The 72,089-nt window shown below is 38.3% G+C and overlaps 1 protein-coding gene across 1 annotated transcript; it reads left to right on the forward strand.

The window, feature by feature from the left end:
- The first annotated feature begins 4,700 nt into the window (after nucleotides 1–4,700).
- KITLG (KIT ligand) lies at nucleotides 4,701–57,445 on the forward strand. The gene is made up of 9 exons (XM_032221746.1): nucleotides 4,701–5,074; nucleotides 36,890–36,994; nucleotides 44,187–44,249; nucleotides 46,001–46,183; nucleotides 46,852–47,011; nucleotides 48,876–48,965; nucleotides 54,521–54,630; nucleotides 56,556–56,632; nucleotides 57,377–57,445. The coding sequence occupies exons 1-9, from the start codon at nucleotides 5,060–5,062 to the stop codon at nucleotides 57,414–57,416; spliced, it is 843 nt and encodes a 280-aa protein (XP_032077637.1). The 5' UTR covers nucleotides 4,701–5,059; the 3' UTR covers nucleotides 57,417–57,445.
- Nucleotides 57,446–72,089: the final 14,644 nt, after the last annotated feature.

Below are 72,089 nucleotides of genomic sequence, written 5' to 3' on the forward strand. Positions count from 1 at the left end.
TCCGCACCCCCCGTCCCACGCTTAGTTGCAGCTTACTTACCTCCTCCGAGTCAGTAGGTGGCAATAGAGAGCCAAGTAGGAAAAAAGGTAAGTGGCTTTAGATAGGGTTCTTAGAGGCAGGCAGAGCAATTGGTGAACCAGCCAATCAGTGAGCGTTGGGTGGGGCTAGGATAGTGCGGACAGGCGGGGGGAGTGAGCGATGGAATGGCCTCTGAACAGGCGGGGGTGAGTGAATGGGTGACAGGGCCGGGGCAGGCATTCCAGAACTTACTTCAGGGTCCACTGATGGAACCTCTTCTAACCGGTTCGGTAGATTTGATGAACTGGTTCTACCAAACCGGTGCAAACTGGTAGGAATCCACCTCTGGTGATATAACAAGAGAAAGGTTAGAATAAATATTCTATGATTTATAGCTTTCAGTGAGTGAAGTTAAAATCTCTGCTCAATAAAAATATCGTCACTGTTCTCCATACAGATGGAAAAGTAGTCAGAATGAACCTAGAGGGATTTATCTCACATGCCTGGAAGGTGGTTTGTAAATTTCTGATTGAAAGCATTCAAGAGGTGATACCAAACACAATTTAAAAAATGCAGTGCCACTGTATTCCAGGCAGGAATATGCAGGGCAGTTTTTTGATCTTCCACAGACCCCTGAGAGATTGAGTATAAGAATATGTACCATGTTTATTACTGCAGATCCCCCAAAGGCAAAGCACCATGGGCATGTTTATAGGTGTCCATGTTTGCAAGTATAGTATGGTGATTTCTATCAAAATTTGCATCATATTTTTGTGAAGATTTATTATTTTTGGACAAATTTAATATGTGTTTATCATATGGATATCAATTGGATTGTTGGCATTTAATATTCTTTTGGCTAATACTAGACCTAGAAGTCATGAGGCAATGATATCAGAATGCAGCACCATGATCCACAACTGTTAGTCCCAGATAAATATGTTACATAAAAATTTATGTGGTACTAACAAGATTGATTCCATGACTGAAGGACTATTAGTACCAGCAATCTGTGAAAAAGTATAATTAAATATTGCTTCATAATTTAGGAAATTGGAGACATGTTGAATATGCTAATGGTTGGTTCAAGATTCAACCTGCCCACAGCCAGGAATTTAGAGTCATATTTCAAAACAGAATCATACTTTCAGATGGCAACCAGTTACATATAAATGTTACATAAAATTCAGATTTAAAATTCCATTACATATTTTGTTTGCGTTATCTAATCAAATATGTGTACAGAAGGCATTCATGGGAACAAACAAGTACAGATGCACATACTTACTAAATGTAGGCACTCATTGTGGCAATATTTATAGCTTTGTTCCTCCAAAAATTAGGGGTGTCTTTTCTTTGGTTATAGTTTGCATCAAACTTTTCAAGAATAAAAGAATTGCAGCTAAAGTTAGAGAGGATAGAAATATTGTGTAGGCATAAATGATATTGGCCCTCATAAAATGAATAAAGCCTGGAATTCTGTCCCCAGGATAATTTTAGATATGCAAATAATTTTAGTCAAGTAGCTATTTTTTAAGGCATGCCCAAGACATGGAGCTGGATGTGACATCAAGAAGAAAGAATGGTTCCTGCCTTTGGGGCCGCAAACATTCAGCAATGTTTCTCTTGCTGTGATTCCAAAATGGTGCAAACACACATGCTCACTCTCACACAAATAAACAAACAAAAGAAGTAAATTCTACCTGCAATTATGTTTTGGAAATACCAATGTTAATAATTAGGACAGTGTGAAACTGTCCTAAAATATTCATTTCTACTATTTTGTTGCTGGTGTTAGTTGCAAAGTCATGTCCAACCCATTGTGACCCCATGGAAAATGTTGCTCTGGGCCTTCCTGTCCTCTACCATCCTCTGGAGTCCATTTAAGCTCACACTTACTGCTTCTGTGACTCCATCCAGCCACCTCATCCTCTGTCATCCCATTCTTTTGCCCTCAAATATACTTAATTCTTGTTCTTTGGAACTATGATTATATATTTCCTTTACCAGTAAAGGAAGTGCAACTAGCCAGTTCATTAGAGAGAGTGACTCCACATATTAGGAACTGGCTTTTAATTTTTTTTTTACAAATTTCATTAATTAGGCAGATATTGACCTATTACTGCATATTAACTGATGCTTCTGTGTTTGGTTTGTGAGAATGGAAGGCTAGATTTCAGAGATACACTTATTTCTGTGACTTTTATTTCCTACAGCTCACTTCCTATCTCAGTTAAGGTCTTTGTTTTCCCCCTCACCAGCTCATAACATTTTTCATGCCACCAACTTGCCTGGTCATTGTTCAATCTTGCTGGTCTTGCAGGTTTTATTCTATGTGATTTGGCTCCTTACACATTTGCTTTTCTCTAAGTCCTGAGTAGATGGAGGAAAGCTCCATCTCATACATCAGTGACAAAGGGAAAAATTGTTGTCCTAAAAAAAGTAAGGTCCTGCTGCATTTTCCTAGGACTATTCTGCTTTTAACAAGGAAGATTAAAAAGGGAGGCAACTCTGCAGCTATCTTTAATATGTGAAATTGCCATTGCAATATGTTTGACAATCAAATTGTGTCAAACATGAACGACAAAATGTTTATCTAACATTCATTCATTTTATCTAGTAAACAAACATTAAGGAATCTTATCAGTATAAGAAACATCATTTGTGGTATTGAAATAATGTGCTTCACTTCTGAATATCTCTCCATACAGAAAGAGAAGTTAGGGAGAAGTAAGAAAGTAGGGAAAAGATCTTTCAGTGGCTTCAGTGAAAATAAAAAGAGGGCCTAGGAGCCGAATCACAAGTTTGGAATTGTTATCAGTTTTATGATAATATAGAATTTACATTCATGGTTGGTTTTTTCCTGGTGGCATGAGTGAATCACTGAAATAGAAGGGTCCATTTTTAATTGTCTGTTCCTGTAGTAAATCCAGGCTTGGTTAAAATTGTGCCTGGCCTGGACATAAGCTGAATGTGGGGAAAATTACAATTAATTACCATTGACATCCACTTGACCCACCAGAACGGGAGGGTAGGGTATGTTACAGGTTCCCTCTGTTAAGGAAGTCCATCTACTGGAACCAAAGAAATGGGCCTTCTTCATGTTGGTTCCCTCCCAGTAGAACATCATCCCTATAAATTTAAGTTTGATCCCCACCTTAATATCTTTTTGAAAGGTCCTGAAGACATGGTTTTGCCAGTGAGCCTGGGGACACCCGGGTGAGGTAAAGCCCATCAAGTTGTTTGTTTCATTGTTGTCACCAGAGGTACAGGGTTTAATGGATATGTATTTGAAGTTTTACTTGTAAGCTACTTAGAATCAGTGTGAGTTGGTCGACCATATAATTTTTTCTTAATAAATACAATATTTTTTAAAAAAATATACAGATAATCCTTGACTTATGACCATAATGAAATATGCCTATCATGGCCATAAGTCATGATAGTGGTAAATCACATCACGTACAGGACTGGCCCTATTTTATGACTTTTTTGCAGAGATCATTAAGTGAATGTCACCATAGTTAAGCAAATCAACAATTTGCCACAGGCTGTAAGAAAATGCCAGTTTTTGGCAATACCATTGTAAGCATATCATGTGACTGGGGGATTATTGCAAATGGCTATAAATGCAGGCCAGTGCCAAGTGGTCAGATGACTACTGGGGGGGGGAGCTGTTTAGTATTTTGGAACTGTGCTGTAATTACTTTGAACGGTGGGTAAGTGAATGGTTATAAGTCAAGAATTGCCTGTATTCGCATGGGATATTCCTATATGCACTCAGATGACTCTATCCTCTTTGGACATGTATATTCCCTGGTTGAACAGCTCCATTCACATTGACTCTCAGGCAAGTCCACTAGCGTAGTCTTCAGAGGGATAAATGATCCATTTGGGTTATGAAACTTCTATCGGATCCTTAATTAGTAAAAGAAGAGTATGGTATTGAGCTGTTCCAAAAGGATCAATAATGTTTCCACAACAACAAAGAAGCCAAGATGATGGCAATGAAATTTCAAATCCATTCTATTGCTAGCTATATTTATTTCCATAATAAAATAAAGTAAAATCTTCCTCAAGTCCATCTCAAGTGCCAATGGCATTTCATGAACCCATCCCACATTTTCTTGATGTATTGTTTGCCACTGTTTTATTCTTGGCTATTTTTCAATGTCCTAATACAGTCAACATTCCTGAAATTCCTAGGTAAGACTCCATCCCAATACACCATGGGCAACTTTGCTTAGCCTCAAAGATTAGCTAGATGAATTGTGAGCTTTTCCCCACTTTTCTAGAACCATGACAGAACTCTGCCCCATAACACTTTTCTTTTGAGACTTCTTTGTGATATTGGCTTCATCTCATCATCAGTGACACACTTTAAGACGCTTTCCCTCTACTAGCGTAAATTTGCATTTTCCCTTGGACAGTGTCCAAAGTTTGCCTTAAGGTGTGTAAAATGCTTGGAGGAAGTGACTGGGAACGGGCCGAAGAGGGTGGGGACAGCAAACTGCATGCGGCATAGTTTTCTGCCTACTTAGTGGTGTGTAGATAGCATTTCAACCCAGGCAGTGGAGAAAAGGCTGGGACTCGCATTTCTTTCGCTCTCCCTGTCGGCATTTATATACTGCAATTGTCTGTCTGGTCCTGCTTGGCTCCCTTCCCCGGGCTCCTCCGCCGCTCCGTTTTCCCCGTCCCCTGACAAGGACTCACATAGAAGGCGTGTCCTCTCGGGGCGGTTGCTGCCGCTGCGGAAGGCAGCTTAAAGCTATAAAAGAAGTGATCGGGTGCCGGCTTGAGCTGCATTTCCCGCCTCTGCTTTCCTCCGAAGGACTTGGAGCCGGTGCCGAATAGAGCAGCGGGAGCGCCTTCCGCGTGCCTGGGGGCGAAGAGAAGGCCAGGGCACGGCAAAGCCATAGAGGGCGCTAGGCGAGCCTCAATGCGTAGTCTAGCTGCCTTTGCAACATGCTGGAACTACAGATCAGCTAAAAGGAGTTTGCACACCACTGTTGGAGCTGGATTGCAGCGCTCTCTTTCCTTATGAAGAAGACACAAGTGAGTATCCAGTAAAGAAGTTTTGCGTCCAGCCGGGGACTTGGGGCTGATGGGGCTGATGGTATCTCGACAGACTTATACAGGGCGGGTGGGATGTGCGCTCCGCGGGGAAGGATGAAGGCGTCTAGTCACTAGACTCTAGTGTCCAGGCAAGTGGTTTGGCGGGGAGAAAAGAGCAGGTTGTTTTCCATAAGAGCCGGACGAGAGATCACCTTCTGGCTGTTGGGTTGTCTTACACCAACGAGCTGCCGAGTTTCTTGCAGAAGCGCCGCTAACTTTTCTCCCCTCTCTTGCGCGTGGTTTTGCGTAGCGTTGTAAGCCTCCTTGAACTAACCTCGCGCTTCTATTCAACGGGATCGTTCTGATTAGGGGGCATCCTGGTGACAATGGCTCACTCTATGGCAGAGGGGGAAAGCACTCTTAAGGCCATTGGGGCTGGTGGTCGTTTGTCAAATCCCTCCTTTCCTGCCCTGTGACTACCTGGTCGTTTCCATCTGGCAGGATTCTAAACACCAAATAATTATTTACAGATAGGACAAATTGTGCAAATACTGGATCAATAGGTAAACTGAAATTCCTCAACACCAGCTAAAACTAAGGGGTAGAAGTATTGCTTCTTTAATAATCATGCAGAGAGTGCCTGTTTGGGGGTACCCTTTCTTCTTTGCTTTTATCTTTCGTTGACACCCCCCTTTTTATCATTCCATATCTGAACACGCTCCTTTCTCTACAAGCTGCATTTTCTTTCCACAAGGGGACTGGCTGTTGAATAGGAGAGGAGTAGGAATTGAAAGAAGATTGCCCAGAATGACAAGGAATTGCTGACAAAAATGAGCTAAATGTGCTTGGGACCCTAGAAGAATATTTAACCAGACTCCCTTGCAATAGATAGATGATAAATAGATAGATAATAGATCAATGGAATCTCTCAGTGTTGTTGCCTTGCCAGTGGTGCTTTCTTCACCCCACCCTTTAATCCCAATGTTTTCCTAGCTACTTTCTTTGGTATCTCCTGCTGTCTTGCCTTATATGCCATTTTGAGTCTTGCACATTAAGCAATGAAATGAAGGGATTCAAGCAAGGAGACTTACGTGGGATCCGCAACATTTATTTGGTGTCATTCAAACAGAAACAATGAAATTAGATTGTTTCATTGGAAAAGTTGTGAAACAGAAAGATCCTATATTTTGGGATCAGTGAAGTGTACAGAAGTATTAATATATCTTTCTCATAATTTGAGATCTTGGTACATCTGGAATTTTAAGATGCAATGGAATGATTGAAAAACATCATATCAGAGTCCTGAGAAAAGAAAATGCTTTGTGCAGTCAACATATATTTTGTACAAATCGTAGTAGTGGCAGTTGCTACTTAATTTTGCTTACTTTGTGTATGCTAATGTCTGCTCAGATTGGAAAGTACGGGGCTGGATTGGAGAAAATTCCAAAGTCTGTACTGTGTATGATGGAAAGGGTTTCTTAAAAAGACAAAAGTGATACTTAAAAAGGATGGCAAGTAGAGTTCAATTTGCAAGTTGTTGAATTTCACCCTACAGTTCCGTTTTGCACATGTAAATATGACTTTGAAGGTTACGAGTTGAATAGTAGATTACTGAACCTCAGATACTGATTTTACTCTAAAAACTGATGCAGTGGTATTTGGTGGGTTCAAGAGTTATTTCTGTGGCTTTTCTGACCGGCCAACTTTCTTCTAGTCAGAATTCAGAGGTGTACTTGAACAGAGAACATTTTTAGGAAAGAAAGATGGATAGTTGCAGACAATTTTCTCTAATCTTTCTGTATTGTGTTGGCTGATGGGGAAAATGTCAGGTTTCAGAAGTTAAAATACAAGAAACCAAGATAATGGTTTATAACAAGGTAACACTTCACATTTAAGACAAGTGGAGACAACCCTGTCAACAGTGCATTGTATTTCTCCTTGTTCTTTTCCTATGATGCACTGTGATCTGGGATTAAAGGAAGCTTCCCTGCAGATCGTGCAGTGCAGGGTTTAGGTAACTGTGCTGGCTGTTCTCAGGGCCTCTTCAGCCTCTGAGAGAATTAGTCACTGCTCCATGCTACCTTAGCCATTGTTTTGTACCTTTCAATCTGCTCCATTGTTCAGACTTCTGTGTTGCTGAAAGCTCTGGGGTAGGGCAGTAAGGGTGGAAGGGAGGGTAAAAAGCAAGTTGAATCCTTTCTGGTTACAGGAATTTTTCATTAAAATCGGTAGTAGATATTGGAATTCATATTTTTCTTCTGGAGTTTTGGTGTATTTACTCAGAAGCAAGTCCATCTATATTTCTGCTTACTAGCATAAACTACAGCTATAGTAGCATACTATACTTACTATGCATACTTACTATGTGTTAATTCTCAGATTTAATCATTAGCAATGGACTAAATGACTTGATAGAAAATACTTACATATGTAAATGTATTTTCAACTGGATATTTGAATGCAGTTAGAGATTATATAATTATCAACTATACATGAAGATATACCATTCTGTGTTCTTTTATATTGGCCATTTAGAATTTGATCATGCCCATTCTCATTCGGGATGATAGTGATGATGTTATCTTGTTGAAGGATTGTTCTGATGAGAGGATTTACACAGTTATATGCAACAGTAAATGAATACCAATACAAGAAACAAATCTGTGTAATTGTCATATCAGAAAGGATTTCAAAGTAATAATTTCTGTAAACTTGCATTTACATTTTTTTAAAGCAACCTGATTGATAGACATTTTTTCACTGTCAGTTACTGTAAAGGAAATATTTCATAATAGATTGGGAGAAGTACTTTTTAGAAGCATGGGGTTGATCGCAACAAATTTGGAGAGCAGCAGGCAGACTCAGATATTTGACCTGCTGGCTAGACATGCAAACTTTAGGAGACCTTAACAGTGGAAAAGAGCTAGAGGCAGAAAGAATACAGCTTTCTTTTGCTGAATGGGTACATTCATTGCCAGCAGTTATATGACCTTCAGGGCTTCTCTGGGAGGACAGTCCGAATAGTACAGCATTTTTGCTGTTGGAAGAGGCTTTTGGAAATAATGAAATAGATGGTGCACAAAATCCTGGGGGAAGCCAGCAATTTATGGAGGCATAATTGTATCCAATTCTGAAAACATATGTTGCAAGGGGCGGGTATCTATTTAGCTTAGACTTAAAGACATTCAAAGTAGGCTTTTGTGAAGTAGATATACATGAAGTTACTCTGTTGAAAAGAACTATGTTCCTATGCAACTCTAGGGTTGATACGCGTGACTGATAAGCCTACATAAATGTCAATCCACAGGTTTATAATTAAGCATAGCCCTCATTTGTTAGAAACAGCAAACACAACAATCAAATCTACTAATCAGTGTTGCTAAGCGAGTATAGAAAGAAAAAAAGGAATACATACAAAGAAAGACTCCGGTGAAGGACTGGTAAAAGTTGCTTTAGAAACCAAAAGGGATGGGCTAAATTGAAAATATAAAGAATTTTAGTTTCACTTTTGTCTGAAGCTGATGTAAGACAAGTCATCCTTCTCTTAAATTTCATAAACCATGGTTTAGAACTGTTGGATGCAGCCAATGAGTCTTGTTAATAGTTTTATATCTAGATGTGTTTGCAGAACTCAGTCCAAATAAGTACTGTTGTTGCTATAAGCACTTAACTGTAAGACATGCAGCAGCATTATTTGTTTGTTTGTTCATTTGTTTGTTTTATTATTTTTTCTAAGTAATTCAGGGCAATGGACATACCTTACATGCCTTTCTTCCTCCTATTTTCCCCACAACAACCACCTTGTGAAGTGAATTTGGCTTAGAGAAAGTGACTGGCTTTCATGATTAAGGCAGGATTAGAACTGAAGGTCTTCCACTTTCTAACCTGGCGTCTTAACCACTAGACCAAACTGGCTCTCAGTACTGATATATGTAAAGTGAATTTTAACTAGACTAAAATGAATCTTAACCAGACTTTTGAAAGGGTGGATTGAGGGAGGGATTCCGTGTAAATTGGCACTGGCTTTACACATTGCTTTGTTTCAAAATCGAGGCTCTCTGCATGGACTGTATCTTTTATAACATTGAGCGTACTTAGTTTGGTATTTTTGGCACACCACTCTTAGTGTAGACAGTTTAAAACAAACGTCAACCGTTTGGGTTGCTGAAAGACATCAGCCTCCTGTGTTAACTAGCATGTGCATGATTCAACGCTGTGATATGAAGTTATATTTCTATAGTTCAAGCAGGTTATTTGGTAGTTGAAGTTGAATAACCTGGGATAATGTGTAGAGAAGTCAATATTTAAAAATGACATCCACTTCAAATAAAGCATATCAATTCACTTCACCTATCTTCAGTTGTGTTTTGTTGGGAGGTTCCATATTGCTAGTGGGTGTTCTGCAATTTGTGAAATGCCAAATCAGTAAATTTAAAGGAACCTAATGAGAGACAAAATAAAGGTTATTTTAATAGGGAATTTTATTCCCACACTTTTCTTCCTTGAACTCAGCGCATGTCCTTTATTTATTAGTCTAATGATACTAAGGATAATCTATTTTAATATAGCATTTCTTGAGAACATTTATCCCAAAAATCTTTGCATTGCCCACTTAAAGCTTGTTCATAAGTGTAAATGTTAATATTGTGTTTATATTAAAAATTGAAAATGAATCCAAATGAATCCAAGAGTTGCTGGACTAGGAGCCTGCCCTGAATATATTATTTGAAAACTACAAGCATCCACAGGTCTTCATCCTCAAATTACTTGTTCTGGCATGGATCCTTGGAGGTTATTGGATCTGCTTCTAAAAATTATTTGAGATCTGTAGTCTGAGTTGCTTAAGTATGAATTTCTAGTTTCTTATGACATTAATACCAATTGATAAAATGCACTGTGACTTGCAATATTTGTAGTTACTCAGGAATATTAATGCTTGAAAATTAATTTATAAATAACTTGCTTTTAACTTCTGTTGAAGAATTTGTTTCTGTTGATCTGGTAATTGTTTCTGTAGCTGACAAATGCTCAGAAAATCCAGGTAGAGGACTGTTTGATATTATACCCAGAAATGCCATGCAGTGGAAACTCTAAGAAAAAAGTGGGGGAAGAGGCTTCTTAGTACACACCTTGTGTTATGTAGTATACTAAGTGGAGGCAAAGGAGACGCCTCCCCCCCAAAAAAAACCCCACAAAACAATCCTATTATCTACTTATATCCAGTGCTGACCACTGTGCAACCATAAGATTGATGAGCTAGATATGTGCATTTTGCACTCCAGGGGAACTTAATGAAAAAGACTTTCAGTTCTTGCTAATCTCTGGGTGGTAGATTAGGTAGGCCTTTTTCTGATCTAATATGGCCTTTTCACTTTACTTGGGTAAATATTTGAACTAGAAATAGAAGAACTATTGAAATAGGCATTATAGGTAGCTCTTGACTTACGATGTAATAGAGCCTGCCCATCTACATAGTTGTAAGTTATGATAGTTGTAAAATGGACCACCATGTTAAAGACCCATTTTATGACCTTTTTGCAGCAGTCATAAAGCAAAAAATGGGTCTTTACAATGGTGGTCCATTTTATGACCTTTTTGCAGCAGTCATAAAGCAAATTTAAGCTGCAGCCATTAAGCAAATTCTTTATTTGCTATGGGCAAATAAACTAGAAATAAACACAGCAAAAAAGGTGTTAATTGTGGTTGTCTAACCATGGGATGGTGTAAATGCAAACTGTTATCAAGCACCCAAAATGTGGTCATGTGACTATGTGGAGAGGGTTATTAAGTGATCGGTCATACATTGAAGGCTATACATAAGCAACAACAAAGACAAGGTAAAGTGTAATTGTTGCAGCCTCCGTTTACTTACTACCGCCGATTTAACAGTAATATTCATAGGAAATTCTAGAAATTTGTGACAAAATGTTTGTTTGTTTAAATATTTAGCAATTTCAGCATCCTTGAAGAACAACATTTCTATATTGTTTGTTTGTTTAGAAAATGTATACTGCTGCCCAACTTAAGTAAATAATTCTAGGTGGTTAACAACAATACAAATTTAAGTCTTTTCAGCAGCAGATTTTCCTTTCAGCTTCCAGGTTTGCATTGGTAGTTTTTCTGAGTCTACATGAATATAGATGTGTGTGCAATGTATCATCTAATCAAAGGGTATTCCTTTAGAGATATTATATTTGTAATCATTTGTAGAGTTTGTACAGAAGAATAAGAAATAGAGGGTGTAGATGCGATACACTGGTTGAGTTCTCCAGCTCTGCTGGCTGGAAAATTCTGGGAGTTGAAGTCCACAAGTCTTAAAGTTGCCAAGTTTGGGAACCACTGACCTATTGAATAACCACACAAAAGTGACTATATACACTGTGTCTTGTTTCCAAGGCTATATTCAGCAGGGCATCCTCTTGATTAAGTGCTCACGGTCTGTACTGGATGTACACGGGCAAAAAAGATTTTCTGATTGCTTTCCAGTCTTGAATATTATCAAGAAAACTTTAATTATAGAAGGAGATTTGACGATTTATGCATTTGTGAACTTCTAGATGCTAGTATATGATCACACTCCACAACTTGATACATTTGTCAGTGAAGGAAGACAAAACTAAGTATATCGGTAGAGGATTGATTGCCAGAATTGCAGCATGCTATGCATACAGTGATCATAGAACAAAGTATGCAGAGGCAGTAGGTTTCAGCAGCAACTGCTGCCCTTTTGACTGATGCATGCTTCAGTATAAAGTACATAATACTCTATATAAACTATGAAGGTGCAGACAGAGAAAATAGTTTAGCCAAGATACAGTACAGTGCACATTAAAAGCATATTGAAATGTTCTGACAAAGTGTTTTCTGAATTTGTTTGACATATTCACAAAGGAGGATTAAGAAATTAATACATATATTAATACAACTTAAGCCTTTAAAAAATACTAACATACAAGATTTTCTGATCATCCGTTTTCTTAAACATGTTGATTGCAATATTGATAATGAATTGTCAGGTAGACAAATGTTTGTTCATTGTAATTTTCTAATGATATAGATTTTGTCATCTATCTATCTATCTATCTATCTATCTATCTATCTATCTATCATCTATCTAGCTTCCTCGCAGTTTAAGATGCTAAGCTGCTTCTGACAATGTAAAAAAATACTATGTTACCTCCTAAGAATTGCTTAGGAGCTTAGGCTTTAAAAATCCAGTGAATATCTCTTTTTGTGCTATCTAGAATGTATTAGAAATTGTAAATTGCATTACATAGTGTGAAAACAGCAATTTCTTGTGGTATTAAGGTTTAATTTTGAAGTATAAGAAAGGGAACTGAGTATAGTAAAGATATGGTCCAATTTATCAAATGGAGTTCAAAAGAATTTAAAGGAAGCACAATAAGTAAACAGGGTTGTAATGAAAATAATTATAGGATTGTGTAAAAGAAACATCTACCAAGAACATAGAAGGGTGTTGAGAATGCAAGCTTCCTTCTGTACTGTTTCTTTTCCCAAGAGGAGATCTTTAAGATCTGCTAATATGTTATTTCTGTCTTGACATTTAGTGTGTATCAGCAATAATTTAAGCATATTCATCATATTTATATCCTTTTTCTTGAAGAATAGCAAAATGGTTCATAGCAGCTCTCTCCACAATAATCTTATGCACTACCAATGATTAATTGGAAGCTTTTGTTAATATCATTGCAATGTCTGTCTATACTTCTGTTTCAATGTAATTTTCCTTTCAATGCTAGTTATATGAAAAATTTTCTAATTGATATGCTCCCTTCAGACTTATTCTTCATGTAGTGTCTGGGGGCTATACTTTAGTTCCCATAGCTCTACACTTCCTTTTATTCCCATTTGGATGCCACTAACTTATTTGCCTTCTGTATAAATGTTTGCCCTCTGTCATCTGGAGGGCTGTTCATGGAAACACAGAGAGATAAAAACAGCTATTATATGCCTAGTAACCTTAAATGGCATGAAAAAGGAGTAAGGTGGCTGCACAGGCCTTGAATTAACAAATAGTTGGAACTTGGAGATCTCTGAACAGTGAGTTTCTAGTTAGCCAGCAGTGATAGTCTAATTAACCATTGTAGAGTAAAATATCATTCAGTTCTCTGGACTGTTCATACTCACAACCTCTGCAGGCATATTTTGATCCAAAGAAACATGATACATTCTCAGAGTTTAAGTCAGTAGTAGGCAACTTTCTTCTCCTTGAGCAACACTTATATTTAGAGAGAAAGGGGATTTCTTTTTCAGCCAAATTGCCTGGCCACTGTCCAAGCTTCAGAGAAAAACGTTATTGATCTAATCTTGTCCTTCTCAAAGGGGTCTCCTTTCACCTTAGAGCCAAATCTCTGGACCTGATGTGTGTTTGCTGTTCTGCAGTGGCCCTGATATCCATTATATCCCTTTGCCACTCTCCTTGAAGAGTAAACCAACTTCTACAGAATTAATGTTTTGCAGGATTAATAAATCAAATTCTTGGCAACGGTCCAGAATGATTTGACATTGCCTTCTTCCATAGTGGTTTTTTAATCTCATAGCCCAGACTACAGCACTATGATTTCCAGATAGTCTCCCATCCAAGCTTTAATGATATTGGGCCCACTTAATGTTTCTGAGATTAGCAAGATGGCTGCATCTGATAATATGTAGGTATATATTCCGATCTCATTTTTTTAAATTATGGATGCTATTATTTGTTGTTTGATAATGAAGTGTTTGCTTGGGGGGGTGACTGTTATTTTATGATGATATTAAACTATCTAATTATAACTGTAATTAATGCTGACTTGTTAAAATAATTAAATTAATTAGTTTTTCTTACAAGTAATGTTACAGGCAGAATATATTCTTACACATAATTTAAAAATTCTGCTATATAAAGCTGTGATTTATATGTGCATGCATGTTTTTAATAGAACAAGGTTGACACCTAGAAAATAGAAAACAAGGCAGCTCAATTAGATTGCCATAGCTTTCATTCATGAGCAACTAGGAATAAAAGTTAATAATGTTTCAATCTTAACAAAAAGCCATAAGGCAGCATAACTATTGAGCATATGGTATTTGGTTTCTGCAAACAGAAATTCAGAATTGCATAAGTTCATATACATAATAACCACGAACCACACTGAATAGCAAGGAGGGAGGAAACTGCAAAAAAAAATCTTTTGTTTAACCACAAGTTATGAATTACTGCAAGCTAATTTAATTAAATCCATTTGGATTTCTATGCTTGAAACTTTTAATTTGCTTTTGACTTCAAAGTGCATAAGAGTATACATTAGTGAAGCAATGCTAACACTACATTTTCTTTTTTTAGTATTCTAAGAAAAAGATTTCAGCTGGTGAACTGCATGTTATTGCATCAGAGTGCCTCATAATACAACTTTTTAATGTTTCTTCATATTTAAACTGCCACACTTACTCTACTGGACTATTGGGATCCCCCGGCCCACAGATAGACCTACTCACATTAATGCTCATTTTGTGGAGTGTAATAGGCTGTTGGCTGGATTTTTGGTTGACTGCCTTTTAGGCGTTTGGACTTTTATCAGTGTAGGGCTTGGTGCAGCTGTATCTTTGAGGCTGATCTCTCGTTTAATTTACGATCTGACTTTGGAAGGTTGTACAAAAGAACCTGGAGTTGTGGAGAAGATTGGGGAGAGTCAGTCTGACTGTGTTTGTCCTTCTGTGTGTGTGTGTGTGTGTGTGTGTGTGTGTGTGTGTGTGTGTGTAAATGTCTCATATTGTCTGGTGGATGAGAATAATGAGCGAGGCTGGTGTTTGAGGGTTGTATGGATGTAGTGTGAATGTAGAGGGGGATGAGGAGGTGTTTGATGTGACATCACTGTTGTTGCAGTAAGGAAATGGTAGTGGCTTGAAGAATAAATGCTTTAGCACTTGTTGGACTCACCGTATCCCTGCTTGTTCATTAGTTGAAGGGGGTTCCCCTTTCAGATCAATAAAAGAGTTTTGAGGCTGGAGAATGGAGAATGGTATGGCTGATGAGGAAGGCAAGGTAGGGCAATGTATTTTGGTGGTAACAAGTAATGGGGAATATGGCAGGAGACAAGGGTCATGCCCCTTGTGGGGAACACATCCAGTATTTAGTACTTATGTACTCTTATGTTCCAGCCCTTGCATTCAACCCATTAACCTAGTTAGCAAATCTGTGGATACCTGAGTTTTAGGCTGTTTCTTTTCTAAATGCCAGTTCAGCCTGTAATAAGGCTTGCTTTAGTGCTGATCTGATTCTTGTGGAGAAGGCTGATCTGACATCTCACCGAGACCTAGCTAGGTGCAGATGGTGGGGTTCCTGTCTTGGAAATGTGCCCAGCTGGTTATGGAGTGTGACACCAACTTAGATTACAGAGACAGGAAGGGATCTGGCTGTTGTCACCAGAGAATCAATGGTGGCTTTCAGGAATATCGTTCCACAAGTGGGTGATTATAAGACATTTTTAAAATGTTGGGCTTGAGGGATCAGGTGAGATTGCAGTTGTTGGTATAGCAGCTTCCCTGTCTGAGCTTCTGGTCCTTGCTACAGAGCTGGTGATGGAGATCCTCAGACTCATAGTTTTGGGGAACTTCAATCTGCCATTCCAGGGGGTGGGGTTGGAGGTCTGAGGGTCAAGTTGTCCAGAACTCAATTATGAGCTTGTCTCGAGTCATATCCCTCTATAGGGATGCAGATTGGTCCTCCCGCAGTGACTAATGGACCTGGATGGGTTTCAGAAGGAACTAACTGAGGATCTGCTGTTTAATTCTGCTGATTCCCAGTTGCTCCTTGGAATAGGAAGGGGACTGAGGCTTTGGACAGGATTATGCTCCTGTGACCTGTCCTCACCTGTGGATATCTGCCTGCCACTCCCCTGGTATACGTCAGAATTCAGAGATGAAACTGATTAAGAAATAACTAGAGTACCATTGGCAGAAACAAAGAATGAACTCAACTGAACATGGGTAAGAGTTGGTATTATAGCCTACCTCAAGGCGATCTGGACAGCAAAGTATAAATACATGTTGTAAATACTATAACCACGTTGCTTGTATTTTTACAATTTATATTGTTCTGTTTCCTAGTACGATTTGATTGCTTATTAGTAACCTACGACTATCACTAAGTGTTGTGATTCTTGATTAATATATTTTATTTTTTTCTTTATGTACACTGAGAGCATATGCACCAAAGACATGTCCAATTACACTTGGCCAATAAATAATTATTCTATTCTATTCTATTCTATTCTATTCTTTAAAAAACCTATCCAATCTAATTGTATCTGCTGATGATCACCAGGTGACCCTCTTTAAGATAACTCATTACCTTCTGGGGAAGGCGTATGTAGAGGTCAAAAGCATTTGCCTAGTTTCTGGAAGACAAAGTTGCCTGGATTAATTTCCACTTAGATATTGATGTGGCTGTTGGTCTGGTGGAGGTGTCTGTTACAGATTCTTGCCCAGCTGCCTGGGAATAGTTTAACTGTGTTACTCTTGAAGAAGTGGACAGGACCCTAGAAAGTATGACTACAACCACCTGTGTCTTATTTCTGTGTCCCTCCTGGCTTGTGAAAGTTTCCTGGGAGGTGACATGTGAATGGATTCTGGCAATGATTAATGCTTCTCTGCGGGGGAAGGGATTATGCCCCAGCCTTTTATGAAGCCATGGTCTGCCCTCTTAAAAGGCAATAGCTGGCTCCATCTTATTCAATAATTTTTGTCCTATCTCCAACCTTTCCTTTTTGAGGAAGGTTATTGAGAAAGTGGTTGCATTGCAGGTCCAGAAGTTCCTGGATGAAACAGGTTATTTAGACATCCCAAAGGTGCTTTTTCAAGAGGCAACTGGACTTTCTGGTTTTTCTTTGAAGATGTTTTATTTCTCATGCAAAAAGCGTCTTCAATTCTGATTATTTGGACCCTTTTCAGTTGGCATTCAGGCCTGGCTATGGCATGGAAATGTCATTTATTCTGCTTTTTGATTATCCCTAGTGGAAGTAGGATGAGGTAGTTGGTCCATCCTTGTTCTACTTGACATACTGATGGTCTTCAATACCATTCATATCTTTCTGAAGTAGCTTCAGGGGTGGGAATGAGGAACACTGTGTTGTCTTGTTTCACTTCCTTCCTTTGGCCATTCACATTCAGTGTTGATAGGAAATGAAAAGTTCCTCCTTAGGCTAGTTACTTTTTCTGCTTCTGTTTAACATCGACGTGAAACTGCTGAGTGAAATTGTCATCATTTGCTGAGACATCATCACTATGCTGATGATACTATGATGGAATGTAGTAAGGAGGTAGAAGGAGACATGTGAAACAAAGCAAGTGAAGACAGCCTCTCCCCAATAGTTTATAGAGTGCATTGTAGATGCCAACAGATGAATGCTCAGTCTGACAAGATGTTGTCTATAGGGGTGAAACTATAAAGAATTCAGTTTGGGAGACTCACCATGTGTCCTTTTTGATTTTGGGCTTGCAGATTTTCAGCTGCATGTCTCAGCCTATGGTAAGTTAGGCAATGTTGAGTCTTCCCTCTTCCTAAGATGGAATGGCTCTGGATTAGGGCTTTTTGGTCCATGGAGAGTTGACATCTTTGGCCCTGGATGGGTTGCATTGCTTCAGATGGACTCAAGTATAATTCAGGTGTTCCTGTGGACTTACAACTCCTGCTAAACAGCAGGTGGAACTTGTGGCCAGGAGGGCCTTTGTGCAACTGGGGTTATGAATTAGCTACACCATTTCCAGGACCAAAAAAGCCATCACAATCATCCATGCCCTAGTCATCTCTCAACTTGACTACTGCAATGTGCTGTACATGGGACTACCCTTGAAAAGTATTTGGAAATTTCAATTGGTTCAACGTATGGCAGCCCATATAGTTTTGTGTAGGTCTAGATTTGCACATGTGTCACCACACTTGCAGGAACTGCATTGGTTGTCAATTTGCTTCTGAGTCCAATTTAAGCTATTGTTTGCTAGCTTTAAGATCCTACATGAATTAGTTGAAGGATTATTTTCCCCAATTATATCTACCCAATTCACCAGAGTAGGAAAGTATGTTATGTTATGGGTCCCCTCTATTAATAAGGTCCATGTAGTGGGACCAAGAAGCCTTTTCCATTATTGGATTGGTTTTGTATTTGGGGTTTTACTTCTGTAAGATGATTGAAATCTCCATGAGTGAGTTGGGGGGCAGCTATGTACATTTTCTTAATAAATAAATAATAAATAAATCTGCTATTGCAGTTCTAGACTTCAGTCATTATTTTAAAATAAATGTAGTTCTACATATTAATAAAGGAAGACTAACGACTTGATTTTAGTTCATCCTTCTGCCCCTTCTTGCATCTCCAAGGAGAGCCACAAAGAGTGATAATTTTGTATTGTGCTCCACTGCTGAATTGCAACCTTTCCCTGTAATTCTACTGACTATATGTTACCTACTATTACTCATCTGAATTGACTTCTCTCCTGGTGATTTCAAGGACATCCATTCTGTCTCAACACATTGTTTCTAAAATATTAAAGTGTATTATGTTTGTGTTTGTACGTGTGTGTGTGTGCTTCAAGAGCAAAAGACCAAGGCTACACTTTAAGTTCCAATTAAACTGATTTGTTATTCATGCCTATGTAGAGGAATCTAGTCAACTAACAGCATTATTTTGAAAGTAGATAAGGGTTAACAGACTTAAAGAGGGGTTGGACATGGCAATGTAGAGACTGATTCGTCTTTTGACTCCTCCCCAGGCCTTGCCACTGCTTCTCCCCCCACACACACCCCAAAACCAAAGAATAAAATCTCAATATCAAACTGGGATCACAAGTTGGTCCACTCTAAAGGCTCATTTTAGTTTTCCTAAATGACAGCAACACCAGGCCCAGGGGATGTTGAAGGGAACATGTATTATCTCACAGCACATGGACAGCTTCAGAAAAGTGATATTTCTAAGAACGTCTAAAATAATATAATGTAAACTGCGCACTTAAAAATACAGTGGTACCTTTGTAGTTAACTGCTTTGAAATTCATCAAATTTAGTACTCAACACATTTTGATGTGAAATTTTTGTCCCAGCCAATACTCAGCAGTTGTTGGGTACTCAATGCACAAGTTATAGCTTATCAGTGTTGGCGGACTTGTAACTCACTAAATTCTTCCTTATGGGAAAAAATGTTAGATACTTATTGTTTTTTGGTACTCATTATGCCTCCCAGAGCCAATTAACAATGAGTTTCCAGGTATCGCTGCATATATGGAAGATGGCTTTAGAAATGGGACATAGCCTATCTTATTAATTTGAAAGGGCACTTTTGAATTTCCTCTGTCTCTAACTGTGCAAAACTCATATCTTTATTTCAGAGGTTTTTCCATAATTGATAGGAATTGGAAAGAAAGCAGACTAAAACTAAAAATATAACCCACTGTCTCCGGATATTTCTATGAATGTGTCCTATTATTAATAAACCTGTTCCAAATCATGAATACAATAAATTTGCCTTTTCCTTTTTGTTATCATTCTCTTTCTCTACTATGGCACCATCCAGTGAAATAAACAAAGTTCATTTTATTGTATTTCCTTATATCATGGTATTAAATTAAATCTGGAATCCAGTGTGGTAAACAAGACCTGGCAGCCTGGGGATTATTTTTTCCTAACCATAATTCTTAGGGTTTTAATTTATTTTAAGTTCCAAGGAAGCAGATGGAAAAAGCAACTGAAGCTAAAATTATTTCTTATAGCTAAGAAAATTTGAGAAACACTGAAATAATTGACAGTACAAAAGAGAATACCCTTCAAAAAGCCTGGTGTTATTAAAGCATCTATAGTAGAGATCAGAGGTGGGATTCAATTTTTTTTACTACCGGTTCTGTGGATGTGGCTTGGTGGGTGTTGCATGACTGGGGGAAGTGGCAGGGGAAGGATACTGTAAAATCTCCATTCCCTCCCCACTCTAGGGGAAAGTTACTTCAAAATCCCCATTCCCTCCAGATCAGCTGGGACTGAGAGGCAGAGAATAGATGGGGGTGGGGCCAGTCAGGTTGTTTTTACTGATTCTCCAAACTACTCAATATTTCCACTACCGGTTCTCCAGAACTGGTCAGAGCCTGCTGAATACCACCTCTGGTAGAGATGCCCGTTATAGTCATGCATTCAACATGTCTTGGTGGCGCTTTTCTTGATTTTTTTATACTGCAACATACTTTTTCTATACTGATATACATGGGAACCAAGGAAAGTGCCAGCTTTTTGCAAGTCTTAAAAAAAAGATGGCTACTTTTAAGGATACTTTTTTTCCAAACACAGGCCACTTTGAAGTATAAAAGTTAGTTTCTCTGTGGCTTTATGTTTAGTAGCAATGATACGATGTAAAAATCTTAAAATACAGCACAGTCAACATATAGCACTCTGCTTACTCTGATATTACTTGCAGAACTAATTGTCTTATGACACATTGTGATAATCACTTTCATTCTTTCATTACATTTCTCCTCCTTTTGTGCTTAATTGTTTCCCATATTGCATAATAGTTCAACTTTTAGCAACGTCAACTACCAAGAACCTTGTTTTGGGCCATTTTATATAATAGGGAAGTAGTTTTGCTGCAGGTCCAAGTTACTTCCAGATAAGCCCAAGAGGCCCTTTTGATATGTACCACAATTGGAAATCGCCACAAACCAAAGAAAACATGGTTAAAGCTATTAGACACAAACATTCTCCAGTATATTTTCCTCATTATCATGATATTCTGCAACTATTGTTTCTGGACATTGGGGTTCCATGAATGCACATTGACTAAGTCCATGATGATCAGAAGCTTTTCTAGAAAAGGAGCCTGCAAAAAGAGTTAATTAAGTCAAGACTTGATGCTTTTCATGAGATTAAGATTAAGATTAAGATTTAGTTTATTTGTATGCCGCCCTTCTCCGGGAGGGACTCAGGGCGGCGAACAACTCAAAAGGGGAAAGAGGATACAAACACAATACACGTAATTAAAATACACAAGAGTCATACAGCCATACAAGTCGAGAGGGGAGGGGAACTCATCAACCCCAGGCCTGCCGGCACAGCCAGGTTTTGACGGCTTTCCGGAAGGCCTGGAGAGAGGTGAGGGTCCGAATCTCCGCGGGGAGTTCATTCCAAAGGGCCGGAGCTGCTACAGAGAAGGCCCTCCCCCGGGTGGTAGCCAGATGGCATTGGCTGGTAAACGGAACCCGGAGGAGGCCGACCATGTGCGATCTAATGGGTCTGTGGGAGGTAATTGGCAGCAGGCGGTCTCTCAAGTACCCAGGTCCAATACCATGAAGGGCTTTATAAGTTACGACTAGCACTTTGAAGCATATCCGGAGACCGATCGGTAGCCAGTCCAGCTCGCGGAGGATAGGTGTAATGTGGGTGTACCGAGGTGCACCCACAATCGCTCGTGCGGCTGCATTCTGGACGAGTTGTAGTCTCTGAATACTCTTCAAAGGCTGCCCCATGTAGAGCGCATTGCAGTAGTCCAGTCTTGAGGTCACGAGGGCGTGAGTGACTGTCGCGAGTGCCTCCCGGTTCAGGTAGGGGCGCAACTGGTGCACCAGGCGAATCTGGGCAAATGCCCCCCTGGTCACAGCCGACAGGTGATGTTCTAAGGTCAGCTGTGGGTCCAGGAGGACTCCCAAGTTGTGTGCCCTGTCTGAGGGGCATAAATTTTCACCCCCCAGCCTGAGTGATGGAATACTGGCCAAATTCTTGGGAGGGAAACACAACAGCCACTCGGTCTTGTGAGACGCTTATGGGAATTATTTCATAGTGAGAACAAAGTTATGTAAATGCCAACATTGTCTATGAACATTCCAAACATGATTCATAAATAAAGAAGCTGTACAGTCGTGTCATTGATTGTAATCTATATATGAAAAAGCTGTTGATAAGATAAGGGAGAGACAGCACACAAAAAGAAAACTATTTCTAGAAGAAAGAATACTTGTTAACTAGATCATTGGGCTTAATAAGAGGGCATCATACATTTTGACAGTAGATTAAACATGTGTTATAAAAGTCATAGAAAACATACATATGACCATAGCAAAATATGCATAGTAATATAATAACGTTTAGAATTGGAATACTGTATATACTCAAGTATAAGCCTAGTTTTTCAGCCCACTTTTTGGACTGAAAAAAGCCGACTCGGCTTATACTCGAGTCAGTGAAAAATTTGCCCGAAATGGAGGAGAAAAAGGGGCGGGGCCATGCCGCTGGGTGAGGCTCGTGAATGGCCCGGCGCCCCTGTGAGTTTCCCCTCCCTCTGTGTCAGTTTGCCGCGCAGCGCGCACCGCACCATCCCCCCTCCTCACGTTCTAATGTAATGCAGGGCTGTCTTATGATTCCCCTTCCTCCCCCTCCTGCCGCTCTGCAACGATGTCCCACCTCCTCCTTGTTATGGCAAGCAGCCACATAGCTATGTCCCACCTCCTCTGGTACAGTGATCCAATGATAGGAATCACTGTGCCGTGTGTCATAGGAGGCGGGACATCGCTCCCGCGGCTGCACGGGACATCATCATCACAGCGGGACATCAGCATCATGAGGTGAGTGAAGTATTTCATTGAATACACCGCTAGTTTACTGTTTTTCTTTGAAATAAATATTCAAAAACATTATTGGTATCTATTTTTATTTTTGAAATTTACCGGTAGCTGCTGCATTTCCCACCCTAGGCTTATACTCGAGTCAATAACTTTTCCAGTTTTTTTGTGGTAAAATTAGGTGCCTCGGCTTATATTCGGGTCGGCCTATACTCGAGTATATACGGTACCATACTGCCTACTAAAAATTGGGACTTTTTATACATTTTTCATACCTGCAATTTTTCCAAACTATAAATTAACACATCTAATTTTATATGAAAGGTTAATCATAAATAGCTTTTAGGGAACATCCCACTTCTTGATAGATTGTGGAGCGGGGGAAACCCCAATCACAATTGGTTGGTTTGGCAATAGTCTGCACTGTGGACTACAGTTTTGAAATTTTGGTGACTAAATTCATTCCGGATGTTAAACAAAAAACAAATTGAAAACTTTTTTCTTCACACAATATGTGAGCCCAGATGCACAGTACATTAAGCAAAGCTTCTAAACCTACTTCAATGGAAATTCCCACACAGAACAAGATAAGTAATCCAGGTGGAATGGCTGAGCAGATTGCATACTCTCTCCTTATTAATTGATCATTTATTGAGGACAGGATCACATGATATCATTCTCTACCAATGTGCTGTTTACTGGGAAGGTTATTCATCTTTTTCTGCTATGCATCAGAAGTATGTTTTTGCCTTGGATTGTGCTTCATTTCACTATAGGTAACACTGTTTGGTTATTATGAAGGATGGTTGCTTTCATTTATTAAGTTTATTGATGGATCGATAAAAATATGTACATGTCCTTAAAAAAAAGAACAAAAATGATCCAGGAGAGATAATTAAGCAGGGAAATCTATCCAGCAAGGCTTTGGTAATTGTGGTGCAAAAAAAAAAAAAATCACTGTAGCAGGTTGAAATCCGGAAAAGGATTTCTTTTAAAGCTATTTTCCAGCCAGTTTACACATAGGAGACAGGCTGCTGAAAGTTGCCATGTGGAAATGTCTGTAATTAAAGATAAGAAAAGGCTGCTTTTATGGGAAAAGAAAGTAAATAATGGCTTGATCCATGATTTTCTCTTGCCTGTGAGGAGTTATGGAGGGATTTTGATAATTGGACCTGTAATAATTGGGAATCTGCTGGACATCTGGTCAGCATTGACATGAGAGGGAAGTGAACATTGCTTATGCTTGCAAACATTGCTGAGTATTGTATTACTAGAAGCTGAAGTATTCTTTACTGGTGAGCAAAAAAAAAGTATTTTGATAGAGGAATAACAGTTTCCACTGGAGAGGTATGGAATGGAAAGGGAATAAATAGTTTTATCTAAAAATAATATTTTTTTTACATGTGGATTGGGGAAGTGGGAGATTTTGTATTGTGTATATCCTGTGGCAGTCTTACATAATGCATATACATGCAAAGGTTAGTGTATGTACTGTATAATACTGTGATGGTGAATCTATGGTACATGTACCGGAAATGGCACACAGAGCCATCTGTCCGGGCACACAAGCCATTGCTCTTCTAGGTTCTGGTGCGCCAGCCAGCTGGGAGTGCCAGAAACTGGAAGAGCAGCCTCCCAGTGTACATGCACGTGCTGGGTGGCTGTTCTTCTGGTTTTCAGTGCGCGCATGCACACCAGTCACCTGTCTTCCGGTTTCTGGACCAGTTGGCCAGTGTGCATGTGCATGCCGGAAACTGGAAGATCATCTTCCCAGCGTGCACATGTGCACCGGGCGGCTGCTCTTCTGGTTTCTAGCACCTGCATGCACACCGGCCAGTTGGTTTTCTAGTTTCTGGCACGCATGTGTGGGCAATGACCAGCTGGTTCACCAATACTGATATAATAGGTGTGAAAAGCAATATGTTGGCAATGCACCTAGCCTGTTCTACACTGAGGCTTCTATTTCCTTTATATTACAAATGACTTTCATTATGACACTATTTCCTCCTGTATGTTCAAAATGTGAACAACATGAGAATCAAGAAATATAGATTGAGTATTTTGTTTTGTTCTTTATTAGTATGTGAAATTTAAGTGTTTTTCTTCTTTAACTGTAACCTTTAGTTTTTTTCTGGTATCTAACCTATCTTATCATTTTTTTAAAGACTTCAAAACAACAGTATCTCCCACAGGAATGGTTCTTATAAATAATTTAAAAATATTATTTCGAATCCATCTGTACCATTAGCCCATTTGTAACTTTCCAAAATCAACTTTTTAATATCCACTTTTTGCTGTTTATTCCAAAAGAAGATTCTTTAAATTCATCAAACTGCTATTTAAAACTTCTTTAAAAATTAAAGGAAATTTACCAAGAGTAGTAAAACCTGTCTTTCAAAATAGCTGAAAAGCAACTAATAAGCAATTTCCAAAGGTGATTAGAAAAAGAAGGAGGCAAATCCTATATCCACAAAGGTGCCAACCAGAGTTTGAGCAAAGATGGTATTGCCTGGTCCCCAAATCTCTAAACCTGTTGGAGACTGTTATTTCATCCTCACCTTGTGAGAAGCATATAGTGGGAGCACTTGTGGATGAGCTGTGGTAATACAATGGTTAGAATGCAATATTGAAGGCTAATTCTACTGACTGCCAGGAGTTTGATCCTGGCCAGCTCAAGGTTGATTCAACCGTCTAAGGTTGGTAAAATGAGGACTCAGATTGTTGGGGGCAATATGCTGATATGCTTATATCTGTAAACCAGTTAGAGAGGGCTGCGAAGCACTATGAAGTGGTATATAAGTCTAACTGCTATTGCTATCCCAAATCTCCCTGTTGAGAGAAGAATTCTAAACAGCTGATCCACCTACGGCTCTTTGTTCCACTGTGGTCGTGAGAGCAGAGTCATCTTCAATTCACCAATTCTTCCTTGAAAGTCCACCATTTTTATTTTCAAAGAAACAAAACAAAACAAAGGTTTTAAGTACCGAAGCATTCTTACAAATAAAAATGGTGATGAAAACTTGCACTTTGCCTTGTAGCATTCAAACTTCCTTTTTGTATAATAAAAACATTTTTAAATATTAAAAAATCAGGTAGAACAAAAACCCTTATTGTTTCCACAGAAAGTGTCTCTATACATTTTAATACTTATAGGGTTAGGTTTGGGATCCAGACCCTATACTATCTTTGTGTCACGTTAACATTCTGCTGATAAAGAGTCTGCGAGACAAGGTTGAGATTGTACAGGATTGATATTAATATAGTTTCCTCACATGGACTGTTATAGACTGTTCACTAGAACAAAATTCTCACATATTACTGGGTTTTTTTTTGTTGGCATATAATCCCATATAGATGTCTCCAAAACCTTTGCCCAGAGACTCCAAGCCATTTCTTCTTCAAGTGGTGATAAATCATTCTACAGAATGGTTGTGCATCTATATTATAATTTAAAGTGATATTAGTGTGGGAGAGCTGTTGTGGTCCAGCAGGAGCCGTTGGAGCTGCCACCAGACAGGTCAGTGAGTGGTGCTGTGCCTAACTGGAGAGGGGGGTTGCCGAGTGGTTGCTCTCTTGCGAGCGGGCTCCCGAAGAGCCGAGCACAGCCTCAGGGTCGAATAGCTGTGTTGCACTGTTGCAGCAGCCAAGCAGTTGCCCAGCAAACCCCCTTTCCAACCGGGCACAGTGCCCTTCACTGATCTAGGGGTATCACCAAGCCGCATGAATGGCTGTTTGCCACCCTCTGGCTCCCGCTGCTTGGCGCCTTCAGAATGTCCCTAGGTCAGTGAATGGGGCTCTGCATGGCTGGAGAGAGGGGTCGCGCAAGCAGCTTTTCTGCTCCCTGCTCATGTGACTCCCAGGTTCATGATGCCCTTGCCTAACTCTCCTTGCAGAGCCAGGACATCTCCACTGCTGCCACCGCTGCTGCCCACCACTGACGCATGGCTTTTTATGCATCTTCCAAAGCAAGGAGATAGGATGCAGAGTCTTCCAGAAGTTGCCACTCTGGGAGTACGCTCTGTCAGCAGCCAGCCCACAACCATAGAGCAAACTCCCGGAGCGGCTGCTGCTGGAAGACTCAGCTGTGGATCTCTGGAGTTTGGAAGCCGGAGAATAGGTTATGCTCAGAGCGCCATGGCGGCAGCAGCGCCCTGGTCCTGCAGGGAGAGCTGGGCCAGGGCATGGTGAGGCTGGGAGGCACATGAGCTGGGGGCAGACAGGCACTCGCGCAACCTCCCTTTCCAGCCGGGCAGAGAGCCATGCACTGACCTAAGGGTATTCTGAATGTGCCAAGCCACAGGAGCTGGGGGGAGGGTAGAGCACCACGCGGCTTAGTGCCTTTGGGATATCACTGGGTTGATGAGTGGCGCTCTGCCTGGCTGGAAAGGGGGATTGCTGTGTGGCTGCTCGTGAGCATGGTCACCTCATGGCTGGTATGTTGCACTGCTGCGACAGTGCAACACAGCCATTTGCCCCTGAGGCTGTGCCTGGCTCTTCGGGTGCCTGCTCGCAAGAGAGCAACCACCCAGCAACCCCAAAACAATATGCCCCCCCCCCCGATCATAAGGCCCAATCAATATTTTGAGGGTTCAAAAGAAAATAAGATCCTGTCTTATTTTCGGGAAAATGGTATATGCAAATTCTTTAATCCACAACTTGGTTGTGTCATCAGACATTTAAAAAGGAAAAGTAACTTTTATTATCTTTGCAGTTCCCAGGTGAAGTGAGTAGAGCTGACAGGTTTCTGTGTAACAGGAAGAAGCTGGGCATCATAATGTCCCCTTGTAAGCTTGAACCTTTCATCCTGATATCACACTTGTTATTGTATTTTCAGGGAGTCCTAGAACATCCCTTCTAGGTAAATGTTTCAGGGGAGAAAGAAGTTCTCCTTTTCAATAAGTACAGGTGAAACTCAAAAAATTAGAATATTGTGCAAAAGTTCATTTATTTCAGTAATGAAACTTAAAAGGTGAAACTAATATATGAGATAGACTCATTACATGGAAAGCAAAATAGTTAAAGCCACGATTTATCATAATTGTGTTGCTTATTGCTTACAGCTCATGAAAATCCCAAATCCACAATCTCAGAAAATTAGAATATTGTGAAAAGGTGCAATATTCTAGGCTCAAAGTGTCACACTCTAATCAGCTAATTAAGTCATAACACCTGCAAAGGGTTCCTGGGCCTTTAAATGGTCTCTCAGTCTGGTTCAGTAGGAATCACAATCCTGGGAAAGACTGCTGACCTGACAGTTGTGCAGAAAACCAACAACGTCAGAAGCGTCTTAACTGGGCTAAAGAAAAACAGACCTGGTCTGATGCTCAGTGGTCCAAAGCTCTCTTTTTTTTGATGAGAGCAACTTTTCCATCTCATTTGGAAACCAAGGACCCAGAGTATGGAGGAAGAATGGAGAGGCCCACACTGCAAGATGCTTGAAGTCCAGTGTGAAGTTTCCATAGTCTGTGTTGATTTGGGGAGCCATGTCATCTGCTGGTGTTGGTCCACTGTGCTTCATTAAGTCCAGGGTCAATGCAGCCATCTACCAGGAGATTTTGTAGCACTTCATGCTTCCTTCCGCAGACGAGCTTTATGGGGATGCTGACTTCATTTTCCAGCAAGACTTGGCACCTGCCCACACTGCCAAAAGCACCAAAACCTGGTTCAATGACCGTGGGATTACTGTGCTTCATTGGCCAGTAAACTCGCCTGACCTGAACCCCATAGAGAATCTATGGGGCATTGCCAAGAGAAAGATGAGAGACATGAGACTGAACAATGCAGAAGAGCTGAAGGCTGCTATTGAAGCATCCTGGTCTTCTATAACACCTCAGCAGTGCCACACGCTGATAGCTTCCATGCCATGTTGCATTGGGGCAGTAATTGCTCAAAAGGGGTCGAAATCAAGTACTGAGTACATATGCATGCTTATACTTTTCAGAGGTTCAATATTGTTCTCTGTGCAATCCTTGTTTTATTGATTGCATGTAATATTCAAATTTTTTGAGATTGTGGATTTGGGGTTTTCATGCCCTGTAAGCCATAATCATCACAATTATGACAAGTCAGGGCTTGAACTATCTTGCTTTGCATGTAATGAGTCTATCTCATATATTAGTTTAACCTTTTAAGTTGCATTACTGAAATAAATGAACTTTTGCATGATATTCTAATTTTTTGAGTTTCGCCTGTATAATTCATCTCCAATTGCAAAGATCTCAGAAAAAGAAGTTTTCATCTTTACATTATCACCCAATTCATGCTTCTGTTAATCCACTTCCACAATTAGGTCTGCAAGATTACATGGTTTATATCATAATGTTGCTAAAGTTAAGCAGTCCAGAAATATTTTACCCCAAGCATAAAGGAAAGGAGAATGATGAAATGTATGTAATTTGAAAGCTTAAGTACTGTATATGAAAAGGTAACTAATTATTTTATGTATTTATTGATAATATTTCTTCACCCATTTGCAGTTCTCCATTGTTAGATTTTGGACTAGGAATCTAAATTATTTTATGAGAAAAGACCAAATAACTTTAACCACAGAGAAAAGGATTGACAACCAAAGAATAAAAAAAGATATAACAATCTTCCCGCAGGTAGGGACAGAAGGGTATGAATACTTAATTGACCACCCTCTCTCTTGCACAAGAATATTTAGAAGCTTATATTGTTGTGACCAGAAGATTTCTAGTGAGACAGGAAAGAATCATAACAGCTTTACTTTATAGTTCTTAGAGGCACAAAATAATTGCCAACATTACTCATTAAATAGATAAAAGTTGTTGTAATTTATGGACTATTGACTCAGTCAAGTTTCTAGGATGACATCAAATATTAATTATAACTTGAATCTGCCAAAATTCTTTCTTTGATAACCTAGGTAAGTAATGGGTGGCATACATGCATATTCAGTGTAAAATTATACGATTATTATGACTTGTTGTGCAGTCAGCCAGATGTTTATACTGGATTTGGCATTTTTATCCATCTATCAAGTCTTTCCCAAGAATCTGGGTTAGGCAGATGTTGTTTCATAAAGTAGAATGTAAACTGTGTTGCCACTGTTTGCAATTTTCTGTTGATAAAGTTGACAATGCCATTGGTGTTCAAGTGATGCTCCAGAGGTTTTGGAATTGCACTTAAGGCATCTATTACTATTGGTACTACCTCTGCTTTCTTTTGCCGCAATTGTTCTATTTGCAAGTCTTTGTATTTTGTGATTTTGTCCAGTTGTTTCTCTTTTCTTTGGCTGCCTCCTCAGGTACTGTAACTTCCAGCCTTTTTTGTCTTTCTTATTAATAATAACTAGTTTGGGGTTTTGTTCAGCAAATGCTTGTCTGTGAATTCTAAAGTATCAGAGCATTTTTAGCAGAACTAAAAGTCCTGAATAGGAAGACCAGGAAAATAATAATAATGAATCATGCCCTTTGCATCCTAGATATTCAGTTATAACTGCACTTGTGCTGTACATAAGTTGGTTTGTTTCTGGAAATGAGCTGGTACTTACACTTGATATTACAGTATTGGCATTTTTTAATGTTTGTGCTAGCCATTTTTTGGAACAAGCTTCAATACAGGCAATTTTATTCTGTTATTTTTGTGCTGTTCTAAATGCTCCATGACTCTTCCTCTTTAGATGGAGAGTTTTGTTCTTTCTGAGGCAGAGGAAAAAGTATCTGTTTCCAAATGAAAACAATTATATAGCTGTGCTGACTTCCCCTGCTGTCAAATCCCCTTGGTTTACCTCTACAGTCCTAGTTGCTTCTGACAAGGCTTTGATTTCTTTGCCCTGGTAGATGTTTGGAATTCTTCAAATTCTGATTCTGTGAATACTTTATTTTTTATTGTAAATCACAATTTATTTGCTAGCTTCTGTTCTGTTATTTCTGATTCTGGATATTGTTTTTCCAAGAATTGGTGCATTTCATTTCAAATATCCTTCTGTTGTTGGACTTGATTCATAATAACAGAATATTATTTCTTTTGGTTTTATCTCCATATATTTGTGATAGGCAAACCCTTTTTTTTCCAATAGTTCTGCAGCTGTTGGTCTGGTTGCTCAGCCAACAGTTCTAGATCTTGTAGCCCATTTTTCACCAGATGTCCAGGAACTCTAACACCTATCATGGTTCTTGTTGACCCAGTTGACGATGGACCTGGTACAAGGTTCTGAAATAAAATCTTTCTTAGCTGTACTTGGAGATACATACATTACACACACACACACACACACACAAACACACATGTATGTATGTATGTATGTATGTATGTATGTATGTATGTATGTAATTCAATGTGGCAAATGAGAAGGATCACAAATGACAATTTGCAGATGAAAAGTCCTATCCTTGGCATCTCCAAGCACAGCTAAGAAAGATTTTTATTTGAAATCTTAGATCATCATCAATAGTCATTGTCACTGAAGATGAATTGAGCTAGAAAAACAACTGATTTGATTTCAGCATGAGAGCTCATTTCTGAATTCCCTTCTCTCCAAATCCGTTAAAATGATCTTTTCCTTCCTTTTGATATGAGTGATTTATTCTTTACCTGAACTTTCTTGGGCATTACCATATTAAAACCAACCACAAGGCCTAAAAGCATTGGAGCTTTCTAAAGAATGACATATTAACCAGAAGTAAAATGTACCTTCCCCCTCCCCTCCCCTCCCCCCAAAATAGGAATATCAGAAAAACAAGTCTTAAATAGAACGTGGATCTGGTTATGAAATCTGCATTTTAGTTGCAGTTATTTTTGTTCTTCTAAAGAGATATTTTTTTGTTTTTTCTTAGTTTAATATGTCCTATAGATCTGAATAAATAACTATAATATTGGAATATTATTGTGTTAATGGCAAGAAGTGGGGATTAAGGAAAATATCCTTAGAGAATATTTCAATAAGAACTTTAGATCAGTTTCTCCTACAAAGATCTATTGCAGTAATCTGGAATTTGAACCCTAACTAGATGCATGTTAGGGTTCTTCTGAGATTCTCACATTCCTAAAGTGACCAGATTTTAAGATGGGTAAAGCGGGGCACCATTGATGGGGGGGGCTCGGAGCACCTGAGCTGTTAAAAAAAAGCCTTCCCCCGATTGCTTTGCCCCAACGCCCCCCAACCCTTTCAAAAGCCACTCCCATCGCCAGCCTCTCCCAACCAGATCCCCGCCTGCCTCCCCTTGGCTCACCTGGACAAGGTTGCTGATGGCGGCTTGCACGGCATGGCTGCAGGAGAGCGGCGCCCATGAGAAGCGGGAAAAAAAACTTCCAATGGCTGGGATCGAGCCTCCTCCTTGCGGCGCTGCCACTGCCGGAAAGCCTTCCCTGCCCGAGGCCGCCAGGCGGCTGTCGCAAAAACGTTGCACGTTGGCGCGCGCACATGCAGGAGGGGGAGGGAGCCTTGCCCCTTGTCGGGCGCTTCAAGCGAGCTGAGCGGAGAGAGGTAAACCACTGCCCTCTAAAGGCCACATCAGGAATGACACTTCAGAGAAATAAAAACTTTTTTTTTAAGAGTGTCCTTTTTAAAATTGATGATTTGGCGTCTTTTCTTTCTTTTGGAAAATCGGGACTTTTTGAACACGCTGCGGGACATGGGAAAAATTTTGAAAAAATCATGACTGTCCCGCCAAAAGCGGGACATCTGGTCACCTTACACATTCCATGTCCTAATAAAATATTTACTTCTTTGGATCTTTTCTGCATGCACAGCTGGAAGAAATGCTATTTCTGTCACTATTGACACTATTTAAATGCATAGTACTAAAAACAATACTCTCAGGCAAAACACTACTTCACTACTATTTGTAAAACTTTACAAATTCTAAAATTTGTAATTATAATTTATCATTGGGGCATTTTCTTAGTTTTAAGGAGAGAGGAAATAAGAGAGGAATTATGTTGGAGACAAAGTGATATATCTATATATCTATATTTATAACTAAATCTATATATCTGTAACATCTCTGTATCTATTCACCAAATAGTAATAACAACATCTGTTGTTTATCGATGATATCAGTATAACTCACTAGAATTGCCATGATAATAATGATATTGAAACAGTTGCTAGTTTAAACTGCTTTAGCTATGTAATCTGTTCCAACATTTATGTTGGAAGAATAATACTACAGTAAAAACAACAGTTTCTTCTTAATTTCACACATACTTATTGAAAACATATTCCAAACTATTAGCAGTGTAAAAATTGGCATAGTTTCTTGGCAACTGCAGAAGCAAAGAACTTTTAACTAGATTAAATTTACTGAAGACATCTTGTGTTTTCTTTTCTGATATATCAGTTATCATTCAGAAATGAGTGTTTCTTTCAACACACTATTTTTATGAGTTCACTTAAATTACACCAAGGATGCTTAGGACTGCCACAGAGCAGGGCTGTATTGAACTATATTTGATCCCCCTCCCCCTCTGCTCTTCTGCTCCACAGTGCATTGGGTGTTTTTCATTTAATGTCACACCCAGGGCAAAAGTCATTTTCTGTGTATGCAAGTGTTTCCTGATATTTCTATGAAGCTTATTCCTATGAAGCTATTTGCCTAACAAATACAATATATTGCGTGCAGGATTCACAGACTTGATAACAGCAATCTAGAATAATTTTTTAATTTTTTTTTAAACTACAGCAACGATTGCAGCTAAATTAAGTTGCTTCTCCTTCTCCCTTCTTATGTTCCTATAAGTAGAGGAAAGGAGATTATACTTCAATAGCAAAATGCATACTTTACATACAAAAGACCTCAATTCAATCCCTTACCTTTCTAATAAAATACATTCGAGAAAATTATTATGCAGCAAACTTAAATAATTATTGCCAGTTAAATATACTGGTGGTAGCTCCATATATAAAATTAGAGATAGATTGGGGTTCAAATAGATCCGAACCATATAAGTTTGATCTATGAACCTCACTATCCAAATCATTGTATCTGATATTAGACTGATAAGATGACCATTTTGTCTTTTTGTATAGCAGAAAAGGATTATTTTGATGAAGAAAATTTTGCAGAAAAAAAATGTGTTAAATATTATCTTCTCCAGATAGGTGTTTTTTTTTTAACTTGTTTTATACTGGTGATCCACTGAAAGTCATATTCATTACCTGAGCAAATTTGATGATTCTCTAAACCAGGGCCGTCAAACTCCTGGCCCATGGGCTGGATGCATCACCTGCTGCCCACGCCCAGTTTAGCGAAGGGGGAAAAAAGTCCCGATACTTCACGTGACTCCAACATAACAACATGAGTTTGACAACCCTTGCTCTAAAGCAGTGTTTCTCAACCTTGGCAACTTGAAAATGTCCGGACTTCAATTCCCAGAATGCCCCAGCCAGCATTCACTGGCTGGGCAATTCTGGGAGTTGAAGTCCAGACATCTTCAAGTTGCCAAGGTTGAGAAACACTGCTCTAAATGGTATTTCATTCAGTAGTTTTATTTTGTTTACATTTTGAAGGGAACAAACTTTATCTGTACTATCGGGTTCTAATTTGCTGATTAGAAAGCAGTTCTCTCCCAAAATTGCAAAACTGTCCTGGATGGCAAAAAGTACCAGCATGGGCATAAGAATAATTTGTTTAAGAGCACGTATGTTGCAGATAAAAGCATCACTTACCTCTTCAAAATCTTGGTCCATCTTATACACTGGTGCGTCTTATAGTCCGAAAAATACAGTAAGAGATTTTCATGAATATAGCTTCACGTGGGTTGTACATTGCAGACAGAATCCCTGATAATGCAGAGGTGTTTCTCATGAATTCTCCATAGGATACATCTAAAACTGTTCTCCATAGAGCAGGGCTGACAAACGGGCCAGATGTGTCACACACTGGACACTCCCATGCCCAGTTTAGCTAAAGGGAAAAAAGGCACAAAAGGTAATGTGATGATGCCTTGAGGACACAAGTTTGACATCCCTGTATCAGGGCGGGTTCTTGTACTGGTTGGTACCGGTTCACTTTGTGCGTGGTTTACTTCTCTTGCCTCAGTTTCTGCCCACCTAGCAGTTCAAAAGCATGTTATATGTGAGTTGATAAATAGGTACCATTTTGGTGGAAAGATGAGCTGGTGCTTCATGCAGATGGTCAGAATCCTACCAGTACTTGACCTTGCTGATTGTGATGCCCATTTGTGAGGCAGCTTCATTGGTGGGAGAAGGCCCTGGAAAATGCTGCAGGTGTATGTTGGAAACCAAATAGGGTTAGCAGCCAAACCAGTCTCCTGGCTAATGTAATATCATCATATGGAAAATAAATAAAAATCACATAAAAACAGTTACAGGAGACTTTTCAGGCACAGTAAACTTGAGAAGTACGTCCTGATTTTCTTTACTTTTATTAAAGTTATTAATTTGCCTAGATATTTTAACATATCAAAATCTAGTTATAAATCTAGTCATAAAAGTATTCCATGATAAGCTTTGATTATACTCCCCCCCCTCTGTCTCAGTTCCACTCTTGACATATTGCATATGCACATTATTCTGCAGAGATTTAAACTGAGTCCCCAATCTAGTACTACGTTAGGCATTTTATGACAGGAAGTCAAGAATGGAAAACTGTTATTCAAAAATCATTTTAATGTCTTAATTTGACTAATGTTTGTGTTTAGTAGCTAATTCCACAAGCAATTATTCCAGGAAGTGGACTATAGCTAGGTATTTAATCAAGTTGGCTGGTGGAATCAACAGTCATAATCACTGTAGTTAAAACTAACAAGGGTGTGCATACGGGCCCTCTGCTTAGGGCCCATAAACAAGTCTGTCTCTTGGTATTAAATTTCAACAGAATGGGGTTTATTTTTAAAAAAATATGTGTATGTGACTTAGACAAAATTTAAACAATAAATAGATGCTTTATGTATTTGGTTTTTTTTCTATAGCCTACTCAGAAAAAGCTTAAGGTGTTCATTTTGCCCCAAAATACCTTCCATGAAAAAAATCTAGTTATTACAGATTACCGTGTATATGTTCTAGCTCCTACCATTTATGAATAAATAATCCTGTATTATATTATGAATTGATAAACCTCCCTAGTCCATTTCCAATATAGAATAGTAATTATGTAAGCATAAATAGTAACCATGTATGTGGTGAATTAACATAATATAGATTTTTAGGTATCTATTCCTTTTGTTGAGGGGACATGGGGGCTCAGTGGCTAAGATGCTGAGCTTGTCGATCTGAAAGTCGGCAGTTCAGTGGTTGAAATCCCTAGTGCCGCGTAACGGTATGAGCTCCCATTACTTGTCTCAACTTCTGCCAACCTAGCAGTTCGAAAGCATGTAAAAATGCAAGTAGAAAAATAGGAACCACCTTTGGTGGGAAGGTAACAGTGTTCCGTGCACCTGTGGTATTTAGTCATGCTGGCCCCATGACCATGGAGACATCTTTGGACAGGGCTGGCTCTTCGGCTTTGAAACGTAGATGAGCACCGCCCCCTAGAGTTGGGAATGAGTAGTATAGATGTGCGAGGGGAATCTTTACCTTTACCTTATTCCTATTGTCATCATAATGTAAGCAGTGCAAACACTTTATAGTTCTGACAAACATTTTATGTGAGTATTATTACAAAAAATGAAAAGAATCTAGTTATTATTTCTATTTTTTTCACCAGCTGATTTTTGGATGTATTATCTTCACTTTTTTCCCCTAAGTATGCAATTTGTTTTTTGAGATAAGGCAGTCAAAATTATAGGTATTATTCCAATTTCAACCTTACCACAGGCTTCTGTGCAGGCACTGAATGAAGTACGGTCACTTAGTCACTTCCTGATAATTCCCTGCTTGGAATTTGCGTTTAATTTCAGCCATAGCACAAAAAATCAAGGCATGTTTTAAACCAGTCTTTCCCAATTCATCATGGTCAGTATCTATGTAAAATAAGATTTTTTCCTTCAAAGTAAAAAAAAAACACATATTTTTCTGCTTTTTTTCCTGAGGTGATGACAATGTTGATAGATTAAAGTTTTAAAGATACCACTTTTAAAGTTACCACATTTGCTTCAGAAGTTTGTTTTGGTTTCTGAAATTATTGTCATCTAAGTCCACATGTTACTTAACACTTGTGTCAAGTTTTATAACTTAAGAAAATTGTTTTATTTACAGAGCCAAAAAAACCCAACACCCTATCTCTGAAGTGTATTTATATGTTGTTATTATGTAATTTGTCTTTACTATAGTTACCAGTTACACTCTCTCTCTTTTCACAGACTTGGATTATCACTTGCTTTTATCTTCAATTGCTCCTACTTTATCCTCTTATTAAAGCCTGTGGGAATCCAGTGACAGATGATGTAAATGAAATTGCAGTGCTGGTAAGTGGTTTCTTTCCAAATTTCTCGCTAAACACTGTTCTGCGTGAGATGAAAGGTGATATGCTTGGCAGAAACATGAAAACTCTTTTTGGCTTGTCTTAATTATTAATTTTAGTTCATTTTTAGCATGTAAGAAAATCTAATAAAGTTATTTTATTTTATTTTATTTTTAAATGGAGAGAGAACCCTGCAAATCTTTACAAAATACATGAGTCTGTTTCAAGCCATAAAATAACTATGTTGTTTCCCAAGGACCCTTTTTTCATCTGTCTGTAAATTTTCCTCTTAAGTATGTGGTAGGTCCATTACTAAACTCTCTTCAACTCTAAAATAGAAGGAATATTTTCTATGTTTTTCATCATTGTGATAAATATATATGTTTGTGCCTATCTTAAATCATCCAGTCAAAAAGTAAGAATGTCCCTTATTCAGAGCATAAATTGGAACCAGAATATGGGTCATTGAGCAAACCAGCCATGAATTAAGACACCAACGTGGTTGCTTCGCTCAATAACCACAATCTCAGTCCTCTGTCGTTAAGCAATTTCTTGCATCATTAAGTGGACAGAGTCTCAAGTAAGGTGTACTAGATTCCTTGAGTGGAGGAAATGCTGGGAGGCCCTGCTCTAGCACTGAAAATCCTCTGAAAGTTAGATTTTCAAGGCCAAAGCAGAGAGATGCCCATGTACTGCCTGAGCCAGGACTTCCTTACATTCCTTACATTATTTCTGCCTCTCTGCTGAGGCATCTGCTGAAATCAAGCACAGAAGTGTCTCTCTGGTGTGGAATTAAAAACCCTCCCTGCTGAAATCCAAGCAGAAAACATAGACTTTCTGTGGAAGCCAACATGGAAGATTGTAAATGATGATCACATGATTGTGGGGCACTTGGGAACCTGTCATAAGTTTGAATGGATTGTGAAGCACCCACATGATGGAGGGATAGTGGTGCAATGTTTTTCAATGATGAGAACTACTTTAAAGCACTTTCTGAAGCTAACAGAATTTTAAACTGTTATGTGACCAGTTGTAAGCCAAGGACTACCTGTAGTACATATCTTGCCACATGGAACTGCGTCTTTTGTAGTTCAGCTTCCCTCTCTTCTGGGCCATTCCTCATAGCCAATGCCAACATTTCTTTGCTTCATAGAAGATTATCCATTTTCATCCAAGGGTCATAAGTGGATAGGAAGAGATGGGGCTGGAGAATATGTTGCGGTCATTACAATTTTCTACTAAATGTGAGTTGTTGGGTGTTGTTGCTCTAAGAAAAGGCAGGGAATGGAACAATGTTACAGGACACGGCTTTCAGCATGCATTGTGAATGATATGCATATGCAAACAGCATATGAAGGAAAGTTAACATCATTCAACATAGGCCGTATAGACTGAGTGAAATATTGATGTAACTTTCTATGTTTTTACAAACAGTACTTAACACAGGTCATACATTATGCAAGCATTTCTTCTTTCCTTGGCATGCTGATGGTCCCTTTCTTGTTAGAAAAAGACATCCAAAGATGTGATACATTTTAACAGAAGTTGTTTCATGCCTGTAGCAGTCAAGACCCAACAAGCCAAATCAGATCAACTAATCTTAGGCTGCGACCTACTAGAGATTTGATCCTTCCTTTTGTTACAGGTTTTCCTCATCCCTTCAGTTTCTAAGCAGTCCACAAATCCAAGTTTCAACAACTCCTAGAAAGCTCTCTTTTCCATCAGATAGCATAAATTACAGCTTTCCTATGGCGTGAACAATCCCTTTTCCAAGTGTAATATGAATGTGAAGATCCACCAAGTGAAAATAATTAATTGATTGGAATTTTTAAAAGTTCCTTTGGGTTTTGTGGCATGTAAATAATTGTAATTCAGCTATCAACTGCTTCTTATTACAAGGAATGTTATCTTATAAGGCTCTTATAGATTCCGGTTATCGTCTAAGCTAGAAACTGGGCAGGCATCTTACAGCATTCCAGGACACAAGGAAGCATAAATATATTTCGTCATTATTACTAAAATAATCATTTCACTTTGAGTTCAAAGCGGAGCATGCAGCAAAAGTAGGGCAGAAAGATTTTTTTAAAACCTAGTAAAATTGCAATGGTGAAAAGATAGGAGGATTAGAAACAGAGTGTGGGACTAGGAAATTCAAACATGATATTTCTATAATTTGTCATTAGCATGGTGACTCTGAATTTGCAAAAGAAATAGAAATGGATGTCACACCAAATATCCTGCTATAGTTCAGTCAGTATTTACATAAGTAATTTTAAGTTCATGAATTTTTCTTGGAATAAGACAGCATGCTGTCTTTTCAAAAATCTAAATTTGTTGCAAGGCTTCAGCTATGTCATACCAGTCTTTCTCTCCCTCTCTCCCCCCTCCTCTGTAATAGTTATTAAAATGTTCATACTCCTTCACTTTGTAATCTTGGCTACTTAGATTTTTTAAGCTGTGCATGAAAAGAGCTTGACAGGCTTTGATGCCAGTAAAGTAGGTTGTATACATAATGCATGTCAATTCTTGTTGTGCTTCTCGATCTGGAACAGATTTAATCTTGCACTGACCTTCCTAAAAGAAATGCATGGTTGCTGACATTGTGAAGCCTCTAATCTCTCTGAGGATACTGAATAAAGAAAACAGGAACTTCTCTTTTGCTTAAAGTGTGGCTGATATTGGACCTGGCTAAGAGATCCAAAATCCTCTTGTGTTTAGATGAATCTGAATGATTCTTTTGGCCATGCAACCACCCTTTTGCCTTCTCTCCTCAAATCTATATGAGGAGATGGGTATATTCCAAATCTAAAATATGATTTTGAAGTTGCCTTAAATCCTGACTTCTTCCAGAGTTATGAACCATAGATTTTTTTTATTTGGGAAAAAAAGAAATTACATTTAGTGTAAGATTTCTCAAATATATGATACTATTGAAGCTACCAGTCAAACGTGGATGGGACCCAGAATTAATTAATTAATTTGGGGAGTGAGTTTCAGAAAACAAAACAGTGAAATCTGGATCATCATATGTCTTTACTCCAGTGTAAAAAAGAAGGGAAAGGAAAAGCATCTATATAATCCCTGTGTTGTTCTTGAGTCAAAAAGGTATAATGCAGAATTATGTAGGAATTAAAAATAAATGCAAGATCTAAAAAGCCAACATTGTACAGAGTAGATCTAGGAATCTAAATTAGTAACTTACATAATCATTGATTTATCTGAATTTACTTAAATTAAACTAAGTCTGAATATAACCTAATATTTGATTTTGCAAGTCACATGCAGAGTCCAAATGGGCTTTTGATAAATTATTCTAGGTATATCCATTTCTAAAATTAATTAAAATGGAACATGAAATCCCCATTTAAAAATGGTTAAAATAACAATAGATATCAATAGAAATTGACAAATTTTGTAAAAAGTTCACATTCCTAGGAAATGTGTATTTAAAAGTAATTTTACTGTGTTTTATTTTGGTTTGAATATCACTTGTTTGACAGGATCGTGAGATGTAAATAACATTATCTTGCCAAATGCTAGTTCTTCCCTTAATTGAGTGACCTGTTTTATTAATTAGACAAATGAGTCTAGTACAACAAATTTAAATGGGAAGATATGTTTGATTAGGTATTAGGTGAACTCTAGCTACTTACTTATTAATAGGGATATTATTAGCACTGACTGGTCTTTAATTAAATTTTAAATTGGCTCATTCTTTCTGAAAACTGTTGGACAGTACCCAAGAAGCCAAATTCTTCTCTAGCAACTATTCTAGAAAAAAAATCATGCCTGAAAAAAATAGCAGATGACATTCATTTTGGAATGCAGATGAGCAGCCCAAAGTCTACAAGCCACATGCAGAACCCTACAGGGCCTAGAAAGCCATACCAGAATAAACATAACTATAATTTTCAGACCCATTTTTTTCACTTTACAAAATTTTGGTAAAGTGTTTAAAAGTTATAACTATCACTTAAAAAAGAAAAAAAATCCATTTTAGATCCATTTATTATATATTACAGAGCTTTAATGGATTGTTTAAAAGTTAGAATTGTATTACTTTTTAAAAAAATCATTTTTGAAAGGCCCAAAATAAATTAAATTAAACTCTGGTGATGCCATGACATCACTAGGTCCTCATACTCTATATCCTAAATGGGATATTAAAAGAAAATGTTGCACATTCTTCTTCTAAGGAAATTCATTAGTAGAGTAGAAGTGCTGTAAGTTTTAGAAATATACACAAAAATTATAACTTGGGATTTATTGTGCTAAAGCATGATTTGTTTAAAAAAAAAACAGCGTAGTAGCTAGATTCACACAATACAATAAGCCATAAAACATGAACAGTCAGTGCAGTGGTTAGAGTGTGACTGGAGAAATCTAGGTTCAAATCTACCCACAGCCACAAAAGTTCATCAGGGACTTGAGGCTATTCATTCCTTCTCAGCCCAACCTACCACCCAAGTTGGTGATTGGAAGAAAAATGTGGGAGGAGAGAATATTATGCATGCTGTCTTTAGCTCATGAAAAGGAGGAAGGTAAATATCTATCTAGGTAAAGGTTCCCCTTGCATATATGTGCTAGTTGTTCCCAACTCTAGGGGGCGATGCTCAACTCTGTTTCAAAGCTGAAGAGCCAGCGCTGTCTGAAGACATCTCTGTGGTCTTGTGGCTGGCACACAGAATGCTGTTACCTTCTTACCAAAGTGGCCCCTATTTTTCTACTTGCATTTTTACATGCTTTCGAACTGCTAGGTTGGCAGAAGCTGGGACAAGTAATGGGAGCTTACTCCGTTATATGGCACCAGGGATTCGAATCACTGAACTGCTGACCTTTCTGATTGACAAGCTCAGCGTCTTAGTCACTGAGTCACCGTGACCCTTAAAAATCTATGTAACACATAAATAAATTAGAATGACCATATACATATCACATAATCAGGCAAAAATCAAATTCACTGCATTACACCATAGTGGTTGCCTGGAGTTACATGATGATCTTTCAGCTCTCTGTGCAATCATCAATACGATGAGCTCGTTTTATGTCCAAACTGAGAGATGAAGCCTACTAAATAATAACCTGTAGTTTGGAGAAGCAATTATATAAGAATGCTCAATTAATAGGACCCGGACTAGATTTGTAATAAACAAATTTTGCCAGCTTAACCTTATCTCCTTTGACAAAGTTGGAAAATACTTGAGACATAGTACACCTGGACTTCAGGCACTTTGAAAGAGTGCCGTGTGTTATTCCCCTTCATAAAATGGTGAAATATGAGTTACTTTACCTCTGTTAGATAGAGTGATCACATCCAAAGGGTGTTCATCAATGGCCTCATTTAATCTTGAAAAGAATATGGGGTAGAGTGCCACAGATCTCTGTTCTGTTCCTTGTGCCATTGAATATTTTTATCGGTGACTTGGGTGACTCCCCCACCCATTTATAACATTTGCAGGTGACTCATACATTTTTAATGAAAGGGAGAAAATTCAAAAAGCTCAGGACAAGCTTGAATAGATGACAGAAATGAATAGGAAACAAAGAAACATAAACTTGTACATCTAAATAGGAAAAATGTAGGCAAAAATGAGGGAGTCCTGAAGTACAAAAAGGATTTGGGTATACTGGATGACCACAAATTAAACATGAACCAGCAGTATAATAGAGCTGCTAAAAGCATAAATATTATCTTTGGGGCATTAAGAGATGATAAAATCAAGATAACAGGGAGTAATTATTTTATGCTGACCTGGTGAGATCTCACTTGGAATAGTGTCCACCACACTTCAAAAAATACACGAACCCATTAGAAATAGAGAGACTATCAAGTTTTGTGAGGAGTATGAAAATCAGGCCCTGTGAAGAATGGTTACAGGGTCTGTATATGTTTAGATTACAGAAAATATTACTAAGTAAAATTATGATAGCAACCTTCTAATTAGAATGCAAAGGCTTTCAAGAAGGGCTATGGAAAAAAGGAATGGGACAATTAATCACAGCCAGTTCAGCATGACAAGGTCACCTGTGCCAACTCACTGCTGCCAAGTCACCGCAGGACAACTACACAGCCAACTTGCCATGGGGACAAATTACCACAAATGGCCAGAAGAAGGGTTGGGTGAGTGAGCAAGTAGATGGGTAGGCGCAGAGTGGCCTGCCATGCCAAACTCCAGGCCTTAGACAGTGGGGACAGCGGCAGTGGGCAGGGCAAGCAGCAGGGAGGTGGCAGAGGCTGGTGTGTCCTATTTTCACACACCCCACTGCTGCCATTGCTACTGCTGTTGCTGCACTGTGTTCTGCTGAGGAGGCTGAAGACGATGGCAGTGATGGGCAGGGAGGTGGCAGCGAAGGTGTCCCATTTTCACATCCTCATTGCCACCGCCATCCTCAGCATCTTTGGCCCAGAGCTTGGCACAGCAACAGCAGCAGTGGCGGATAGTGTGAAAATGGGACGTCCCTGGCCACTGCCACCTTCCTGCCACCCACCCCACTCACCGCCACCATTCCTGACTTCTTTTGCCCAGAGCTTTGTGCAGCAGCAGTATCAGGGGGTGTGAAAATGAGAAGCCCCTGACCACCACTCTGGGCTCTGCCCATCCTTTCATTTGCTCACCTGCCCGGCTCTTTTTCCAGCAATCTGTGGCAAGTTGTCCCCACAGCAAGTTGCATATGTGGAATTGTCCTGCAGCAACTTAGTGGCAGTGAACTGGCAGAGGTGACTTGGTAATGGTGAGCTGGTGGTGCTGAGATAGCCACAGAGAGTTGTCCTAGACCCATGGAAAAATATACTGACCCAATACAGAATTCAGATAAAACAGAAAAACAAGCCATTGTGAGACATAGATCATGTACTTCCTCTCTTTCTCTTTCATAGGCAAGAGAACAAAGCAGAACAAAAGTCAGTTTGATATTAAAACAGGGTTAAAACAGATATAGTAAAAAATACCTGAAAGGTATTACAAGGAACTGAAAAAAGAGTTTGAAAATAAATCTGAACTGAATCAATTGGGTGGTTCATAATTCATAAGAAAATGTCAGCATTAAAAATTTGCTCATTGCCCTGTCATACAAGTGGCATGTCAGATAAACATGTTAAGTTGCCACAGGTATGATTGGACTTTATATGTTTAGCTCTATTTCCATTTTTTCTCTTAAATAGCTAAATTGTTTTTCATGTTCTTTGTTGTCTGTAGGTTGGAAATCTTCCATATGATTATATGATAGCTCTTAGATATGTCCAGAAGACGGACACACTGGTATGTAAAGCTATTTGAATTATTTCAAAACATAAACATTTGCAGCATCAATTATTCTTGCTTTTCAATTTTTGGAAATGCAAACGGATTGTGAGCTTTTTAATTCAATGATTTTTCTGTTGGTAAATTAAACTTTTCCATTGAAATGCTATTAAAATGTAACGTGCTGCATTTTAACTGTTTTTCCCATATATTTTATTTAATAATAACTTGAAATAAATATGTACAAAGGAGCAATATAATTTTAATTATTTGTATATATGTAGTAATCAGATGAGTGAAGCAGCATATGACTCAACCTATCTAAATCTTCAGTTATATAAAATGAATCATTTTTACATGGTAGATGGGAACACAAAATCTTTGATTTTATGTTGCAGGAATATTGTAAGATTTTTATGCCTGCATTTCTTCTGTCTCCTCTAAATTCCAAATATGGAGGTGTGTGGTTACTGCCATACTCACAGTATTAATAAGGAATTCAATTTTGTTCATCTAATTAAATTGTAAAGAACATAATATTATAAATGGTTTCCTGCCAAGCCTCTAATTTTTCCTGGCCAAAAAACAGACATACTGTATAACTGCCATGTTTTAAGGTTGTTTCTTTGCTGATAATTAAAAGCCTAATTAAATCTGCTTGCTGGCAAAGAGAATAATAACTTTGTGCGTGTGAGAGAGAAAGATAATCATCTTTTGAATACTCAAAAACATCTTGTGAATACATTTGGTGTTATTTGCCATGGCGGCAGTATTCTATGGGCTTAGAAGCACCACCAGTTCTAACTTTGGAGGAATCATTTTAAAAAAATGTAGGGCTACACCAGGTAGAGCCATGGTGGCAAGAATAGTTAAAATGCAGAATTCAGGCTAATTCTGCTGACTGCCAACAGTTTGATTCCGACCAGCTCAAGGTTGACTCAGTTTTCCATCCTTCCAAGGTAAAATGAGAACCCAGATTGTTGAGGGTGACTCTGTAAACTGCTTAGAGAGGGCTATAAAGCACTATGACACATATAACAATTAGTCAGGCAAGCCTTATAGGGTAGATATCTCAGTAGATACTAATAATACTAATTAGTTTTAAATCTAATAGAACTGAGTTTGATGTTCATAACTGAAAATCAATGTTTGTCTTGCAATATTAATGGGCTTTGATACTATTAGGATTCACACAGTAGAGTAAGTCAAAATCAGACAAACCTCATTAAGACTTATTATGATGTATGGACACACTTTTTGTTAGAAACATATGTTCACTGTCTAGGTGAACTCAGTCCATATATAAATGAAGCAAAATTGTTGGTGCATAGTGGTTTGACATGTAATTTGTATTCTTGACATGCAACATGAAATGCATCTCATTTTAAAATATAGGACAAATTCAGTGCAGCATAAATATTGGATCTCGTCATCAGGAGTCAAGATTCATAAACATATTGAGTTGGAATGAACAAGATAAAATAGATCTTAATTCTTTTCCTTAGTGTACGTGAGAAACAAGTAGAATTAGCAGAAATCTGCTGACAATCACAGATCCATATTAATGGCAGTTGAATACTAGTTTAACAAAGTGCAAAATAATACTACCAAGGCAGATTGGGTGGAGATAGTTTATAAATGTTGATCGGTAGATATATAGAGAATGAATGAATGTAACAATGTATTGAACTACTTTTTTACAATTGTACATTATTAAAGTATGCACAGAATATAATCTCTTTTTTCCCCTTTGTTATCATTTCTGACAGCCCTACCACTGTTGGTTGCATTTGATGGTCCCTGAATTGTTAAATAGTCTAAATAATCTTCTCAATAAATTTAAAGAATTTCCAGATATGTCAAATGTCTTGAGTAATTATTCAATTATCAATAAACTAAGGAGGATCATCACTGATGTGATGGACTGCTTACCTTCTACTACATATAATAAGGTAATAATCTAAATCTGAACTTTCCTCTATATTACTAAATAATATCCTGAGATAATGATGTATAAAGAATGGGTAACTGTAACATAATGTTTTTGCAGAGGTTACCTTCCTACTATAATAAACCAAACATTCTTAATGTTTTATTAAATCATGAATTTATGTAAGCAATTCCTTCAGTTATTTATATATTTAATTATATATAATTTCAATATGTATGTATGTATGTATGTATGTATGTATGTATATTTATACCCTGTCTTGTGTTTATATGATTGTAGTGGAACGTATAAATAATATATAAATAATTCTTGCATGCAATTTAATTTCTTCTAACCTTGTATTTAAATAAATATGACTAACATATACACAATGTTTTGTATATACATTTGAAGCATTGAAACTGTAGGACTTATTTCAAATGTAATATCTGAGTAGCAAGCATAGCTTGCTTACACTGCTAATAAATCTTTGGAAACAGTACTTTGCTTTTCATAGTAACAGATGAAACAGATATTTGAGAATAAGAATTCTTCAAGATACATGCCATTCCCCCCCCAGTAAATAATGTACTCACCCAAAAAGGAATACCTGCTTTATAACCTTCCCTGCAAAGTGATAGACTAAGTGGCCTTGTTTTCTTTAAAATGGGATTCCATCCTCTTTCTCAGAATTATAGCCAACATGATCATCCATATGAAGAAGGTAAATTTATTCCAGAAGAGTTCTTCAAGCACTTTTACAGCACTATTGAGGCCTACAAAATCTTTTCAAAAAGACCAGAACAAAGTGATTGCATTCTTCCCTCAACAACAGAAGCCTCAGCAAATGGTAAATCCCCTTTTATATATAGAAATATCCACAAATGTCATGAATGACCTTAAATGGATTGGTGCCAATTCAATATGAATTGTATTATACAGGGTAAATGTAACACAGTAATATACTGCTTGGAATAGAGCCATCTAGAAATATCAGTAATAAAGAGTGTTTTGACTTTATAGACCTGTACCCTGCTTTACCAGGGTCCTAAAGACACTGAGCATGTCAGTTGGAAATCTGACAGCCTGGGTTTGAGACCAAAATGTTGCACGACAGGGTGAACTCACAGCTTACTTGCCCCAGCTCCTTCCACCTGGCAGTTTGAAAGCAAGTGAATGCAAGTAGATAAATAGATACCACTTTGGTGGGAAGGTAACAGCGTTCTGTGCACCTCAGCACATAGGCATACTAGCCACATGATCATGGAAATGACTTCAGACAACACTGACTCCCTCGGCTAAGAAACGAAGAAGAGATCAAAATCTTTCTACACTGTTCAGCCAATTATTTTCTAGAACACGAGTATCAAACTCAAGGTCCAGGGCCTGATATGGCCCATGGGGAACTTAGATCTGGCCATGGGGCCACCCTGGAAAGAGCAAAGAACTGGCCCATGCTGCTTCTGCCAGCAAAAACGGGCTCCCAAGCTCTGTTTTTTGCTGCCACAGCCTCCTGCAACCCTCTGCCAGTGAAAACAGAACTTGGGAGTCTGTTTTCACTGGCAGACCACTTGGGCCACACCAGGTGCCCCTGACAGGAATGATGTTGAGTTGGCCATGCCTACCCTGACCCCCCAAGGTGAAACACAACCCCTATGTGGCCCTCAATGAAATCAATTTTGACACTCCTGTTCTAGAACAATTCATATTCAAAACTCATGACTGCTATTTAATTTTTAAAAGAAAATAAAAGTGGAATAAATTTATCTAATTTACCTCTTTACATCACTTTCATCCCAATCTTAAATTGAGAAGGTTCCTGAAGGGTTTGCATGCAGATTTTGAAAGAGCAGCCTTTCCCAAGGTTTTTTTAAATCAAAAGTACAGGTGGCTAGAACAAAATTGATGGTGACACAATGTTAACTTTTTCAAACTGACTCTTTGATACTTAAAATATTCCTCATCAGAACTCCATAACATGAGACACATTCAAACATGTTCTCCATAACATGAGACATGTTTAAACATGTTCTCCATAACATGAGACATGTTTAAACGTGTTCTCCATAACATGAGACATGTCCCAAAAAATGTCTTAGGAACATAAAGCAAGCCTTCAGGATTTTGCAGAATGATATATTTTTTTGAACATAGAATAGCAATATCACTTAGACATATACCGCTTCACAGTGCTTTACAGTCCTCTCTAAGCGGTTTACAGAGTCGGCATATTGCCTCCAAAAATCTGGGTCCTCATTTTACCGACCTCGGAAGGATGGAAGGCTGAGTCAACCTTGACCCTGGTGAGATTTGAACTGCCAAATTGCAGTCAGCTGGCAGTCAGCAGAAGGAGCTTGCAGTACTGCATTCTAACTACTGTGCTATCGTGGCTCTGAATATAGGAAATTTAGCTGCTCTGTTTCCATTATAGCCATTTACTTCTGATCACATAAACCTTTCTTTTTACTGAATTGTCTAAATGTTATAATGCAGTAAAAAAAGTAGGGTTCCTCCCCCTCCCAAAATGGGTCCAACTTTATTGTAGTGGAAAACTCCCACATGTGGTCCTCAGCATATCCAGATCAGGCTGGGAAAGAATCCTGCAGGAATCCAGAACAAGACGACCGAAGGGTTTCATTCTGTGCTATGCAACTTCCTATGTGCTTAAAATATATTTTTTTTTAAAAAAACCTGACATATTATTTCTGTCTCAGATTCAAGCACCAGTGTCACAGAGCCATTTTTATTACATCCTGTTGCGGCCAGTTCCCTTAGGAATGATAGCAGTGAAAATAACAGCAACAGTAAGTGTAAACAATTGCTTTCCATATTGCCATGTTAATTGTGGGGGGGGGGAGAGAGAAACAGCCATATTGTGCAAAAAAGTTCTGCATCCTCGGGATCCATTGCAGGGGTGGTATACACTTACCTTCCCTACAGGTTTGCAAATATAAGCGTCCGCACCTCCGCTCCTCAGATCCTTCCATGCATGTGCTTTTGGTGGAAAAAAGAGCCTAAATGGGATACCACAGAGCCTGGAACAGGTAGACGGAGCTACCAGTTTGGGTGATCCGGTCCGAACTGGTAGAATACTACCTCTGATCCATTGGTTAAATAAACTTCTTTGCCAACAGAGGAAAGAAGCAAGTGGCAAACGTATCTAATAGCTCTCAAAATTAATATGGCTTCTGAGCATGAAGCATAGAGCTTGGAAAAGAAGCACATGGTTTTGCTTTTGTTGGTTAAATTTTGATAATTAGAATTGCAGCACTTCAATGGAAAATTGAAGCAATATACATAAACTTCTTTTAATTATTTCATAATATACTCCTGAAAGTCATTTAATGGCACCAGGATGTGCTTACTTTTTCTCATCCATCTCTTCTTCCTCCTCTTCTGTTTCAGCTTGGAAAGCATTAAATAATTAAAGTTTAATGAAGTAAATGAAATTAAAAAAAAACATTTTCCCCTAGAATCTAAGAACAAATATACTGCTTAATTTTTTAAAAAATTAAGGAGGCTTACTAGTTGAGAAGGTAAAGAAGTTTCTTTATGGCTTTAACATTTACTGGATTATATAAATAATAAGATGAAATGGACAAGGAATCCATTTCTTGTGTTGCCATATTGTGAGCCCCAAAATCTAGCACTTCAGTTTACAATCTCAGGACTGTATTTTGTAAAGCTAGGGTCAAGTATTCAAGTGATTTTCTCTAAATATTTCAGAATTAAGAAACCAGACAGGAATATCATTAGATTCAAAGAAAACAATAAAGTGAAATGAGAACACAGCAAATATATTTGCATGTTTGTGTGTGTCTGTGTATGCATGTATTCACAAAGATTGAATTTTGACAAACATCTATTTAACAAGCTACAAAATGAAACTTTAATTCTAACAGACAACAATGAGAAAGTTAATAGATCCAGATATTCTGTTTCAAAGAGGTTTTTAAAAACGTGTTATGAGACTAACTGCTAAAATCACCTTTAAAGAAAGAAATTAGAGGATAACAAGAAGATTAGAGGATAATCAAGAAATTAGGATAGCTAAAGAAATGTATTTCTGATCACTGAGGAAAAGCACTGTAAAATGAACAAACAAGATTTTTTAAAATATGTAGAACAGCCTTTCAGTTCTTCCAGAGTATCTGGTCTTCTGATGGAAGAAGTTTAATGGAGAATAGCAAATGTTACAGAGAAGATAGAATTCTGCAAGGAAAGTATTTTGCCTATTTTTCAAATTTTATGAAAGTATTGATAAGAATGTAGTTGGGATGAACATGTAAAATTGTAATACTTAAGACCTTTGCAAACCCACTACCTGTGTAATGGACTCAAAGTAATAATAAAATTAAGTGACAAGTCATCTTACGGATTCATACCTAGTCAAGCAGGATAAAAATATATAGTTATTTTCCACAATGGTAAGAATGCAGCAGTGAATACTGCATAAAGGTAATATTAAGGCAATCACAGTTATCAAATCTGGGCCTCAGAAGTCCTGACCCTTGCCATATCATTTAGAGTGAGTTTTCTACATGCCTTTGATGCCATCTAGCAGATAATTTTCACAGCCAAGATCTGGCACAAGTATTAAAAATAGACATCATGGGTTTGGTCATAGGCCTAACTGGTTCCAATTTGATCTCCATATAAAATAGGGAGCAATGGAAAACTGTGTGCAGTTCTGGAAATTCTTTGTTGGTCATTGTAGACAATACTGGATAGATTGATCATATCCAACTTGGTATAAGGCAAAGGTGTCAAACTCAAGGCCCAGGGGCCGGATCTGGCCCACAGGGTGCTTACAATACCCTATAAAAATGTAAATTTAGAAATTTTCATTAATCATAACCAAACCAAAAAGTAAAAGCATAATAATAATGGACCACTTGATCGTGTATATTGAAGGAGTAACAGTGGGGGCGAGGGTTCAAGGAAGGGGTGAAATGTCCTATAGAATGTGGTTTCAAGAGGAAAATAGGGGAAGAGAATACTGTGGAGAAGCAGCCAGTTAGTAACAGGAGTTCACTGCTTAGAGGATGCCTGCATGTGCAAATTGTTTTTAAAAACAGAGTAAAAATTAAAAAACCTCACCACATTCCAAAAAAATAAAAGATACAACCCAGCAGTACTTAGCAATGTATGATACCAAAATTCAGTTAAGATTAATCTGCTCTAGAGGAATTCATTCCTGGTACCTTCTTGGTTAGTCTACGGGGAGATCTTTGCCAGCTTGAAGCAAGGTGCAGGTTAGAGACAAAGGGCTGCCCTAGAAACAGCAAAGGACTGGCCCACAGTGTCCCTGCCAGTGAAAACAGAGTTTGGGAGGGCTGTGTGTGGCCCTCCCAAGCACCATTTTCATTAGCAGAGGGTTGCAGGAAACCATCACAGCTGAAAATAGAGCTCGGGAGCCTGTTTTCACTGGCAGAGCACTCAGGCCACCACAAGCACCCCCCAACATGAGTGATGTCAAGCTGTCCACCCCAGCCATGCCCACCCCAGTCCCCCAAGGTCAAACACAACCCTGATGTGATCCTCAGTAAAATCAAGTTTGACACCCCTGGTGTAAGGCATTGTTCTCTAGACCTACTGTGATCAAATATTTAAGATTTTCACCTTTTATCTTCTACAGTTGGCTTACTGGGTGTAAAATAATCATCTATGAATTATTCTGGCATGAAATATCTGTTCTGCTTAATTAAAATTTCCTGTTGGAGTTAGCACACCTGAAGGGTCTAAAAAAAGTTCAAACAGTGTTGGATAAATCTGCATAAAAGCAAGATTTATAGCTTTAAATAAGTTTATAAACTATGAATTGCCAAGCTGTATTTACAGTGAAGCAAAATATTTGGCTTAAATAGGACTATGCAGGATTTTTAGTTGAAGTAAAATGGCAATAAAATCTTATAAGTAGCATATATTTGAATGAAAAAGTGTATAACATGAATTGAAAGGGGCAGCATCCTTTTAGTGGCTGCTTATCTAGTTTAATATTGGCTGGAATTACATTTCATTTCAGCGAGATTGAAATTTTATTTGTTCATCTATAGATAACTAACAGCTAGAAGGCACAACACAAGTTTAGTCTGTCCATCATTAAAAAGGCCAACGAACAGTTAGAGAAATGATATACGGTTATCTTTGCAGGTATCCAAAAGTCTGAAAGGGACAGTGCATTCTGAAGCTAATTAATGAGGGTACCAGCTGTACAAACTAATATCTTCACAAGGACATTTATAAACATGGCTATTGCAGTAGGGCATATTATTTGTGCTTACACAAAGATGTGGTGCTGAATTGTGCATTGAACCATTCATACAGAAGAGTGCAGACAGTGGATTTGGTCCATATTTCTCCAACTTTGAAAAACATTCAAGTAGACAGACTGTAGCTAGATGTGTGAATTTTTTTTAAGATTGGCTAAGAGCCCCAAAATTGGTCCTGTAGAACACATGAAAAATAAACACATGAAAAATTTACTAAAACAAACCTAAATCCAAGCCCTGTCCATATGAGTGATGTAGCCCTAGTTATTTTGTCTTTTTGTCCTATGTACTATATCCCTTGGCACTCTGCTTCCAAAAAAGTCATTATACTAGTATATTTATGTATTAATTTTTGGTGATTAAATAATATCCTTTGTATGCAGTATTGAGACATTATAGAGCTAATGTGCAAACAAAGTGAATTATTCAAACAGCAGAGGCTAATTACAGACTGTATGTCAGAATGCATAGATGATAGATGGATGGATGGATGGATGGGTGGGTGGATGTGTTTGTGTGTGTGTGTGTGTGTGTGTGTGTGTGTGTGTGTGTAAAGAAAGAGAGTGAACATTATTACAGAATTATGTCTTTAGAAAATGCATGCTAATTCAACAAAAACTAATAGTATGCATATCTCATATATTATAGTTACTCCCATGTTAGGATCAAATGTTAACTAAATATTAATAGTTGCCAGATTTACAGTTCTTTTCCAAGAAAATAAATAAGAGGAATAGTCAGAGAACCTCTAAACTGATGACAAAGAATCCAAATGCATTCCAGCCATGCAATGAACACATGAGCTGCAGGAAATCACAATGTACTAGTTTCTTACTGAGAAGGACAAATAAAGATAGCCACTGATTATTTTTCTCCTTTCCCAGATATTTCTAGTGGCAAAGTGGATGAAACTCAATCTGCAATCCTGTTCTCACATCAGGATTAACTTTAGAGTTTCTTGCTAAATGAACTGTAGAAACCTAAAGCCATCAGGTGGTCTTTGCAAAGATAGCAGATAATTAGGTAATGTAAGCAGAAGCACCTGCAGCAATCACTCAAAAATAACTGTTTCTATATCTCAGCTCATGGGGACCCATCATATCTGTCTTTCACTCTTTCTCACCAGACCTTGTTTTGCTATGGGGCATACATATGCATATGATTGCTGTCCTACATAAGAATAACACAAAAATATGGGAAGCCACCATACATAGATATTACACCAAGATTCCAAATTAAAACAACTGCCAGAGACAGAATAATTACTATCTTAAGGTCACTATTATACAAACCTTTGTTGATCATGGTTGGGACAATGAGGTTTGGGTAGACAGCAGGCTACTAGCTGCTGTTTCTTTTAGCCATTTTAGCTTCTTTTTGCACTGGTCTACATTAATGTCTTAGCAAGTAGCAATTTTAAGATGTGTGGACTTCAACTTTCAGCAGTTCCCTTACCTTAATCAGCATGCTGGCTAGGGAATCTGGGAATTGATGTCCACATGTCTTGAGGTTGCTGAGGCTGAGAAACACTGTTACAGACTAAGTCTTAGTATGGCTTGCCTTTCAAATGTTCAGATGAGCAAAAGTGCCCTAACTATTATTTCAGTGGCCAATGGGACTGCTCTTGCTAATAGTACTCTGTTCTCCAATGAAGAACATCCTTGTCATTTTTCAGTTCATGCTGCTCTGCCTCTTGAGAATTCACATGTGAGAGTTTCTAAGCATATTTTTCTAATAAATTATGTGGTCTAGTTTAAATGAGGAGGGGAGACATTTAGCAGAAAATCGAGCCAAGAGAAAATGAGAAGATCACTTGGTAAGTGTTCCTTTGCAGATGGCTAAATGGGATTATAAAGTTGCCAGAATGTTTGCCTTTCCCGAGTGAAGTGCAAATAAAGCTGTGAATTTCAGGCAACCAAACACTTCCTAATAAAACCACAAACTTCTTTAAAGGTATCATTCACAATGTAAGGAGTAGAAAAGTATTACCAAACACATGACTCACACGTTTAACATTATTACCCTGGAGATTTTGTTTTATTTTTATCTTACTTCATTAATCCAAAATGTGTTTTTTTTTATTCCAGAAGCAGAATTGGACTTCCTCAGTAAGTCTAGCAATCAAGTATTGAGCATAGCACTTTCAACATTGTTGGCTTTTGTCTTCGGCTTTGTTTTGGGAGCCATATGCTGGAAGGTGAGAAATATCAAAAGCTGTTTATGATTGGTTAAAGAAGATACTAAATTGAAGTATTATATATGCCCTTGAGTGAAGTACCTTGATTTCCTATTAAGCAAACATATCAATAAACCTTTTTCAGACAGGATTTGAGGAAAGGATTTTTTTTAAAGCTTTCTATGTTTCTAGAAAGCTTTTACTTTCCCCTCTCTGTCCTTTCTAGAGGCAGATGACTTTTTGGCAGAGGACAGTTTTCCATTATGGAAATAGATTCCCTAGTACAGAGGAACAGGTATTGATGTAGAATTCAATGTCAGTTTGGAATTGGCAACAGCAGTGTGATTTCATAGGCTTGCAATGATAGGTATTTAAAATGCTGCAAAATTCACAAAGCTTCTATGATTGCCAAGCCTGGTTGATGTAGTGACAGTGGTGGGATATGACCGGTACACCACAGTATGGGCGTACCAGTGCCTGCTGGGAGCATCAGGTACTGTTCCAGTAAGGTGCTCTGGAGGGCCCACCTGCCCATCCTCCTTAATGTATTTGAGCCGATCGGGGCTTCCAAGCACGGAGCATATGGGACCTGCATGACACTCTGCCAAGCAGCTGGAGCATCATGGAGCTGCACGCATGCATGTGGTGAATGCCTGTCCCTGTTGCACTGTACTGGTTGCAACAGGATCCAGAACCCACCACTGTGTAGTGAGTATTATCCAGTAGAACAGGAGTCCCCAACCCCCAGTCCATGCACCAATACTGGGCCATGCCATGCCAGAAACCAGGCCGTGCAGACAAGTGAATCCCCATCCGCGAGATACAGGCAGCACATAAAAGCACACCCCTTCTGGTACATGGAAAAACCTCTCTCCATAGAACCAGTCCCTGGTGTCCAAAAGGTTTGTGGCCATTGCAGTAGAAGACTACTGAAACATACTCTTAGCTAATCTCCCAAAGGTGCTTTTTCAGGAGGCAACTGGACTTTCTTGTTTTTTCTTTTGAAAACATTTCACTTCTCATCCAAAAATCTTCTTCATCTCTAAAAAGATAGTGGGGAATGGAAGGATTTATATTCCTTACAGACAGCTGGTAATCTGCATCCTTTTAATGGTTTGTTGAAGCACTTGGAGGTTTATCTGTGTCTTCAGGGTCACCTGAATGGTGCTCCTGGTTCCTGTAGTCTGCATTTTTTTCTCTGGAAATCTATTCCTATTCCCACCATTCAAAGGGTGTTCATCCCAAATTGCATAGTTAAAAGTCTGTAGAGATTCTCTGTCATCCAGGTCATGGTTGTCCCAAAGATGCTTTTTTCAGGATGCAACTGGACTTTCTTATTTTTTATTTTGAAGACGTTATGCTTCTCATCCAAGAAGCTCCTTCAGCTCTGGCAGGATAGTGGGGAATGAAAGGACTCTTAGCTAATCCACACAATTAGGACTATAGATGCTCTATAATATTTATAGTCCTAATTGTGGGGATTAGCTAAGAGTAATATTACTTTTCCTAGGGTCAAAATACTATAATTTGAAGTTTGAGGGTGCTGCCTACAGTTATGAAGAATAGTATCACAATGGATGGTATAATGTTACCCTTCCGTAACAAAATAATAACAGTATAAAGAGGCACAAGGGCTATTTTGCCTTCATATCTTACTGCTATCAATAAATAGTAAGAAAAAGGTAGCCTGAAAGAAAATTTATACCCAGTCACAAATGTACAAAAGCAGTGGCAAACTATTTCCATGCTGTATGATTACATGGACAGTGATATATGATCTCCCAGAGATAGGATCAATGCAAAGAAAAGGAGATTTTACTTTTATTCTTTTCCTCTTTTAGCTGAGTGACAATACGCTTTTAGTATTCCATTTTTAAAAAAATGTAAATGATTGTATTGCATTTTTTCTATATTACCATAAGGCCTGTTTTCTTATTTTTCTATAGAAAAGGACCTGCAGACATATTCTAAAAATTCACCAGACTACACAATCTAACATCAACCAAGATGATAATGAGATAAGGTATTTTAATTTATTTTTTAGTTGATTGTCTGTTAGGAAACTATTTCCCCAATTTCAACATATGTTTTGGAAATTTTTGTCCTGAAAGATTCTAGGACTCTTAAGCTATGTACCCCATGACCTGTATTAGGATTTTGTAAAGTTGCAATTCTAAACAGGTTTACTAGGGAATGGCTACACAAGGTGGCATTCTTAGTATGCAAACATTATAAAATTGCAAAACAGAGAGTTTAGAAATCTGTGTTGTTAATAGTTCTGTTTTTATATCTAACTGATCCATCAGGCTTTTGAGGACATGCACTAAAACAAAATCCAACAAAACTTTACAAAATCCTGCACTACCGTGTTTCTCCAAAAATAAGACAGGGCATTTTCTTTTGACCCTTGGCCTTATTTTCGGGGGGTGGGTCTTATTATTTTCGAGGTGCAGGCAGCAGTGAGCATGATCACCTCATGGCTGCTGCTATGTTGCAATATTTTGGGGAGGGCTTATTTTCAGGGGAGGGCTTATTTTAGTGCATGTACTCAAAAGCCCGATTGGGCTTATTATCTGGGGATGTCTTATTTTCAGGGAAATGGGATATATATAAACATTATTTCAATATGAATATATTTTAAAATAGGTAATTTGGAACACTTAACAAATAAGGGCTGTTCTCCATCTGAAATTATTTTCATAATTTCAAAAACTGATTTGCCACAAAAGACTGAAAAAGCACTTTGTTTTTTTTATTTCACTTTCAGTATGTTGCAGCACAAAGACAAATCGCTTCTACAAGTGTAGCTGTTTCTTTTTATATATATACACTGTTACTGCTTCACGTCTAGGCAAGTATTGAAACAGAATATTTGAATCTATCACTGAAGGGTTTCAAATGACTAGTTGACTGAACTTTGTAGTAATTCTTTCAGGGTTTCTCATATAAACCTATATACCATCAGAACATTGATACCCTGCCCTCATTGACAATACAGCCATAGTCTATAAAATAATCTCCCTTCTTGCTCTCTTTTAAATAAGCATTTAAAATGATGACTTATTACATGAACATCTGAGACTCTGCGTGGGGACAGAGGGACGGGCACTGTGCCTCTTGAAGCCTGGAATTTCATCTCGCACTCGCAGGTTTCCCCATCATTGGCCTCTGAATAGCTCAGCTATGGTACAAAAGAAATTCCTGACAATTTCTGGACAACTTTGGCTTCTTTTAAGACCCGCCCATGGGGTATGAAAGTAAATTCCCACTTGCTGATATGGATAGCTTATGGACAATTGTCCAGTGACTGGAGTTACAAAAGGGATGAAAAAATGGACTTACCACCTGTGCCACAGTTATGTGATGAAAATTCCAGTGCTTGATAGCCTACCCACACTTATATCAGGGGCACTTCAATTCCCCACATCACCTATGGTTCTATCCCCCATGTCGTTGCCCTCTCGGGTTGGTTTGTAACCTGTTTTGAAAGAGCAAGCAGCCTTAGAATGACATGACTCTGAGGCTGCTTGCCATACCTCAGGAAGCCAGAGCCACCTCAGTCTGCTCTAGCAAACATTATATTGCCCACTTGTCTTTGCTTCCCAGCCTCCAGTGCTCCCCACCTTAACCCAGCAAGCACCAGCAAGTATTCCTTTGCCCAACTGCCTTCTCTTTCAGTTTCGCACTTCAACCTTTCGCCTTTGCTGCTTCCTTTTTGGATCCAGCATGTTGAGGGGACATTGCCTACTTTTTTTTTACTTTTTTCCCTTTTCATTCCAAAGACAGTGCTTCTTTGTAAAGCTGCACTGTCTTCATAAAGTTGCACTCTCTTTCCAAAGGCATTCCAAAGACAGCACAGCTTTACAAAGACAACACATACTTCAGAAAATTACACTGCCTTTCCTGAGGTGTTCCAAACATAGACCAGTTTTATAAAAAAGGTGCTGCCTTCAGAAGAAAAACAAAGTAAGAAAGATTTATGGGAGAATTTGGGCCCAAAACAGAGATAGCAAAAAGTAGAAGATCCATGCAAGGAACCAGGAGACAACGCTCAGGGTGAAGAAATGTTTGCTGGGGTGGATTGGGAGTGAACAAATGTTGCTGGTGCTTCCTGGCCAGACAACAGAGTACCTTATATGGGTCTGGAGAGAGAAGGTAGCTGGGTGAATGAATGCCAACTGGGGTGGGCTGAGGTGGTGGAGGCTTCTTTGGTCATGGCAAGCAGCCCTAGAACTACTTAGTTGTTGGGCTGTTTGTTGCTAAACAGGGCAAGGATGCAGAGTGGTCAAAAGGTTATAGATGGGGGAGCAATGGGCACATAGGGGTAGTTAAAGGCAATCTCTTGGCTTACTGAGGGTTGGGGCTGGTATGGATCAAGCCCAGAATGGCTTGGATTGAATTAGCTACTTTGCTGATGATCCACAATTCTTGGTAAACAACCGCACTGGGTAGTCCTGGGATTGCCATTACAAGTAATTGCAATCACATGTCACCTTGCTTTACACTGTATCAATTTACAATAGCAATCCCAGTTTTAATTGTGGTCATAAGTTGAGGACCAGTTGTTACTGAAATAGCTTTTGAAATATTGAGACTTTAAGCTTTTTCCTCCCTTCCCTTTCTCCAGGCAGCTAACAGTTCTAAGTTTGCTTCATAAATGAAGCAGCTTTAAGCATATTTGTATTCCTTTTGGAGTGACAGACTGAGTCTGCATCTGTTGCTGTTTCCCGTGACTCCATATTCACAATATAGAGCTGTGGATATAAAGCTATGTTACTGTGAAACCATCGTGGAATTCAACATCACTAGAGAAAAGAGTCTACAGCAAAAAGGATTACCACTTTTAATGCAGAGCAAAGTGTATCTTTGCACCTTGGATCTGCAGTGGATTTTAGCAAATGCAGTCAGAAGATTTATGTGATCCAAAATATAAGGAAGTTTGCATTGGATACACAAATGGAGACTATGAATAGAAGAAATATGTGGAAATGGACAAAATAGGAAACTTCAGAAATGTATATGTCTTGCAAATAAGTTTATGCAATGGACGAATGTGCTAGTTTTCTTTCATCAGTGGAACTGAGCTAATAGCGAGGGAAAGTTTCATTTAAAATCAGATGCAGTAATTTCGAAAGATATAAGTGGAGTTTAATTTTGTGTCAAAAATTTTATACAGTTTGACAATGTTGTTAATGTCTGTTCAGTAGAAGTGATCTAAATGCAAATATTCTAGGTTGGCCCATTGATGGTTGCAAGGAAGATTATCAGTGATGTTCCAGTGCATAAGGGGGGGGGGGGGTGTGCGGCAGAATATGACCTGTTATCTGGGATAACTATCATGAAACTGAATCAAAGTACTTAAACTATTCTTGATACTAACAGAAATTAGGTCATCTCAGAGATAGTAAGTTTTACTTTAACTTTTTATATATGTCCTTGAATATTTTGAAATGAATTTTAAAAGCAGTATCCATTATACCATTTTGAATTGTTCATCAATTATTATTCCTTCAGCTCAAGTGGAACAAATTATTTATATAAATATTTTTCAGCCTTTTGATAATTGTAACAAAACTGTGGACAAGAATTCCCAGGTGAAAAATTACCAGTTATGAATTTCAATGGAACACTAAAAACATTGAAACCTGTATATAATGTTAAGTTATTTTTTTTCCTGAAAATGGATTTGAAGAATTTTATTTTCTATGAAATAGTTGGATTGCTCTACATTCCAAACTACTAATCCAATAATAAGATGAAACTAGTGTAAATTTAATTAAACTATTAAATTTTCCTTTATGGTGCATTGATAAAAAAAACCTGTGCTTAATAAATACTTTATTTAAACTTCCACATTTTTAGATTTATTTATTTTTATATCTGTCACAGTCTCTTAGAAAGCTATGTAACATCCCTTTTCCAGCATTTTAAAGCTTCAGGACATGAAATTAATTTTGAAGGAACCAGGTTAATTTCCAGAATTGAACACTTCAACAAGAGAATAATTATGGAAGCTACCGAAATAGAGAAACACCCCCACAACATGAATAAACATGACAATGCCTGCCACCTACCAGATATCTGGAAACCAGCCCTGGTAAACAAACGAGCCCCACCCACCACCCAGGCTGTTACAACACAAAACAACAATGGACCCACAGCCAGCACCAATCAGCACCAATCTACCAATCATGATACAACCACACAGCCAATCAATCCACTTACTGAAACAAAGCCAGCACTCCATACCCACCCAACAAAAGACGGCAGCTCCAGCCACTCTTTAAACCAAAAACACCAGCCTGAAGATGGCAAGTGAGACCTCGGCGAAACATTGCCAAGACAATCTCAATCTTACACAGGAAAAGACGCAAATTCAACAAGGCCAGCATATGTGTGTGTGTGTGTGTGTGTGTGTGTGTGTGTGTAAGTATAGTAAGTTTATATATTATATTTAGGTTCATTAATCTACATACTCATCATAGGAACAATATAATATTCTAAAATCTTGTCATCGTAAATTATTTATCACAGCTAAGTGACATTGTGAAAAGGATTCATATAATTTCATCATGTTGTAAAGAATACATGTACATGGATTATTAAGATTTGATGCACTTAATGCTTTTAAAAATACATTATTGTACCAGGAAACAACATATCTCTTTGGTCTTTAACTTAGATCTGCTTGTTAATTCACAAGGATTTTCATTGTTTGATAATTCAATAGTTCCCTGTAAAGAGCAGAACACAAGTGGAGGGAATTGTGATTGAATCTGATGGTGCAAGGGGTTTTTATGATGTGGCAGGGCTTACTCTTAGTTTGCTCAGTGGGGATTCAAGCTTTACACAGCATGAGGCTTTAGAATGTGGATTAATTGAATCAAGTGTTTCTGGATGGAAAAAGAAGCAAGAACCTCAAATATTTTACAGCTTCTTATAACAATTTACATCAGAATTGCAAATCTACTACTCCAATTCGAACAACATTTTGTAACTGTAATAGAAAGAAACAAATCTAATTTTCCATGGCTTCTACATTAAAAAAAAATTCGGGTCAATAAAAATAGGTTATTTTATCTTAGCCCTAGTCTTTGGGGCTAAGATAACTATGCTTTTTATATTGCTGCTTTGGTTTACATTAGCCTAGTTAAGTGTATATAATTCTAGCTGACACATTAACATGGAGTGTTTCCATATGGGTTATCAGCAGCTGTTTTGGCAGGAAATTAAACTTGAGAGTTTAATTTTATTTCATTGTGACAAAACCTGTTCAACAGTTCAGCATATATAACAGTTTTAAAATTTCAAACTACCTGTTCACCATCAAATAACTACACACTGGTAAATAAAATGTAACTGAAAAGTTAAATTGTATAGTATAACAGTATATTGAAATTATGTGTAACACATACAAACGTAATTAGTATGATAAAGAATTTATGCTGGTAGTAATTACAGCACAATACAGATTTGAATGTGTTGAATATGTCACTTGTAAACTGTCCCTGAAAGAGTTTTCCCAAGTAATTTTACAGAGTGGAGAAACCTGATGCATGCAGAAGCAAATTTGTACTTCCTTAGGTTCCTCTGGAAGAAAATTAAACTACTAACTCAAGATACTTATTTTTCAATTGATAATTTGCAGTTATTTTTTTTCCTACAGACAAAAATACATAGACAAAATGGGCATTTTCTATAAAAAATCATTCTTGACTTTACCAATCTGAGACAATTCATGTTTTATAATTTCTAGCCTTTTTCTCTAAGATACTTAATACTCTCTCATTCGTATTCACATAATAACTCTCCAGGCTAAATCAGGATTATCTAGTCTAAAATTCTATCCACCCAGAACATTCACAGATACCATATAAACCTAACAGTGCAATCCCACTCATATTCCCAATATTTGTCTGATTTTAATTGCTGGCAGACAATGCATATAGTTATGCATACTGTTATCCTTTCATAACTTTATCCCATGAATTACTTTTAAACCCATCCAAGTTGTAGAATGTTACTACAACTTAAAAGCCCATGTACTTCATTTCACCTGTTCTAAATCTCCCTTTATTAAGATCCATTTGATATCCTGAGTTATAACATCATGAGATGATGAGGTAGTGGGAGAGAACTCTAGTCTACTTTCTTCACACGATGAGTAATTTTATATAGCTACATCATGTTTTCACTTTTTTTAATTAAAAGCCTATATCTTTTCCATATAGGATTTCACAGTTTCTATTCTAAACTTTTCCTAACTCCATAATGTCATTTTGAGAAGAGGTGAGCTGAATTACTTCCACACACTTTTCAAAGCACTTTTTTCCTTACGCAAAAACAGCCATTACATAAGTTGTATTGGGAAATGAGCAAAAGAAAAGAAAAATAAGGACTATTTCATTGCCTGCCACCTTTCCTTGTGAAAACAAAAACCCAGGATGTGCCAAGCCCCACATAGTTGAGCAACATTAAGGAAGCAAGAACTGCACAATTGTTTCTAAGGCATATTTAAATATCTGGAGTAAATTCAGAACCTTGGAAATTATAAAATGGATTTCACACCCTTATTTTTGTTGGTCATTAGATGTTTCTCTTCTTAACCATGTCAGCAATAACTAAGTATAAGACCATGTCCTACGAGCAGCACCCCTCACTTGCCTGTATTGCCTTCTGCTTTAATACAGATAGCAAGCACCTACGTGGAAGACTAAAGCAAAGTTAGCAAGATACAATAAATGCAGACATGAAAATTGCCCAAAATGAAAATGGGTCCTGGATGCTGCATTTGATCATGTAAGATAGTGTTTGACTATCTGAAAAATTGACCCTGCGCCTGCGAGAATAATGCTAGGAAGATGATGATTTATAGTGAGCTGATGAAGGTGGCATCTCTTTAAATTATTTGAAATGCTTCTTGACATCTGGGCTAAGTTGCGGTTTATGACTCACATCCTTCCTTTTGATTGTTTAGGTCTCCTCTCCATTCCTTTCCCAGCACTTCATAGTCTCCCATAGTGTGCTTGTTCAAGAAAAATGTGTGGTGTGTATCAGATTGTGCACTACATGTTCCAAGCATGTAACCACAATCTAGATTTTCTAGGAAGATGTAAAGATTAGCAAATTTGTTTTCCTAACAATTCCTTCAGTGCAGTTTGCCTTTTTCCAACAGCTGTGTGTTTCATGTAGAGGGACATGAAGAGCTTCTGGATTCATCAACAGAAAATAGAATTGGACTAAAGCTGGTGCCAAGGGGAGGAGCCCAGTATTATTTCTATTACTCTGAAGTGTAAACAGATGAGATTGGAAGAAAAATGACTTTGAATTTGCTTTGTAGGCAAGGGCCTCAGAAGTAGAACAAAGAACATATGGGTCAGTAACTCAGTCAGTTACTGAGCACAAAACTTTCAATGGAGTTGAAAAGAAGCAAAGCATTTGCTTAGTACTTTCTAAATTTTCTTTGTGTTTTTCTTGTTGGGGGTAGTGTTTTTAATTCAGCTTTAATAACTTGAACACAATATATACCCAACTTTCTAAATAAGTGTCACTCTATTGACAACAATATTTCTGATAAATTCCACAGAAAAAGAATTGAATCACAATACATACATACATGCATGCATATGTGCATATATACATAACATTTTTTCCAGGCACATGTGAGAGGTTGAGCTTTTGGCCAGACTCAAACACAGAAGCAACATTCTGTCTTTTTTGGCAAAAGGAGGCATTTTCTCAACCTCATGAAATAAGATGCTTCTGTTACAAATATCTCTTTATTTGAAATCAAATGTGTCATGGTGCATGCACTGTCATTGTAAAGTAAGCCCAATTAAAGAAATTAAGAACAGAATATTTGTTTTGTGTCCATTTAAAGTGATTATTGCAAACACGGCCATACAGTTTGCATGTTAGAAATTATTTATTCTCACTTACTCTGTACAGTATATATTACTTGATGATTTTTTGCATTAATCTGTCTTGTTCTTTCATTTAAGTAATAGTTTCAAGACTGTAATACATAGGCTGTGTCTATGTGTGTGTATTCTACACTGATAAGGCTGGGGTGATATTTCCCTTTGCACCTAAATCAAATAAGAGAAAATTGATTCATTTTATTGAATACCTGATTATATACTACTGTTTTCTTTCTACTTATACTTCAAATTGGAATTTTTTAAACTGTTTAATTTTAAGGTCTACATTTTTAAAACATTTTCTTTTGACTGTTGCAAGAACCTATAACAGATTATAATTGTTTTGAGGCGCACCTTTTAATATTCTGTGTATCCTCATCACTGTATAAGAGCAAAAAATATTATTCATTTTTTAACTTTTACTTTCTCCAGGGATCAAGGCAGGATATATAGTTGTTGCCAATATTTTATTTCAGAACAACTCTTTAAGTTAGGCTAAGTGCTCTTCCAGGCAGAGATGCAGTTCTTATGATAGAGAATGACAAACCTATCAGACATTTGACTGATCAAATGATGTTGTGCCTGAGTAGTTACAGTAAGATTTCCTAGAATATTCTTGTACATACACAAAAATCTGCTGACAAGAAAATCCATTTTAAGTAGTTAATATTGCAATACAGGAATCTCATATTTCATTGCCAACAGGTGTATGCAGGGATGTCTTGCAAATAACTGAGCACTAAACGGTCAAAAATTCTCAATCCTTAGAATCAGAAGAACAGGTAGTGATTGGCTCATATCAGTTTGGTATGAGCATGACTCACAAATATTAAAACATAATATCTCAAAATCTGTAAATATCAAACCACTTTAAATGATTCATGGCTGCATCTTAATGTACTGTCAGAAGATCTGGGCAATGAAATGTGGCTCATCTTAAAGTACTGTAAAATTAATAGCCCAAGATGACTTTGTGCAGGGATTCAATCCCAAATTCTTAGTTTAACATTATAAGTGCTTTTAAATAACAATGAATTGGATATATCACTGAATGTACCATGCCTCCAGCAGAATTAAGCACTGACCAATCTGAAGTAGCCAAAGCATCCCAGTCACAAAAACTTTCTAATTTATTTCCATGTAAAACAGTAGTCTGAGTTTAGGACTTAAAATATCTTAATTGCAAAGCACTTTTTCCTGCCTTCAAAGCATAAAGTTTTGTTTTATTTTGAGTAGTGGTGAAAATTGAATGGTGGTGAAAAATGGTGGTGAAAATGGAATGCTTGAAGATAGGAAAGAACACAGTGTCTGAAGCCTGAAAATGGAAGCAATATTTGAAAATAATTCTGAAAATGAACTTGAAAAACTGCAAGATGATTCAAAATTATGCCTCAGGAAAGGAGGTCCAGAACAAGCTAAGACAAGTATATGCATGCTCAGGAATGAGCAATAATATTTTAATGTTCAGAAAATTAAATCTGAAATCTGATTACTGCTGTATTCAGAAAACACCAGAAATGGTGTGAACCTTTCATGAAGGATTATTTGATCACTCTTATTAGAATCATTACTGGAAAATAAATATGTATTAGAGTTAATCAAAATTCATGATGAAGTTTCCCCTGAATATGTAATTGCCAAAGCGGAGGTGTGCCAGCATGATTTGAACATGTAACTGAAGGGAATTTTCTAAAACAGCTAAAAGGGAGAAAGGTAGTCTGCCATTATTATAATAAAAGAGGATACAATGAAGGGAATGCAGACATTATAAAATGAAGATGCCTACAACAGAAAAAGATAATAGGTCCAATAACTTTATGTAAAAGTCATATCTGCACCCCAGTGACGTGCGGTGAGGTTTATGGCTGGTGAGGCAGCATTTTTTTTAGACTCGTGGACTTCAACTCCCAGAATTCCACAGCCAGACATGCTCAGTTCCGATTTAAAGTGACAGCATTTGTTTTTCTAAACTTATTTGCTAAATAAGTTTCTTTCTTTCTTTTTCTTTTTCTTTTCCCTTCCCCTCCTTCCTCCCTTTCTCCCTCCCTCTCCCCTCTCTCAAACACACACACACACACAAAGTTGCACCAGGGTTCAGAAAATTTAGGTTTTCCTCCTCAGCCCATGTTAGCAATACCATTAGCAGCATTTTGGCTGGCAGGTGTAAGTAGAAGTGGAAATTCATTCTACTGAAAACATTGGTTTTGCTTATGATTAGATAGTATTAGAGTGTTACATAGTGCATAAACTAAAGAACTATCTCAATATGTTCCCTCCCCCCTCTCTCAAACACTCACACACACACACACACACAAAAAGTTGCACCAGGAGGATGAAGTTTGAATTCCTTCCCCTCCCTCCGACCCACACGTACCTTTTCCAGCTGTTTCAGAGAGGAATTCAACTCTGCTCTTGCCTGCCATCATGAAAAGAAAAAAAATGTAAAAGGAAAAAGGCAAGAGCTGGTGAGGCTGAGCTAGTTGCTGCCAGAGTCATCGTGTGGATGACTCTGCTTAACTGTTTAAAAAAAGCCTCTAAAAAAATGCCCTCTACAGGAGGCAGGAGAAGATGCGCCTCATGTAGGTCAGGAATTTTTCAGCTTTTAACCCTTGCTTAGCTCTGTGATCATAAAGATAGACTAAATGAGGCACGTGGTTCTCCCGCCTTCTCCTGTAGAGGGCACATTTTAGAGGCTTTTTTAAACAGTTAAGCACTAAGCAGAGTCATCCACGGTGACTCTGGCAGCAACTTGCTCAGCCTTTTTCCTTTTACATTTTTTTTTCTTTTCATGATGATAGTGGTGAGGCTCTGCTTCCCCTGCCTCCCCTGACTGCACGTTCCTGCTGCACACAAAGTACAAAAACAATGAAATAAATACAAAGAAGTAGCATTTTTATAAGCACATAAATTCTTATTTGATTCTAAAGAAAAAAATGCTGGATCGTTATATATGACGTCAATATGTCTGCAACAAAAATAATCCTTGCCAAGAAAAAATTAATTTAGCAAATGGAAGGTTGATAGATGTAAATGGAAAAGGCAGTATTTAGTGGAAATGCCTGATAAATCATAATGAACGCAGGAATAAAATAGTTAAAGAAACATGGTATGCCTGAACTGGATGCAAATTGGTCCAATGGTTAAAGCATTGGAATAGGATCAAAGAAACCTATATTCTAATCCTGTCTTAGACACAGAAGTCAAATGGGTGACTTTAGATTAGTTACCGTATTTTTGGGAGTATAAGACGCACCAAGATTTTGAAGAGGTAAATTTTTAAAAAAGTTTTTGCACTCTGCAGTCCTCCCAAACCCTCTGTATGCCTCATGTTTTTGTGAAAATTGGGACAGGCAAAGAGTTTGAGAGGCCTGCAAAGTGCTCCTGGGAGTTGGGGGGGGGGGGAACAAGCAAAAAGTGGGCCGTTTTTGCTCGTTTGTGCTCTTCCCAGCCACCAGGAGCACTTTGCAGGCCTTCCAAACCCTCTGCATGTCCATATTTGCAAAGGGGGTGAGATTTCAGGAGGCCAAAAATGCTGTATTCAGTGTGTAAGATGCACCCAGATTTTCACCCTCTTTTGGGGGGGGAAGTGTGTCTTGTACTCCCAAAAATATGGCATTTTCTCCCAGTCCTAGGAACAAGGAAGACAGTGACAAACCATTTCTTAAAAAGTTGTCTTGATTTTGTTGATGGAGTCATCTAGGCCAGTGGTCCCCAACCTTTTTATCGCCGCGGACCAGTCAGCCTTTGATAATTTTACCGTGGCCCGCTGAGCGCGTCGATGACCAGCGCTAGTAGCGTAGCCTTGCGCAGGCGCAGTTCAGTATGGCTAGCGTAGATAGCGTAGCACAAACTGCGCCTACGCAAGGCTACGCTACTAGCGCTGTCTACGCTAGCCCTACGTAGCTGCGCAGGCGCTCTTAGGTTTTTTTCAGGAATCGGCCAGCGCTGAAGCGCTGAAAAGGAATGAGAAGGGCGGCGCTGGACACAGGCGATCATGGCCCCCGGCCGCTGCGCGGCCCGGTGCCAGGTACTCCACGGCCCGGCACCGGTCCGCGGACCGGGGGTTGGGGATCACTGATCTAGGCATCAGGTGTGACTTGAAGTTGCATGCATGCACAATAAATGAAACAAACAAAATGTTAAAAAGTTATGATATTTATGTTGTTACTTATCAAGCACATCTAAATTATATTAAAGTAACCAAAATATCTGTACAATCCCCAAAGCATGTCACAACTTTTGAGTACCCTTAATGTTTGGAAATTGAAAGTTGAATAATTTGACAGGCCCAACACATACCTATACTAACATACGCAATGTGGCTTTGGAATTATGCTTAAGAAAGGACTTCGATATCAAAAAGAAAACAGTGAAGTTAATTTGCTGGAGCTCATGCAATCTAAAGTAAACAGAGAAGCAGGATGCATGTATAAAAATAAGCCTGCACGATAATATTATAGCATTCAAATTTTGGTCATAGAGATGAACTCTCCAAGTCCTGCTGTGCTGCCTCATGATGGTGGGATGGGGATGTTCCTGGGAGGGATGAGTAAAGCAGATTTGGAAGGTATGTCAACAGTAGATATTCCCAGCAGGGTTCCCCAAAATGGGAAGACCATCCCAACTGCCCAGCTAAAGTAGGCAGACACCTATATTGGGCAGTGGTGATATCAGAAGATGCTGAAGCAGATTATCACTTCAGTGACAATTGCAAATGTATCTTACTGCTTGGGAGAAGGTAATAACCAGCCACTTCTTCATTTTTCTAAGGAAAATATCATGAAGAGAAAATACAATATGATAGGTGATATAGTGCAAGATAATGGATCTCTCAAGTTGGATGGCACTCAACATGCTACTGAGGAACAGTTGAGGAGACTTCAATCAACAAAGTTCTTACTCAAGGCACAATCAACCAGGTTCAAATTATTATACTTTAGAAACATTATGGAAAAATATTAGCTATCTGGAAAAGACTCTAATAATGGGAAAGGTGGAAGGAAGGGAAAGAGGACAAGTATCAGCAAGATGAATGGACTTGGTTACCATACTGATGAATGCACTGTTAGAAGACCCGAAAGACCAAGTTAAGGACAGATGGAGAAGATCTAGCTCTGTCTTTGCTCTGAGTCAGTATGGATAGTTCTTGACTTACAACAGTTCATTTCGGGATCATTCAAAGTTGCAACTACACTGAAAAAAGTGACTTATGACCATTTTTTACACTTAGGAACATTGTAGTATCCCTATGGTCACGTGATCAAAATTCAGACACTTGGCAACTGACTCATATTTGTGATGGTTGCAGTGTCCCAGGATGATGTGATCACCTTTTGCAACCTTCTGACAAACAAAGTAAATGGGGAAGCTAGATTCACTTAACAACCATATTATTAACTTAACCAATGCAATGATTCACTTAACAACTGTGGCAAGAAAGGTCGAAAAATGGGGCAAAACTCACTTAAGAAATGTCTGAGTTAAGAACAGAAATGTTGGGCTCAGTTGTGGTTGTACATCAAGGACTATCTGTAACTATTAGATGGCACATAATCATTCAATCAATCAATCAATCACACAGATGTATACATATTTAAGAAAATAAACCATGAGGACTAGGCAATTGAATTGAATGTTTGTCCTTGCAGAAAACAAAGAAAACTCTGTTGCCTCAGAGCAAAGATTAAAAAAAAAACAATTTTTCCAGGCTTAAATTAAATTAAGCCAGCTAACCATTGTAACTAATTTTTTTCAGGCATTTGTGATCCATGCCAATGGGAAAAATATTTAGTAACATACTTGCATCTATGTCTTAACTAACAAAACTAAAATGTTTGAGAAATTCAAACCGTACTATGCTTTTTTTGAAAACAAATTCAACAGAAAAATAGAGAGATTAAGGTCTGATTAAAAGGTAACATGTTGCAACTGGGAATTTTAAAAATATTTTGAACAATAAATGCAGAAAAAAAAGTTAAGTTATAGCCTCCAGAAAGCCTGTTAAGCATGATAAGGTATCTTCTGATAAGTAATCTTCTGATACAAGATTACCAAATGAATTCTGGAGAGAAGCCCAAGAGAGCTAGTTATCTGTAAATGCATTTACCAAAAGTGCAGATAAAATTCCGTATATGTAACAGAATGGGAGCAAAGTTATCATGCCTAAGGGTATCTGGATGCAAAGCTTATTCATGTAAGAGATTATTGAAAATGAGTGTGAGGAATCTGAAATAGCATCATGTTCAAAAGAGACCGCTAACACTTAGTCAGACTTGGATCCAATTTAGAATTAATAAGATTTCAAAGAACTAATAATGGTATTTAAATAAGGAATGGGCTGCACCAACAGTGCAAGAGAGATGTCTGATTCCAATTCAGGTAAAGAATTGAGGGACTGCCAGAAGCTGTAACCCTTAAGTGGAGGGTTCAATTCTTACATAAAATTAAAACATTCATTCTACCATACAATACCAATCAAAGGGCAAAAGAGCCATAAACTGTAAGTGTTGCTCTGATCCAGATATAGGGATTAGCTGGGAATATGCTGCATGCAATCTAGAATGGGATGTGTGTATGTGTGTGCATATGAATTTCATATGTCCATGCCTTTAAATCATTACTGGCTTCTGGAAACTTCTAGTGACTGTACAAGTTTCTGCAGCTTTCTTGGCAAGATTTCTGAAGTGATTTTCCATTGCCTGCTTCCTAGGGCTGAGAGAGAGCGACTGGCTCAATGTCACTCAGCTGGCTTTGTGCCTAAGGAAAGACTAGAACTCACAGTTACTTTGTTTCTAGACTGGTACCGTAACCATTATACCAAACTAGGTCTTCATGGTGCTTCTGAAAGGGAGAGCTTGGTTAATAATAAAAGTCCTTCTAAGCACATCCAGAAATCAAGACTTGAGTTCAAATCCAGGATGAGGCTTCTTGCATTCTAGGAACACAAAATGAAGCATATTGGTATTATCAATTTCAGACACATTTGAATAACAAAGCCCCCAAGGAAGAGGCATGATAAATGTAAAGGATGCCTCTCAGAAAAGGAACTGTCAACTGCGCTCCAACCCGCACATTCTCTGTAATTGTAGTCAGCAAAAATAAATTGAAAACATTAAAGAAAGTCATGCTGTGGCCCCATTGGAGCCAGGTTTGGAGGAGGAGTTGGAACCAGGACTGTCCAACAAGGATGGTACGCCTCCCTTGGAATGTTTGGCGAGGCCAGGGGCTGAAGATGATGCTGTCTCACATTCCTCAGGCTTGGGTGGTTGACAGAGAGCTGCCTCACCTCACAGATACAGGGAAGGATTGGCTGCTAACAGGCAGTGGAGCCGGGGTGGGCTTCAAAAAATTTAGTAAGGGGTTCTCTGCCCGGTTGATGGGTAAGCGTGGCCATGGTGGGCATGGCCAAGTCTGCCTCCTGCACCATGGTGGGGGATGGGTTTACCTTCCCCAGGCCCCGGAGCCTGCTGGAGGCATTTCCAGCCTTCCCAAACTTCCAGTAGGCCCATTTTTTGCCCTCCAGGAGCCTCTGCATGTGCCCTGCACTTACCTGCATCCAAA

This window comes from Thamnophis elegans, chromosome 7 (genome assembly GCF_009769535.1).
Source record: "Thamnophis elegans isolate rThaEle1 chromosome 7, rThaEle1.pri, whole genome shotgun sequence".
In the NCBI taxonomy this organism is placed as follows: domain Eukaryota; kingdom Metazoa; phylum Chordata; class Lepidosauria; order Squamata; family Colubridae; genus Thamnophis; species Thamnophis elegans.

Bases quoted from the DNA above. Each gene is read 5' to 3' on its own strand.
- KITLG (XM_032221746.1), top strand. The intron at 36,995-44,186 runs GTAAGTGGTTTC...TGTTGTCTGTAG, and splicing joins TAAATGAAATTGCAGTGCTG to GTTGGAAATCTTCCATATGA. The intron at 54,631-56,555 runs GTGAGAAATATC...ATTTTTCTATAG, and splicing joins TGGGAGCCATATGCTGGAAG to AAAAGGACCTGCAGACATAT.